Raw genomic sequence first — 72,089 nt, 5'->3', positions numbered from 1 at the left:
TCTTTTAAGCAAACGTTTCGGTTTGGTTCGGTTTCTATCTCCCAAAGAGTTCATAGATGGATTCCACATGCTTAATATAAAAGAACTTGTAAAAATGAATTTTGAAACTCAAATTTAACATTAAACATGTTTAAACAACTATTTTAACAAAACTAGTAAGCAAAAGTTCAGTTCACGGTTTGGACTATTTACAGTTAAACCGAGGTTAGTCACTACGAGCCCCCACCATAGAATTTCATAAATATGACAAACAAACTAAAAAGAGCATAAGTTAAACAAGATTAATATGTGCAATAAGTTATATAAGTGTATATATATTAAGGACCACGAAAGTCCTACATGAAGCCTTGTCTTATGAAGTCCAAAGCTTAACCAACTGGAGTCGGAGAAGCAACTACCAAAGGTAACAAGGGGTGTGTATTATATATATGTTGTGCCACCATAACAAGTATTAATAAGACTACATAAGCTAAATAGAATGAAAGATGAAGCTTTGTTTGACATTTGAAAGTCAAACCTTCAAGAACACTAAAAATAACAACCTTGAATCTATGGAGTTTTGAGAGAGAATTTGGATATTTAGCAAGAGTAAAATGAAGAAGATGGGTGTGTATATATAGGGAAGGAGTGAAGGGTTGGGTATAAAGATTCATTTATGGTTTGCATAAAAATGGATATGTTTAAATGGTCAAACTAATGCATAATATAAAAATATAATATTTTATATATTTTAAATGACAAGATCCAATATTTTAAATATTTGAAATGTTCAGGTTACAAACGGGTCGGGTTTACATAACAAAAGTGACCCGAAATTGACGAATGTCACAGTATCTCCTACTTTAGGAACTTTCATCCCGAAATTAAGTTGATGACGATGATGCAAACAAATGTGGATATTTCTCTTTCATTGTGTCTTCTCGTTCCTAAGTAAATTCTACGCCACGCCGTGATTCCCATCGAACTTTAACTAACCGAATATGACTACGCTTGGTTTTCTTCTTGTTGCGATCCATGATATCAACGGGTCGTTCAACCTTGATCATCGACTCATCGACATGTACTTCGTCGGGAGGTATATGGAGATTACCCTCGGTTAGGGACTTTTTGAGATTCGAAACATGAAATGTAGGATGAACACCGGCAAGTTCTTGCGGTAATTCGAGTCGATAAGCTACTTTCCCAACACGCTCAAGGATTTTGAAAGGACCAACGAAACGAGGAGCTATCTTACCCTTCTTTCCGAAACGGATTACCCCCTTCCAAGGAGATACTTTTAGAAGGACAAGGTCGTCAACATTAAATTCGATCGGTTTTCGTCTTTTGTCGGCGTAACTCTTTTGACGACTTATAGCGGCTAGGAGATTTTTACGGATTTGATCAATGACATCGGTGGCTTCTTGGACCATTTCATTGAGCTTCACCAACTTCGTTCCAACTAATCGGGGAACGATATTTACGACCGTAAAGTGCTTGAAAAGGAGCCACATCATTGCTAGAATGGTAGCTATTGTTATAGGAGAACTCGATGAACGGAAGATGAGAATCCCAATTCCCACCGAAATCAAGAACACACACTCGTAGCATATCCTCGAGTGTTTGGATTGTACGTTCGGATTGACCGTCCGTTTGAGGATAATAAGCGGTGCTAAGATCGAGACGTGTTCCCAAAGCTTCTTGAAGAGATCGCCAAAAATGAGAGGTAAAACGGGCATCGCGATCGGAGATGATAGACAATGGTAAACCGTATCGGCACACAATTTCCCGAACATAGATTTGAGCAAGCTGCTCGACAGAATACTTCTCGCGGATCGGATGAGCGGATTTGGTCAAACGATTGATGATCACCCAAATGCTATCGTTGCCTTTTTGGGTGTTGGCTAATTTGGTGATAAAGTCCATAGCAATGTCTTCCCATATCCAAACGGGAATCGGTGGTTGCTCGGTAGACCAAAAGGTCTTTGAGGTTCGGCTTTGACTTTTGAGCAAGTAAGACATTTAGATACAAACAACGCTACGTCCTTTTTCATACCCGGCCACCAAAAGGTAGCACGAAGATCGAAATACATCTTATCCGCACCGGGATGAACGGAATACCACGAATTTTGAGCTTCATCGAGTATACAAGTACGAAGGTCATTGCGATCGGGAACCCACAAACGATTAAGAAAGTACAAAAGACCATCGGGTTTAGTTTCGAGTTGAAGTTCGGCTCCACATGACATTTCGTCGTACATGTTACCCTCTTCAACGGAGGTACGTTAAGCTTGAAAGATTCGGATTTGAAGATCAGTTTGAACAACAACGCTTAGAAGCAGAACGGATTTAACATTAACCTTTCGACTTAGGGCGTCGGCGACAACATTCGCTTTACCCGGATGGTAGCGAATTTCGCAATCGTAATCACTAAGTAATCCGGCCCATCGTCTTTGTCTCATGTTTAGATATTTTTGGTCAAAAATATGTTGGAGGCTTTTGTGATCGGTAAAAACCACACATTAAAGGTAATGTCTCCAGATTTTGAGAGCAAAAACGGCGGCACCAAGTTCGAGATCGTGATTCGTGTAGTTCTTCTCGTTGACCTTTAGTTGCCTTGATGCGTAAGCAATGACTTGCCCTCGTTGCATGAGAACACAACCAAGACCTTGATGGGAGGCATCGCAAAATACAACGAAATCGTCGTTTCCATCAGGAAGGGTTAGAACGGGAGCATTCCAAAGCATGTCCTTGAGAGTACAAAAGGCTTCCTGTTGCTTCGAACCCCATTTGAATGGCTTCCCTATATGGGTGAGAGAGGTAAGAGGCAAAGAGATCTTGGAAAAATTCCGAATATAACGCCGATAATATCCGGCCAAACCGAGGAAGGATCGAATTTCCGTGGGAGTCGTTCGAGTTTTCCAATCCTTTACGGCCTCTATTTTAGCGGGATCAACATGAATACCTTTTTCGTTTACGATGTGTCCAAAAATTGAACTTCCTCGAGCCAAAATTCGCATTTAGAGAATTTGGCATAGAGTTGATCGTTTCTAAGGAGCTCGGAAATGGAACGCAAATGGTGTTCATGTTCGGCTTTGGATTTGGAAAAAGATGAGAATGTCATCAATAAAGACAATAACGAATTTATCAATGAATGGTTTACAAACACGGTTCATGAGGTCCATAAATACCGCGGGTGCATTTGTCAACCCGAAGGGCATAAGCAAAAATTCGAAATTTCCATATCGAGTACAGAAAGCGGTCTTAGGAATGTCTTCTTCGCGAACACGCAATTGATGATAACCCGATCAAAAATCAATTTTGGAGAAACAATTTGCGCCTTGAAGTTGGTCGAATAAGTTGTCGATAAGTGGCAAAGGATAACGATTTTTAATAGTAAGCTTGTTAAGTTCACGATAATCAATGCACATACGAAATGAACCATCCTTCTTTTTCACGAAGAAAACGGGAGCGCCCCATGGAGAAGAGCTTGGACGAATGAAACCTTTATCGGAAAGTTCTTCGAGTTGGTTTGATAATTCTTTCATTTCCGACGGGGCTAGACGTTAAGGAACCTTGGCCACGGGCATCACGCCGGGCACAAGATTGATTTGGAATTCAATCGGACGAACGGGAGGAAGACCGGTGACATCATCGGGAAAGACATCGAGGAAATCATGAACAATGGAAACATCTTGGATTTTCCTTTCCTTTTTGTCCTTTGTCACCGAGAAAGCTAAAAACGGAACGTACTTTTGGCTTAAGTACTTTTGCGATTGAGCACACGACATGAGATTAAGCCTCCTAGGAGTAGTGTTGCCGAAGATTTTAAGAATTTTACCGTTGACAAGCGGAATACGAATGAATTTATCGAAACAAACGACTTCAGCACGGTGCAAAGACAACCAATCCATGTCTACTATGATATCAAAACTTCCCATTTGCATCGGGATGAGATCGATGGAGAATTTATGCTTGGAGAGAATGAGAGGACAATCGCGGACGACGGAATTGATGGTAATAGAATTGCCATTGGCGACTTCAATAGAGAACGGCCGGGAAAGCTTAGTTTGAGGAATCGCAAGTTTCGACTCAAATTTCAAAGATATAAAACTTTTATCGGCACCCGTATCAAATAAAATAGAAGCCAAATGATAGTTCACCCAAAACATACCGTTCACGACATCGTTCGCCACTTGAGCTTGATTTGCATTCATCATAAAAGCTCTCCCTTGGTTGCCATGGTTGACTTGTGGTGCTTGTTGGGGAGATGGAGGTGGTTCTTGGATTTCTTGGATGGGTTGGATAATTGGTGCTTTGAGTTGGAGGAGTTGGGGTTGATAGGTTTGGACTTGGTAGGCTTGGGTTTGGTAGTAAGGTATGGTCACGGTTTGGGCTTGGTTGGAAAAGGTTAGGCGTGGGCAATTGTTGTCGAAATGGTTTGGATCGCCACAATTAAAGCAAGCTCGGGGTTGTTGGGGTTGGTTTGGTGGATATGGTGCATATCGGTTTTGGGAATTTTGGGGAAAAGTTCTTGGTTGGTAATTTGGTTAGGTTGAGTTCGTTGGGTGGATCGGCATGTGGTGTGGAGATAGCCAAGTCGGTTACAAATGGTACAATGTCGACAAGGCATATTTGGTGGTTGGTGAAGTTGGCAAGTGTTGCATAGCGGGGCGTTTCCAACATAGGTTTTTCAGTTTTGTGGAAGGGTTTGGGTTTGTTGTTGTGGTTGTGGTTGAGTAACGGCATGGTTTCGGTAGTTGTTTTTGGGTTTCTTTTTGTTGTTGTTGTTGTTGTTGTTGTGACGGGATGAGTTGAAGTAGTTGATGGCTTGTAGTGCATGTTCAGCTTTGGCTTGGGGATCGGGCTCGGCTTTGGCTTTCTCGGTCGTTTTCTTAATGGTGAGGGTACCCACTTTAACGTGATTTTCCGACAGCGCGCCGGCCAAAGTGATGGAATCCTAGAGGGTCACGGGTTAGCTACTCATAACAGAGTCTCGGATTTGCATGGGTAGACCCCCAATATATTTGTCAAGCTCACGCTCGGTCGGGGTAACCAAGTGCGGGACAAGGATACTCAACTCGTGAAATCGGAGCAAGTAGGCGGCATTATCACCACTATCTTGTTTTAGGTTCCAAAATTCTTCCTCAAGCTTTTGGAGCTCGTGTTTGGGACATAATTTCTTCATCATAAGCGCCTTGAGATCGGCCCATGGAAGAGCCATAGCCACATCCGAACCTTGGAGGTGCATAACACTACCCCACCATGTTAGAGGGGTTTCTCTAAACATGCTTGACGCGAAATTTGTCTTTTTGGCGTCGGGGCATTCACTATGTCGGAACACACTCTCGGTCGATTCGAACCATTGCAACAAGGTAGTGGCACAATTGGTTCCAAGGAATTTGGACGGGTTGGCACTAGTAAATTGCTTAAGTAGGTAAGATACAGGGTTGGGTTCAACGGGTGCAACAACTGGTGCGGTTTGGGCAGCTTGGATTTGGGTTATAAGTTCGGGAATCACAGCGGCCATTTGTTTGGCGATGAGTGCGGCCATACGTCGGGTGGAGTTCTTGCGCAGTTGGCATCTTAGCGGAGGCATGCTAAAATTTATAAAGAAAATGGGATAAGTTTTGGGTAAAAAGAATTGAATATAAGGGTGTATAAAATAAAATAAAATATCATTTTTTATTGTGAATCCTAGAGTTAGTATGGAGAAGATGTTAGTGTTAGGTAAAATATAAAACTTTTTATATAAATAACAAAACCGTAAACAAAACGTAAATGATTTTGAGATGGTTAAAGCTTGAAAAATTTGAGATTTTGAGATTTATAGAGTCGGAAAAATCGTGCATGAATCACCATGACTCGATATTCCAACACTAAAAAAAAAGTTTTATAAAACACCACGTTGGAGTCTAAACATTTGCACATAACCACCAAGACTTTTTTTTCATGTTTTAGACTCAAATAACAATAATAACACAATAAATCGATATACAACGTCATGCCAAAACACTAGTCCACGAACCACCGTAGTCCTATTGTTTTAACACCGAAAATTAGGATGACGATCGGAAAGCTCGCATTCGACTACTTAAAGTATTGACATTTATAACACGGTTTATGGCCTAGAAAACGAGCACTATAACTCAACCATCCCAGGTAAGTAAATCACCTTCGATCCTTGGAATCTTTTTGTCAAATGGTCATTTTCTAATGTCTCGTTTACTATGATGGCTACAAACCCGATATAAACCAACCTTTAAGGGATTTGAAACAACGGGATCCAAGTTAATCTTGTAATCCATAAAACACAATAAAAATCTACTTTTGCGTTTTAAGGTAAGGATACCTTGAAAATACTATGAAAGTGTGTGTATGTGAACATTTAGGATACTGGTGAATTTTAAACAAGTTTATAAATAAACATGCGATATGAACAATAAAATAGAGTAAACATGTATGAAAACACGTATAGGACCCTAAGCATAACAATTCTAGGTCGTTACGTCTAACCACATATCCTAATTGTTATGGCTCTGATACCAATCTGTCACACCCCGACCAAAGGCGATGGAACATGCCGTGGTGTAACGATTGCCCATAAGCGCATGACACTAATTAAAGCGACAATATTTAAAAAACTTATTTCATTTCACAACATTGAAAATGTCACATAACAATATTCAAGAGATAGTCAATACAAAATATAGCAAATCATATATTGTTCATTTTTGCTAATAACTTAAAGGTTTTGACATTCGTTTTCACCACAAGCATCGAATCAACCGAGATATAAACCTTTAAAATTCATAAAATAAAGTTTGTCAACACAAAGGTTGGTGAGCAATTCATAAGTTTGAGCAACAATAGTATATAGTAGGAAAAGCCACAAAACTAGTATACGAAACAATAAATAAGAGCTATAAACTTGGATAAAATAGTTATCGCTCACAAGTTAGCGACACCCAACTATAAGGGGATGTCAAATAGTTTAGGATTTTATAGTTATCGTTAATTGCATCACATTAAAAACACCTTGCCATGAGGGGTTGCCAAATGGTCTAGGATTTATAGTTCCACCATCCAAAAGCGATAAACACATAGACAAATAAGCATAGAACACCAAATCGAGCAATTATTCAAGTAAAGTATACAGCAACGTTTGTGGTTTAAGACCCAAGTGTAAAACATTTAGTTAGATAAGAAGAAATGTCACCCCCAAAACAAAAAATTAAAAACGGGGTATAAAGTTACTCACGTTCAAGTAATAAACTTGAAAGATTGATTTTTTTGGAGATTTTCCGGAACGACGAGTTTAACATATAAAGCCTAAATAAAAGAAAGTCTTGGATTTAGAAAGGTTGTCTTGAAGATCTTTTACTAATATAATTGTTGCAAAAAGTAAACAATTAAAGTTCAAGGTTCATAATGTAAAATATTTAAGAATTAATAATAATAACCCTTTAAAAAATGCAAGTTTGATCGAAACCGCGTTAAAGTATCTAACCTTAATATTTACTTAACCTATGTTAAGTAATATGGTGAGAAAATGCTAAATGCAAGTTCCTTTGAGACAAAGATACTAACACGGGTCTTTAACGAGTGTTCGGGTTGTTGGTTCAGGTCTTCATAATTGGTCAAACCCAAAGTCAACTTTCCAAAATAATGAATGTTATGAGATATCTCAATAAAACGTTATAAGACTTAATTAAGTATGTAGATCTATTGTTTTTGAACTAACAACGTACGTTAAGCAAGTATTTGGTTTTGTCGGTCCAAACTATGTTATGAGATCAAGTTGGATCCAACATTTCCAATTACTTAGGAAAATAATTAAAATCATTTTGTAAAATATTTTTAGAGAAATATACCTGTCTTGATAGCTAAAAACACACTTATATGTCTTAAGCAAGTAAAAATCGGATTGGTTCGTTTTCCATCTCACAATATGTTCCTTGATGGTTTCCACATGCCCAAATACCATAGATCTTGTATAATAATTTATAAATGAAAAATATTTAAGTTTTACAACTAAAAAGTTAACAACAAGTCTTTTAAGCAAAAGTTTCGGTTTGGTTCGGTTTCCATCTCACAACGAGTTCATAGATGGATTCCACATGCTTAATATCAAAGAACTTGTAAAATGATTTTTGAAACTCAAACTAACATTAAACATGTTTTAACAACTATTTTAACAAAACTAGTATGCAAAAGTTCGGTTCACGGTTTGGACTATTTACGGTTAAAACGAGGTTAGTCTCTACAAACCCCCACCATGGAACTTCATAAATATGACAACCAAACTAAAAAGAGCATAAGTTATAAAAGATTAATATGTGCAACAAGTTATATAAGTGTATATATATCAAGGACCACGAATGTCCTACATGAAGCATTGCCTTACAAAGTCCGAAGCTTAACCAACTGGAGTTGGAGAAGCAACTACCAAAAGTAACAAGGGGTGTGTATTATATATATGTTGTGCCACCCTAACAATTATTAATAAGACAACATAAGCTAAATTGAATTAAAGATGAAGCTTAGTTTGACATTTGGAAGTCAAACCTTCAAAAACAATAAAAATAACAACCTTGAATCTATGGAGTTTTGAGAGAGAATTTAAAGATGTAGCAAGAATAAAATGAAGAAGATGGGTGTGTATATATAGGGAAGGAGTGAAGGGTTGGGTATAAAGATTCTTTTATGGTTTGCATAAAAATGGGTATGTTTAAATGGTCAAACAATGTGTAATATAAAAATCCAATATGTTATATATTTTAAATGACAAGATCCAATATTTAATATTTGAAATGTTCGGGTTACAAACTGGTCGGGTTTACATAACAAAAGTGACCCGAAATTGACGAATGTCACACTACATACTTTGGGTATGTCGGGCAAAAAGCTTTTTGAAGTTTTAAGCTACAAATTTTTAAGAACTAAATTATATTTATTAAAAAGTCTTTTTTGGTTGAAGTAGTTTGAATCTTTTAGGTTAGGTAAAAAGTTTGAAATTAAAAGCTTTAACTAATAGCGTTTAAAAAAGCTACAAGCTTTAATATTTTAAATTTTACAATTTTGATACTTGAATTTTCATTACCTTTTGTTAATTCATATCATAATTACATATTTAACATTTATTCAAAACTAATTATCCCCATAACTTTTTAAGTATGCATAACTTTTTCACACATTAATATATATATATATTTTTTAAATTGTATCATAAAAACAAACATTTTATTCTCTTTAATTTGAGTATGATATTGTTAAACTTCTTTAACTTAAAAAATTAACATATTATGTGATTACTGGGTAAGATCCGCAGCCAGTCAAGTCAGGAAAGTCCGGGTCATGTGTAAGACCAAATTATTGTCAGAACGAGTCGATGCAAAAGGGACTAATTTAGTTCGGTTCGTGTTGGTACGGTTTTAAGTCAAAAGGGGTCAGACTAGAATAGGTTTCAGATTAAAACACGGCACTGTGAGGACACCCAGCTTGTTTTATTAAAAGCTCCAGCTATTATGCCAAATAACTAAATATTTATAGAAAACAACAGCTACAACTATTAATTAGCAGCTTTCAGCCATCAGCTATCATCTTACAGCCAACAACCACCAGCTAGTTTTGCCAAACATACCATTTGTCTTACCTCACATTCTCAAATATGAAATCAAAACTTGTCCTATTTTACCATTTAATTTTTTTTAAAAAAAATTAAAACATTTAAAAAAAAGGTTCAGAAACACTTTATTTAAATAACTATTGTTGGAAAATCTTTTTATACAAAAGAAACTAAAAAAGCGGTTTATCTAAAAGATTAAAAAACCATTTCTCTAACAAATATTTTCACTTTCTATATTTAAAAAATAATCATATAACGTTTTCTCCTTTACCAAAAAAATGAAATCGAAATCAATTTGGTTTTTTATTTTTAGGGTGTTGGTAGATGAGATTAATGTCATTAAAGAAAAGAACCGAATTCATCGACCAAACTGAATGGTATAAAATCTTTTTTTATTTATTAACAAATGATATGAAAAATGTTTAAATAAATGTAAAATATCTGAAAAAAAAACACACTCTAAATTTCTTTAGACAATTATAGAAACAATAACATTTTTCTAAATAAAAAAAGTTAATATAAAAACACAGTTTAAAAAAACATCTTTCAAAAATAAAAAAAACGTTTACTAAATTAAAAAAAGAAACGATAACAAAATGATAAACAAAATATAAAACAAAACAAAACAAAACAAAAGGGTATTATATTATTGTAAAACGTTAAAGACGAAACGCATTTAATAAAACTGAAAGGAAAAAAGATACGTTTAGTAACATCTAATTAAAATTATTAAAAATATTTTATCCTAAACTTTCCTTCCAAAATAACTGGATTTGGAGAAAGGTAAATAAGATTTTGACATTTCCGATTAATGTAAACTAGTAATTTATTCACGCGTTGCGCGACTTCTGAGGGTTGAGGCGGTAACTTGATAACTTGACGGGAATTCAGCCAGTTCGGTTTCGTTCATTACACTACCTAAACAAAAACAAAAAGAATATAAAAATTGAGGTGGACCAATGGAGTAATGTCAGTCGGTATAACTCGAGCTTTAGTAAACTTAGAGTTTTGGTCCCATGCGTTGAGGCAAAATAATATAACTGCCGCCCAGTTCGTTATTTCGGTTGGTCGGAAACATGTTTTAAAATTGATTGATACTGGCACAAATTAAAAAATCATGTTTTAAAACTGTTTGATAATGACACAAAGGAAAGTGACACAACTAAAAAAATCAGAAGAAAACATGTTGCCTGCTTTTGAAAGGAATCGAACCGGGGGAGGCAAAGTATAGGAAACACACTTTATCGACATTATCAAAGCCGATGGACCAGAACTACTTATTATAATACCTTCACAAATATCTAATTTATATATAGATATAACTTCTAGAACCTATGGCACCAAAAATCTCTTTTACTATTTATAAATAATAAGATATCTTAAAAGATATAGTTGTAAAACTATTATAATTTTTTATCTCTTTCTTTCAACTAAGAAACACTTAAAATCTGTAATCAATTTGTTTCTTTTAAACTCTAAAAATGGCGTATTTAAGTTCGTTCGTTAAGTTGCACAAGTTAAATAGTCCATATAAAATGCTCAAATGACTAAGAAAGTCCTATAAACGACTTATTGCATAATACCCTATATTTGTGTACTTTAACTTGCATATTCATGCAGTTGCGCTTTCTCAATAACCATCTCCACTCAAACTGGCCAACAATGAGGCTAACTCATATGATGTGAGTGTCTCCAATAGCTTAGATGCTTGCCGGAGAAAAAGATCTAGGTGACGAAGGTTGTTTTATAGTAGAAACGATAAAATAGAGTTGAGGGCTTGCAAAATGCGAGCTTGATTTTTGTCTTAGTTGAAAATATCAGTCAAGCTAGTTGTGTCAAACAAAACCTCAAACAACGTTACATACTAGACAGTTATGCTATTGTCTAGAATTATTAGAAAGCTTTATAATTTGTGTACTTTAACTCGTATATTCACCTTCATCAGAATATGAAGATGATAAAAGCAAATTTATAATCTTAGCATCATTTTTTTAAAATCGTATTAAAGTCCATTCTACAATGATGCAATCTTAGAATGACCAGTCATATCTTTCTAAATATGCCTAAACACACCTCTAAGGATTTGTTTCCAACTCCGGGGATCATACCTCCTTTCTACAATGTGACAGTCGTGAAGTTTAGTACCGTGTTTGCGTACGTTTTATTACCCGTTTTTAATTAGATCTTCATATTTAATAAAAAAATGTCCAATTATTAATTATGTTATCCGCTTTCATCGTTACTGTTTTATTTACGCGTGACTCGTAGTAATATAATTTATAATCGTTTAAAGTATCTATTGTGTGCACTTTTAACCCCAACAATATATTGTTTACCACAATTGATCACCAAACCAATCATGAGGGACCATGTTGCAAATTACAAAAAAAAAAAAAATTTGTCCTCCTCTTTTCCTTCTCCCCGTCGCAGACAGCCCCCCCCCCTCCCCTCCCCTATTCAGTTATTTTGATCCCTTTTGACCCATAAATCACGGGATTTGAGTAATTAATTTGATTCTTAACATACACACTCCACCTTGTTATAGTATATCACGTAATTAACAGCTAATTTGTATCGAATCGTAACAATTTCATTAACTCTCTGGCCGTGGGTGATTTGACCCTATGACCCTATAAATATTCAACCAAAATGCAATTAAACAAGCGTACACCACCTCCTTACAATCCAGAACATAACCCCTAAGATAATTACAGCTAATAAACATTTATTGATCTCGTTTGAGTTCGTCTTCTGGCTGTAAACCCTAATTCGTCGTTCCCTTTCAATTCATACACGAACCAGGTAATTTACATTTATTTGGATCGGATTACTTAGGGGAACAAAAGCCCTCTGTCAATTTTGATTGACAGAGGACAAACATTGATCAATTGGATTAAGATCTAATTTAGGGTTCTTTTGATTTGGGGGGTAACTCTGTGCTCAGTGTTATATATTTTCCATTTCATGATCTTAACGAGTTACTCACTGGCCAAATTGGCCAGTGCACTTTGTGCTAAAACCCAAGACTCGGCCAGGGGCGTGGGTTCGAACCCCTTGATCCGGTTTTGTGATATTTTTGTTATTTCTTTTTAGTTTTGTTAACCATGTGTACCTTTTTAGTAAAGAAAATAATTATATTAAAACCTAATATTGTTACACTTGTTTAACAACCCGAACACCGTCAACTCTTGAAAGAAACTCTCGTTAAATGTTTTCGGATACATATATAGATAATCAACTATATATATAAATACATATATATATAATAATAATAATAATAATAATAATAATAATAATTGTGACTTTTAAGAATATTTAAACTAATAAAATTTTCTTCTACATAAAATTTTATGTGAACCCTTTAACGATCCCAAATATATTATAAACCCATGTATGCCCCCCGTGTTAGTTCGTTTACTTTGTTTTAGATATTTATTTTTTATATAGTTTAATAACTAGGACAAATTACCGGGACTTCTCGTGGAAACATCTAATTGCTTTAATCGTTACCATCCCCTCGTTACCGTATTCCTTATTCCAAGTGAGTTCTTCATAACCCCATTTTACCGCTTTTAATATTTTTGGGGTGTAACATGTCACAAGTTTTATCTCGTTAGTTATGTGCTTATTTATATAACCGATTCACAATTAGCGTACATGTTAATACTATTCTTGCATATTGTTTATGAATATACGTGAACTTGTTTGCTGTAACAACTCGGTTTTTTTTCCAATCTATATCATCCGACTTTATGTTCGAGTAATTTTTGCAATTAAAACTTGTCGCGTTTATCGAGTAAATATGATATAATTTTTATTTGTTTATTATATATATATATATATTTAACTTTAACAAATATACATTTGTAACCTCAAATCTAAACTTTAACCAGTTTTCGTATCCAACCTCAAACTCTAGGGACCAATTTGTAACTTTGTGTTTTAACCCATTTCGTTATATGAATATCCAGGAACCCGTACCCGTATCCATTTCTATTTCTTGGACCCGATTACATAATTGGTTAACTTGGACCTTAATTTTCGTTGGTATGATGTAATTGATCTGGGAAATCAACTAACAATAGCATTTTCCGCCTTAACCGACAATCCATATATGTTAATCGTATCAATCTTGATCCGTCTTTCCTTTTAACCTAACCGACACTCGTTTAACCTTGTAGAACACGAAAGTGGTTGTATTTTATCAATTAATCACACAAATACGATCTCTAAACCCTAGCCGACCTTTACCCTATATTTAATTGAATTAGTATAGCCTTTTGATCATCGTTCATCACCTTGCAACCGCCGGCCATTGTTGCGATCTATTAACCCTCTTCCACTCACTGTTTGAGGTGATTAAATACGTAGATAGGATCGCGATATTTTGTTCTGTATTAACCCTATGATTAATTTGATCAAATATAACAGAATTGATCAAATCGATTTCTAGGGGTTGTATTATCAATCTGTTGGGGCTGCTTCTGTATATATTTAATCCAAGTCAGTTTTAATCGCGCATCACTGCTTCTGTATACATATCACAGGGGGGCAGGTCGTGGGTTCGAATCCCTGCACCCCTGATTTTTAGTTGATTTTGGTTATTTTTTCTTTTTAAACACTTGATAACTAGGATATTAATAATAATTAATTAAAGCCGTTTTAATAAAAACCGACTTTGTAATACTTGTTTAACTTTCGTTTTCATTCGTGTATATACGTATATGTAAGCATATATGTTTATATATATATATATATGTATATAATTATATACAAACAAATATTTGATATATAAGTATGTGTAACAAGTAAACTTCATATATAAGTATATTTATATAATATAAATTGACAAACTAATAATATGTTTTTTTTAAATGATGTATTTTACTTTTATATTATAACATACTTTATATATTTATATACTTTATAAAACTAACAGTATCTTAAAATGTGTTTTACTTTTATTTAAACAAACTAATGATTTTGCATATTATATTTTATCATATTAATTATGATTAAAAAGAGGTATACTATTAACTTAATAATGATTATAATTTTCATAATCTATCTAGTTCATTAACTTAACGTATATTCACATTCTTTTTCCCTATTAGGCCTTATCGTCAACATGCATGATCCGCTTTCGTCATTTTTATTGTTATCTATCCACTGTTGTTCGTCTATTGAGGTGAGTACCACATTCCCTTATTTTACTTGTTTTCCATGTTTTGGGCACATATGCATAAATATTATTCTCATATATACTTATATACAAAACTACAACTTTGTCTTACGTGTTAACAACCTATACCTTACTTGTTTATGGTTTATTTGCTTTGTATGCTTCCGTATTTGGAGAGGTCCAACATAATCTCAGTCTAGTATGATCATACGCCAGTCGTTATAGCTTTGTGCTTTTCGACATCTCAGTTTTACTTGCTCATTTGGTTATTTTGTTATTCTCATATGACTTGCTGCAAATACATATTTTATTTATACTATATGTACACCTAAACTGGTGTGTTACTCACTCAACCTTGTGTTGACAAAACTATTTTATTTTCAATGCATATGTAGGTTACGTTTGATGTGAAATAACTGAAGTACAAGATCACTTAAGGATTTATGCTAGAAGAAAACTTGATGTGACATATTGTTATTGATTGATATATGTACTTTGTTTATTTGGATTTTGTAACGTATAATTGTTTTATTTGAAATTATTAAATAGATATTGAAATTTATAAAGTTGCATGATAGTAACCTTGAGAGCTGTGACAATTAGTTCGCGCCCCGGCATTTCCGCCGTAGGTTGGGGTGTGACAGATTGGTATCAGAGCCGAAGGTTTAAGGTTTAAGATAGGTCGTTAGAAACTGCCTTAGACACATGTTTAGGAACCATATACGTGCCAATCTGTTTACCTTTATGTGTTCAAATTAAATTGTTTACAGCTTTCTTAGATAATTATTATTTATTATCTATTGTATTGTTATGCACGCACACACAAACTCCGAGGCTATGCCTCCACGTTCAAATAAAACTTTTTGAAATTAGATTTCTTTTATTTATGGGAAATTCCTTAAGAATTCCCACCTGTTGTTTTCACTCGTGCACCTTAAGGCTCAGTTAGTGGCATGTCTCTATGATAAATGAAAGTGAAAGAGAAATGGTGAGTTGGGCACTGGCAAAACGGTTCCAAGAACCAAAGGTAAAACGCTATTTCTTACCTGGGAGATAACCTGACCACATTAATCAACCCTATGGACCCGAGCGAGACCCATAAATGCCATATGACCGACACCTTAGGTTGATTTTAACCGAATTCATGGTGATGCGTGGCTAAACTCGGTTTTCCCGATTATTGTGTTCTGTTATTAAATGGTTAGTTGGATGAAAAATCCATGGAACCCAAGGGCACTCCTACTATCCATTTCTTAACTTTTTTTCGTATTTTTGTTGGAGTAATCAAACGTGGTGATTCACAAGATACTCCGACTACCCATATTTATTTCGATAGTTCGTTATTTAGTTTAGTCGGTTAAAACGCCATGTAACGCTCATTGGGCCGGCAAACTTCATTGCATTGTTAATTCGCTAATTAGTTGGGACAATCAAATTGCCATGTAACGCTCATGGGCTGTCCAACTCAGTTTTTATTTGTTAGTTCGTTGGGCCATTCAAATTGCCATGGAAAGCTCATGGGAGGCCAACATCCATAAGTTATATTTCGTTAGTTTATTATAAACTTAATAATCTAAATTTTAAACTGACTTAACTCCTCATGTAGTCACCACACATTAAACTTATTGACTACATCATTTAACAACTATTTACGCAATGTACCCCCTCATCTTATAAACTTTTACTTTTAATCCTCATGATGCAATTACTCTTCACTTCTCAAGAAAACGTTAATATAAGTTATCCACATAGTTAAGCATTTACTATTCTTAAGATTACCCAGTTTATCCTTCATATTATAAATTCTCATTTTTGGTCCCTATAGAATTCCCCATTCAAGAAACTAACGTTATCCTCGACATCAATCGTTTGATTCTCACGACCATCGCATGGCTGCCTGTATCGCCAAAGAGATAGCTGCTACGATCCCTAGGATAGTGACACAAATTCAAAACATCAATGCAACCGATTTAACTTTCCCCATTAATTCTTCTCCTGGTGACTACAAACCATCTACCTCCACTCAACCTCACAACAAGAAATGTAAGAACCTTGCTCCAACACATCCTACCCACCCGCAAGTCTCATCAAACAAGAAACCTTACCTCGGTTCTTTTCTGTCATGCTTTTTCTGTAATCATCATCACTCGGTTAAATCCCTATGCCGTCGTTGCACCCAAGGTAACCGTTATGGCCATCTTACTAACACCTGCCATGTCCCGCTTACTGCACAAGCTGTTCCGCAACAACCTACCCCTCATGCTCAATCCGGCGTTCCTTTTAACCACGCTTGCTATCATTGTGGGGACCAAACCATCTTCGTAATATGTGCCCTCAACTTATCCATGCCCATCAAGCCCAAACCTTGACCACACCCTACTTCATGACTCATGCTCACCAAGTTCAAACTCAACCACATCATGTTCCTCAAGCTTCTCCCGTCAATCAAGGTCAACTTTACTTAACCCAACACTACCAAACCCCGCAACCGCAAGCTCAAGTTTACTAGACATATTTCCACCAAACAACCTTCTTGCAAACTATTCAAGCTCACTTTATTCAAGCTACCCCAAATCAATCTACCTCAACTGCTCCTACTCCTGCAACTCCTCATGGTGCCTCAAGTCACGTCAATTAAGCTACTCAACGATCATGAAGACTTTTTTTCGTTCCCTTTATCTATCTTACCTTATGTTGTCTTTTTCTTAAATACGTATTGTAACGCCTCTTTATGACTTTGAATTATTTCCCCATTTAACTATTTATCTTATATTTTATGAATAAAATCTCTTTTGTTTAATATATTGTTTATTAAAGCCTACTTCTATCTTATTTCTTACCTTCATTACTTATAATCTACCCCTTCTTGAACTTTAAATACTTAAATCTTTACAAGTCGTCTTAAAATTTCTTTGTTTTACTAAAATTCACTGCAACTTTTGAAATTATATCTATACATTGGTGACTTTCTAGTGTTTTAAATTTAAAACTCCTTAAAACTTTTGTTTCCTCAAAAATCATGTTGTAATAAAATGTTTTGTAAATCCACACGATGGGACGAATCATGTGGACCATCCGACGATAACAATAATTATGGTCCGGAACATAATTATCGAAGTCCTCGAATGGAAATCATGAAGCGTAAAGTTGTGTGTCATAATATAGAATCGAATGTAGTTGGGATAACGGTACAAATGTAAAGATGATAAGGACATGGTGGATACGCCGCTGGTACATCCTATATATAAGTGCCCTTATCAGATTCAAAGTTCGGTGTTATGATAAATTTTTAAATTTTATTTTAAAATTTTCTTTCCCTTAAACTTTAATGGTGTTGTTATAGTATTATTTAATATCGGGACGAAATTCTCTAAAGTAGGGGAGACTATAACAACTCGATTCTTTTTCCAATCTATATTATCCGACCCGTTTTATGTTCGAGTAATTTTTGCAATTAAAACTTGTCGCGTTTATCGAGTAAATATGATATAATTTTTATTTGTTTATTATATATATATATTTAACTTTGACAAATATACATTTGTAACCCAAATCTAAACTTTAACCAGTTTTCATATCCAACCTCAAACTCTAGGGACTAGTTTGTAACTTTGTGTTTTAACCCATTTCGTTATATTAATATCCAGGAAACCGTACCCGTATCCATTTTTATTTCTTGGACCCGATTACATAATTGGTTAACTTGGACCATTATTTTCGTTGGTATGATGTAATTGATCTGGGAAATCAACTAACAATAGCATTTTCGGCCTTAACCGACAATCCATATATGTTAATCGTATCAATCTTGATTCTTCTTTCCTTTTAACCTAACCGACACTCGTTAAACCTTGTAGAACACGAAAGTGGTTGTATTATATCAATTAATCACGCAGATACGATCTCTAAACCCTAGCCGACCTTTACCCTATATTTAATTGAATTAGTATAGCCTTTTGATCATCGTTCATCACCTTGCAACCGCCGGCCACTGTCGCGATCTATTAACCCTCTTCCAATCACTGTTTAAGGTAATTAAATACATAGATAGGATCGTGATTTCTTGTTTTGTATTAACCCTATGATTAATTTGATCAAATATAACATAATTGATCAAATAGATTTCTAGGGTTTGTATTATCAATCTGTTAGAGCTGCTTCTGTATATATTTAATGCAAGTCAGTTTTAATCGCGCATCACTGGTAGCCCAGTTGGTTAGACACCATGTATCAAAGGGGGCAGGTCGCGGGTTCGAATCCCTGCACCACTGATTTTTAGTTGATTTTGGTTATTTTTTCTTTTTAAACACTTGATAACTAGGATATTAATAATTAATTATAGCCATTTTAATAAAAACCGACTTTGTAATACTTGTTTAACTTTTATTTTTGTTCGTGTATATACTTATATGTAAGCATATATGTTTATATATATGTATATATAACTATATACAAACTATAATTTGATACATAAATATATGTAACAAGTAAACTTTATATATAAGTATATTTTGTAACTTAAATTGACAAACTAATAATATGTTTTTTTAAATGATGTATTTTACTTTTATATTATAACATACTTTATATATTTATATACTTTATAAAACTAACAGTATCCTAAAATGTGTTTTACTTTTATTTAAACAAACTAATGATTTTGCATATTATATTTTATCATATTAATTATAATTAAAAAGAGGTATACTATTAACTTAATAATGATTATAATTTTCATAATCTATCTAGTTCATTAACTTAGCGTATCTTCGCATTCTTTTTCCCTATTAGGCCTTATCGTCAACATGCATGATCCGCTTTCGTCATTTTTATTGTTATCTATCCACTGTTGTTCGTCTATTGAGGTGAGTACCACATTCGCTTATTTTACTTGTTTTCCACGTTTGGGGCACATATGCATAAATATTATTCTCATATATACTTATATACAAAACTGCAACTTTGTCTTATGTGTTAACAACTTATACCTTACTTGTTTATGTGTTTATTTGCTTTGTATGCTTCCGCATTCGGAGAGGTCCAACATAATCTCAGTCTAGTATGATCATACGCCAGTCGTTATAGCTTTGTGCTTCTCGACATCTCAGTTATACTTGCTTATTTGGTTATTTTATTATTCTCATATGACTTGCTGCAAATACATATTTTTATTTATACTATATGTACACCTACACTGGTGTGTTACTCACTCAACCTTGTGTTGACAAAACTATTTTATTTTCAACGCATATGCAGGTTACGTTTGATGTGAAATAACTGAAGTACAAGATCACTTAAGGATTTATGCTAGAAGAAAACTTGATGTGACATATTGTTATTGATTGATATATGTGCATTGTTTATTTGGATTTTGTAACGTATATTTGAAATTATTAAATAGATATTGAAATTTATAAAGTTGCATGATAGTAACCTTGAGAGCTGTGACAATCAGTTCGCGCCCCTGCATTTCCGCCGTAGGTTGGGGTCTGACACTTGCAATGTGTTTACTATTTCCGCCGTGGAAGTTACGCAAACGCATGCACATAGTGGGAGGGTCCGACGGGACGTACCTACGCCGTCTAACGTTACGACTTCGGTTGTTCGTAAAGTGGCTCTCATTTACCCTATTTCTACGGCCTCGGCTAAGTGAACGGGAGGAGGAAATTAATTGATTTCATTTACTTTACACTTGAATATTTATTGCATTACGAAAGTTGAATCGTGCCTTTATATATATATGTATACACAAAACTTATGAAAACTTACCAACTTAATTGTTGACAAATATATTATTTTCAACGTGCTACAGGTTGATTAGATGGCATGATAAGGATAAGATCATTAGTATACCATAGGTTATTTGAATAAAGAACTTATTTATTGTTTTGATGAAGTTTTCTTTTCTTTTTATTATGAATAATTGTGTACTTGTACGTTATGAAATGAAACAAATATAAATATTGTCGCTTTAATATTGTTACGAGCTATGAGTGATCTGTACGTTACACCCGGGCGTATTCCGCTTAAAGCCGGGGTGCTACAGATTGGTATCAGAGCCGTAACTATAAGATAGGTTGTTAGATGTGTTGGCCTAGTATAGTTATAGTTTATTTTAGGGCCTAGTTTGCAGGTATACCGCCTAGTATAGTTATAGTTTATTTTAGGGCCTAGTTTGCATGTATACCTTATGTGCTATGTGCCCGCACTTTTATTAAAAGTTCATTCATACGCTCGAATTTATTATATTATATAGCATCTCCTACACACGTATTCACACATAAACTCCAAGGCTTATGCCTAAACAATTTATTTTTATTTATTTATTTATTTATTTTCTTTCCTTTTGTTTTTGTTTTACGATTTCCAAAAAAAAAGAAAACGAATTTCAATTTTCTTAAAGATGGTTATACGTGACGGGTATGTTGTAACTGGAAGGGTGACACACTTGTTTTTCGAACCCTTGACACTAAGGTTTTTAAACCTAAGGATGAGCAATGCGCATAAATCCCAATCAGACGCGGGACCTGGTTGCTTACCTGGAGGGTTCGAAAAGGGTGCTGGAACTTATTAGGCCAAATCATACAACACAGAACGTCATACGAACCATAACTTTAAGTTGTCAAACCTGGCCATTATCCTTTATGAATAGAGAATGGTTGCACTCTTGCTCTTAAAATTGCATACAAGTCATGGTGGTAAATAAATATCCTAATTTCAATATAATTTTCATGTGATTTTAGTATTATCAATTTTTTTATTTTCTTATTTTATTCAAATGGTTTAAGTATTCCCCTTCTCGAAAGCGTCACTCAATAACTCACGCGCGTCGTACTCTCTTTTCAGCATGTCTTCTCATTTCCCTCGTCGCCCCACAAAAAACTCCAGCAGCAAGATGACAACCCAGATCACTAAGCAACTGGCTGTTGTGCTCCAGGAAATGGTGGCCCAAATGCACCAAACCATTACTTCCAATTCGAACTCAGCCACTTCGGGTTCTAAGTCCAACACTTGTCGTTATAAGACCTTCACCAATACGAATCCTATTAAGTTTGATGGCGCTGAAGGTGCCACTGCCCTACTGGAATGGCACCAAAGTATGAAGAGTACTTTCCTTCATATCGAATGTCCCGAAGACAAGAAGACACGCTTTGCTTCAAGTGTCTTCAGAAAAAAAGCCCTAACTTGGTGGGTGCAAGAAAATTCCACTTGTGGTGCTGATGTAGACATGGCCTTACCATGGGAGGAACCTAAGGAAATCATGACCAAAGAGTTATGTCCACCCAATGAACTCATGAATCTTGAGGTGGAATTTTGGAATCCTAAGAAAGAAGGTGGTGATAACGTGACTTACACTGCTCGCTTCAAACGAGCTTAGCGTCTTGGTGCCACATCCTGTCACTCCTCTCTCACGTGGGATTAGCAAGTATGTCTGGGGCTTACCAAGAAAAATCCAAGACTCGGTCCAAAGAAGTGCTCCCAAAACTCTTCGCGAGACGGCTGTCCTTGCTCCATCCTTGTCTAACAACCACGTTAAGGCGGGAACCCTCAAAGGCAGCAAGAAGACTGTTGAGAAAACTGAGGCTGAACCTTCCAAAGAGGTCAAGGCCGAAGCCACACTCAAGAAAAACCGAAACAACAACAACAACCACTCCAAGAAACGAAAGCAAAACTATGCCTTAACCCAGCAAAACCCACGTCAACCTCAATACCAACAAACCCAAACCCAAAACCTTCAAGCTCCACCCCCAAAGAAACCTTACCACGACCTGTGACAATCGTCAATTTCAGGTTAACTCCGTTAACTCAACTCCGTCAATTAAAACTTAAGATCATTAAATCTATAACGCACACCTCATTACATTTAAACTAGGGTTTAATTGACGCTTAACACTTACTACATGTGTAGTCTTTCGGGAATTGCACCGAAACGCAAACAATTGATGAATAAACGAAAAACGTCAAAACAATAGTTATGTGATAATTATGTGTTAGACTTATGTGTTATGTGATAACATTCTTATAAACATTAACTTAATGTGCTAGAACTAGTTAATTAAGCTAGAAAAATAACATTTGAAAGTTAAGGGACCAAAGTGTATTATATTATTATTATTAATAATAATCACCAAACCCTAGCCTCTACCCCATTCCCAAAACCCGATCGGCAGCCCCCCTTGCTTCTCCCTTGCGATCGGCCCTCATACACACACATACAATCAAGATTGTTCAAGTTTGATTGAAGATTAAGGTGCTAGGAAGGTATAGACGACTATCCTATGCATCCTTTATACTTAATTTCGATTTTTAATGGGTTAATTACAAACCCTAGATTCCAAAAATTTCATATATTGTGTTCATATGATTTTTGTTTGAGTTGATGATGTATTGATAATGATTTGATAACTTGGATTGATATTGTTACATGTTAATTGTTGTGTCTTTGATTTTGAGATCAAATAAAACCCTAACCATGTATGTATGGTGTAATTGATGTGCATGGATAGTGGTTATGGTGTCTAGAGTGTCATATGAACGGATTATGGTCTATAGATGATTAATATGTTGAATTTTGTTGCAAACAGTTTCTGGACAGATTGTGTTGTTGATGTTCAATTGACTGTATCGGGATGTAAATGTGAAAATTGGTTGAGAATATTGATACTACAGTAAACTAGGTTGAGTCTAGTTTCTAAAGAATATAAATTTGCAATTTTTGGACGTGTAAAAGTTAACCTTTATGATTTTACAAAAACGTTGTGCAAAGCTGAGTTGTTAGACCTGCTGTTAGGTTGTTTTGTAAATGTTATATCTCATGAACTACGAGACCAATTGGGTTGGTTCCACTTCTTGAAGTTGACTTGTTGAGTTAGGAACCTAACCCAAGTGGTCTTGCATTTGTTGGATTTTTCATTTAACCGGAATTTTAAATAACGTTCTGTTGCGCATGAATTTGACTGTTATGAGTTTGCTGTAATGATTTGATTATTGTGAGAAACCTATGTGGAATAAAAATATAATAAAATATGTTCTGGAAACCTAAGACATATATGCTTTTGTGATGATATTTGATGAATTAATTTAGATGCTATGATTGGTGGTATAGTATAATCTTTCAAGTAGAATTTCTGTCTCGGTGAAACTAGCTGCTGAATTTTGTGAAAATGCATGAAACATGATAATTGCTATGTTTTGACCAAATTGCCCATTCGGGGAATACTTGCTAAATAATTGTGGTGTTTTGACCAAATTGCCCCTACGGGGAATAGTTTCTAGTGATGTACATTATTAATACACGACATGTAAATAATCGTTCACACATGTATCGTATCACAACTGTACTTGTTAAGTCACACACGATTCACAAACGAAACACGGAACGTAATTTGTGCATAGGTGTTATGTGCCGAGTCAAGAGACTTGATAATAGTTCCAACACTTGGAAGATCTCTTTGTTGTTTTAGAACGCTAGAGAGAGTTTTCTGTGACGCGCATCACTTGGTGATTTATTTTTGGGAAATCTTCGCAAACAGTGAGTTTCACTTACCCCTTTAAACTGTTTTTAAACGCTTTTCACTTGGGGGGAGATAACATACTCCGAAAAACGCATTTTAAATTTTGTTAGTAAATTATATATCACCTGTAAAGGCTAAGTGGCAAACGAAACAATTGAAGTGCTACACATCGAACCGGTTAATATTTGGATAATAGCGAGTCACTGTTGAGTATTACTACTGGGTTTGACAAACCCCACCCAACGCTAAACTCGACTGGAGGCCGAGCGGGTGTAATTTTGGCTAACACATACCATGGTCTGGATGACCTGGTGGCAAGGCACTTGATAAACAGTCAGCTTCGGTGTCGAACACTTAGTAATACTTGTTGTATAGGCTAGCTACCTATCGATATATAATTGATTTAACACTATCTGGTAACGCAAAACGTTGAACGCAAAACGCTAAACGCAAAATGCTGAACGCAAAACGCTAAAGGCTTTATTTTATATAAACTTGTGAACTCACTAACCTCGTGTTGACACTTTTAGTATGTTATTCTCAGGTAGCCGATGCGGGCGCGCGGTATAGGATCATGCATGGTTTTTGAACATTCTGATATGCAAACATGATTTTAACTATTATTACTTGGGTTTTTAAGTCGTTCTGCGTGACGCAACTTTTGTCTTTTGGTTTTTACGCTTCCGCACTTATTTTCATTTAAACGTTTTTATGGTTTGATTATAACTAATGATTACGATCCTGTTAGTTCACACCCTCTAACGGTAAAACTCCGTTAGTGGATTTTGATATGACAATCGTCAATTTCAGGTTAACTCCGTTAACTCAACTCCGTCAATTCAAACTTAAGATCACTAAATCTATAACGCACACTTCATTACATTTAAACTAGGGTTTAAATGACGCTTAACACTTACTACATGTGTAGTCTTTCGGGATTTGCACCGAAACGCAAACAAGTTGACGCAAACGATTGAGGAATAAACGAAAAACGTCAACATAATAATTATGTGATAATTATGTGTTAACATATGTGTTACTTGATTATATTGTGTGTAATGCTAAACAAGAAACAAGAACTAAGTTAGTTAAGTTAGAAAAACAACACTTGAAAGTAGAGGGACTTGAGTGTAACTTGTGTGTCTATAAATATAACCTTAAAAATTAAACCCTAACTAATATTATTATTAATCCCAACCCGATCGGCCCCCCTCCCCTTTGCTCCTTGCTGCCGTCGACTTCCACACACACATACATCAAGAAATCAAGTGTTTAATCCAAGAACTAGGTGCTAGGAAGGTATAATTGATCATCGTTTACATTCTTGTTGCTTAATTTTGATGTTTGTTGGGTTAACCACAAACCCTAGACCTGCCGATTTTGTGTATGTAGATAGCTAACATGATTGTGGTTGATTGAATGATGATTTGATAAGTAGATTGAATCTTGTTGCATGTTGATTGTCGTGTCTTTGATTTGAGTTCAAACACAAACCCTAATCAAGTATGTAATATGTAATTGATGTGTATGAATGGTGTTTATGGAGTCTAGAGGATTATATGGATGCATGATAGTTCATAGATTGTTATTATGTTGAGTTTGGATGCAAACAGATTCTGGACAGAATGTGTATACGATGTTTAAGTGACTGTAACGAAGTGTAAACGTGAAAGTTGGTTGAGATTGTGGGTACTGCAGTAACTAGGTTGAGTCTAGTTTCTATAAAGTATAAGTTTGTAATTTTTGGACTAGTAGAAGTTAACTTTTATGATTTTACAAAAACGTTGTGCAAAGCTGAGCTGTTAGACCTGCTGTTAGGTTATGTTGTAAATGTTATATCTCATGAACTACGAGACCAATTAGGTTGGTTCCACTTCTGGAAGTTGACTCATTGAGTTAGGAACCTAACCGAAGTGGTCTTGCATTTATTGGATTTTTCGTTTAACGGGAATTGCAAATAACATTATGTTGTGCATGAATCTGACTGTTATGAGTTTGCTGTAACGATTTGATGATTGTTAGAAAACTTTTAGGAATAAAAATGTAATAAAATATGTTCTGGAAACCTAAGACATATGTGCTTCTGTAATGATTTTTGGTAAATTAATTGAGTTGCTATGATCAGTGAAATAGTACAATCTTTCTAGTAGGATTTCTGTCTCGGTGAAAATAGCTGCTGAGTTTTTGCGAAAATGCATGAAATATGATACTTGCTAATTTATTATCGTGTTTTGACCAAAATGCCCTTACGGGGAATAATTGCTAGTAGTGTACGTTATGAATACATGAAACGTATATGATTGCTTACACATGTAACGTATCACAAATACATAGTTAAAGTCACACACGATTCACAAACGAAACACGAAACATGTTATGTGCATAGGTATTGTGTGCCGGGTCTAGAGACTCGATAATATTCCGACACTTAGAAAAATCTCTTTGTTGTTTTAGAACGTTAGAGAGAGTTTTTCGGTGACGCGCATCTTGGTGATTTATTTTGGGAAATTCTTCGCAAACAGTGAGTTTCACTTTCCCCTTTTAAACTGTTTTAAACGCTTTTCACTTGGGGGAGATAACATACTCCACAACGCATTTAAGATTTTGTTATAATTTATATATCACTTGTAAAGGCTAAGTGGCAAACGAAACATTTGAAGTCCTACACATCGAACCGGTTAATATTTTGAATAGCGTGTCACTGTTGAGTAGTACTACTGGGTTTGACAAACCCCACCCAACGCTAAACTCGACTGGAGGTCGAGCGGGTGTAATTTTAGCTAACACGTACCATGGTCTGGAGGACCTGGTGACAAGGCACTTACTAAACGAGTCAGCTTCGGTGTCGAACACTTAGTAATACTTGTTGTATAGATTAGCTACCTATCGATATATAATTTGACATAACACTATCTGGTAACGCAAAACGCCGTAACGTGGTTACACAAAACGCTTAACGCAAAACACCGTAACGTGGTTACGCAAAACGCTTAACGTAAAACGCTGAACGCATACGCTAAACGATTTATTTTATATAACTTGTGAACTCACCAACCTTGTGTTGACACTTTTAGTATGTTATTCTCAGGTAGCCGAGGCGGGCGCGCGGTTTAGGAACATGCATTGATTGAAAACGCTTGTGTCCTGCAAACTTATTTTTTAACGATTATCTTTGGTTTTAAGTCGTCCTGCGTGACGCAACTTTTGACTAAAGGTTTTTACGCTTCCGCATTTAATTACTCGTAAACGTTTTTCATGGTTTTGAAACTTTATTTTATGGTTTGATTATAACTGATGATTCCGATCCTGTTAGTTCACACCCTCTGACGGTAAAACTCCGTTAGTGGATTTTGAGGGTGTGACAGATTGGTATCAGAGCCATTGGTTATAGCGAACTAGAAGCTGCATGCATACTAGACTATAACCGCGACGACCCATTAGTTATAATGATACGCACTGCATAGGTTTGTGTAGTCTTGTAATCTTATCTCTTTACCTCTTTCACTCATACGCGCGCGCATACACGGCTTACCTGTAGGAATGTCGACGCCACCCTCATCATCATCCTATTCGATGACGCATGCTCACGGGAAGGAACCGCGGTTACCTACCGCCTCACCACCCCGAGTAGTCCCGGAACTCGAAGCTCCCGCACCGAAGAGGTACCGCCTATCCGGAGGCATTTACGAAAACGACGTTAGCTGGGATTGGTACCCTAACATGATCAGACGTATGGTCTATCGCGAACAAGTTCCCCCGTTACCTCACCCGAACCACCCTGCTTATCCCAACACCCTGCAACCCATAACCGAACCTGTAGAGAGAGTTCTCGCAGCTGTTGTTTCATGCTTGGAGCGTGACGTGGGTTACATGCGCTATACGAGGGAGAACGTTTCCAGAATGTTAAAAGACGGAACCGAAACTAAGGAGGAGATTGCCCGCATGGCAGCGGCAATGAAGGAAATGCGAGAGGCTAGTGATCAGCAAATGAAGGTTATGATGAAGATGCAAGCCGATATGATAGACTTGCAAGAGCAACTCCAAGAAGCAAGGACCCGAACTGAGATAGCGTTGGAGCGTTGCGATGTCTTGCAAATGCAACTTGCTCAGAACGCAGCCGAACCTGAGGCAGAGCCTGAGGCCGAGCCTGAGGCGGAGCCTGAGGCCGAACCTGAAGAAGATCCCGAAGAGGAGCCTGAGGAAGATCCCGAGGAAGATCCCGAGGAGGAACCCGAAGAAGAACCGGAGGAAGAACCGGCTGAGGAGGAGGCACACTCAGAGGTGTCCTCAGATGACGACATCTAGTAATGATGACACTTAGATGGAGGGGTTGTCTCCATCCAAACTATTATTTTTCTATGATTTTTAAGGATTGATTGGAAATACTTTGTAGCGAATACAATGGTTTTAATCATGAACTTTTATTTAGACTAATATGTGGTTGTGATGTGATGTTGTTTCTTATTTCTTTCTTACCTATCTTTTTATTACATGTATGGTGTGTTATATATGAAAGCAAAATTCATGTCTAACATTTTATACTGTGATTCTAGGAAATGGCTGGAGGAAACGCTGGACGAGGACGTGGTAACATCAGCTTGACTGCAGCTGAACTCCAAACTCTGCTGAACGACCATGTTGCGGCCGCTTTAGCCGCACACGTTCAGAATCAAGCTGGAGGTCCGAGTGGAACGTGTACCTTCAAGAACTACCTTGACTGCAAGCCCAGTACGTTTAAGGGCACTGAGGGAGCTATAGGCTTCCTGCGTTGGGCTGAGAAGGCTGAGTCAGCATTTGAGATGTGCAATTGTCCTCCGGCCAGTAGGGTCAAATTCGCTGCTGGGACACTTGAGGATTCCGCCCTCACTTGGTGGAATTCAAACGTCCAGATCCTTGGGTTGGAACTGGCTAACGCGATGAACTGGGAGGAGTTCAAAAACATGATGCAAGAGGAGTATTGTCCGAGAGAAGAGATTTCAAAGTTAGAATCAGAATTTTGGTCGTTGAAGATGGTGGGTTCGGAAATCGAAGCCTACACTACTCGTTCGCACGAGTTGGCTGTGATGTGTCCGCGGATGGTGGATCCGCCGAGCAAGAGGATAGAAATGTACATTGATGGATTAGCACCGCAGATTCAGGGCATGGTGACGTCTTCCAGGCCAGCCACGATCCAACAAGCGATCCGTTTAGCTCACAAAATGACGGATCAGGTTGTGACCCAAGGTGCGCTACCACCTAGGGGTTCGACCGTTAAAGCCCGTGACAACCAGAGTAACGACAATAACAGCAACAGCAACCCGAACAGCGGGAAGAGGAAGTTTGATAACACCAGATCTTCATCCTCGAACCTCCCACCGCAACAACACCACCTTAAGCCCGAATTCACTCGGAGCTTTAACACTCAGAATCACAACAACAACAACAACGGTAGCGGGCAGGTTTCGAGTGGATATGCTGGGAAATACCCAAAGTGCAACAGGTGCAACTATCATCATGTTGGCCAGTGTGACCGTGCCAAGTGTCAGAGATTCGGAAAGATGGGTCACCAAGTGAAAGAATGTAGAGGAGACCTTGCGGCAAAGGGTGCTCCTAAGCCACCTATGACGACGAAAGGATGCTTTGAATGTGGGCAGGAAGGTCATTTCAGAAAAGATTGCCCCAAGCTGAAACAAAATGACAACAATGGGGGTAATGGAAGTGGCAGTAATGGTGGAAGCAATGGCAAGGGAAGAGCGTTTGTGATTGGGTCGGGTCAAGCCCGCAATGATCCGCACGTGGTGACTGGTAAGTTCCCTGTAAACGATTGTTTTGCTTCTGTATTGTTTGACACTGGAGCTGATAGGAGTTTTGTGTCGAAAGCCTTTAGTCAACTCTTAGACGTAACTCCAATTCTGTTAGATGCTAAGTTTCCTGTTGAATTAGCTGACGGTAAGACTATAGTAACGACTCATGTACTTGCGGGATATAAGTTAAAACTGTTAGGTCATGTCTTTGATATCGACCTTATTCCTTTTACGCTTAGTAGTTTCGATGTCGTTGTTGGCATGGACTGGTTATCCGAGAACCGAGCAGAGATTATATGCCACGATAAGATAGTCCATATTACCACCCCTTCCGGCGAGATCATTTCGGTCCGAGGCGAGAGAAGCGGCATGACCACCAACGTCATTACCCTTATGAAGGCGCAGAAGTATCTACGAAAGGGTCATCCGACAATTTTGGCGCAGATTGTTGAGAAACCCGAGGAGGAGAAATGAATTGAAGATATACCTGTTGTGCGAGACTTCCCGGAAGTTTTCCCGGAGGATTTGCCCGGACTCCCTCCTATTCGTCAAGTCGAATTTCAAATCGAGTTGACACCCGGTGCAGCACCCATAGCACGAGCCCCGTACCGGCTCGCACCGGCGGAACTTCAGGAGTTGTCCACTCAGTTGCAAGATTTGTTGGATAAGGGTTTTATCCGACCTAGCTCATTGCCGTGGGGAGCCCCTGTCTTGTATGTCCGAAAGAAAGACGGGACTTTCCGAATGTGCATCAACTACCGGGAATTGAACAAGGTGACGGTCAAGAACCGTTATCCTTTACCCCGAATTGATGATTTGTTTGACCAGCTTCAAGGATCGAGTTACTACTCGAAGATCGATCTGCGATCCGGTTACCACCAACTAAGAGTGCGCGAAGAAGATATCTCAAAGACGGCTTTCAGAACACGGTATGGTCACTACGAGTTTTCGGTTATGCCTTTTGGCCTAACCAACGCACCAGCCGTATTTATGGATCTCATGAATCGAGTATTCAAGGCGTACCTCGACAAGTTTGTGATTGTTTTCATCGATGATATTCTCGTCTACTCCAAGAACGAGACTGACCCCGAAGATCACTTAAGGGTAATTCTGGAACAATTGAAGAAGGAACAACTGTATGCTAAACTCTCGAAATGTGAATTTTGGCTTCGCGAGGTTCACTTTTTAGGACATGTGATCAACGAGAATGGTATCCATGTCGATCCCGGTAAGGTAGAGGCCATCAAAAACTGGGAAGCACCTAATACGCCGACTGAGGTGCGACAATTCCTAGGACTGGCCGGCTACTACCGGCGTTTCATCGAGGGATTTTCAAAGATTGCTCAACCCCTCACCGCTTTGACTCACAAGGGCACTAAGTACAATTGGGGTGACGCGCAAGAATCCGCTTTTCAACTGTTGAAAACCAAGCTTTGTAGCGCCCCTATTTTAGCCCTCCCCGAGGGAACGGAAAATTTTGAGGTACACTGTGACGCATCTATACAAGGTCTCGGTTGTGTGCTGATGCAACTCGAGAAGGTTATAGCCTACGCCTCTCGACAACTACGGGTTCACGAGAAGAACTACACGACCCACGATTTGGAACTCGGAGCTGTGGTGTTTGCTCTTAAGATATGGAGGCATTACTTGTACGGTACCAAGTTTACCATTTACACCGACCACAAGAGTTTCCAACATATCTACGATCAGAAGGAGCTGAACATGCGACAGCGTCGTTGGGTCGAGTTGCTCAAAGATTATGATTGTGCCATCAAGTACCACCCTGGCAAGGCCAATGTGGTGGCCGACGCCCTCAGCAGAAAAGAAACAGATAAACCCAGACGGGTGAGAGCATTGCAACTCACGATTCATGCCAGCTTACCCGATCAGATTCGCGATGCGCAACTTGAAGCTTTGAAAGATGATAATCTTCCATCGGAACTCATGCGGGGCATGAACAAGCAACTTGAAACCAGATCGGACGGGGTCCGATATTTTGAGAACCGGATTTGGGTTCCACGATACGGAGAGTTGAGAACTCTAGTGATGGACGAAGCTCACAAGTCCCGATATTCTATCCACCCTGGCTCAGATAAAATGTATCATGATTTAAAGGCACTTTACTGGTGGCCGAACATGAAAGCCGACATTGCCACCTACGTGAGCAAATGCTTGACTTGTGCCAGAGTCAAGATAGAATACCAGAAACCATCTGGTCTACTGCAACAACCGGAACTCCCAATGTGGAAATGGGAACACATCTCAATGGATTTTATTACGGGTTTACCTAAGACACCGACGGGATGCGATACCATCTGGGTGATCGTTGACCGGTTGACTAAATCGGCACACTTCCTAGCAATTAAAGAAACAGACAAAATGGAAAGACTGACTCGTGTTTACATGAAGGAAGTAGTGTCTAGACACGGAGTGCCTGTCTCAATCATTTCTGATCGAGATTCTCGTTTCACTTCGCACTTTTGGAAGTCGCTGCAAGGCGCACTAGGCACCCGTCTCGATATGAGTACAGCATACCATCCACAGACGGATGGGCAAAGTGAACGGACTATTCAGACCCTGGAGGATATGTTGCGTGCATGCGTTTTGGATTTCGGAAAAAGTTGGGAACCCCACTTACCCTTGGTAGAGTTTTCGTACAATAACAGCTACCACACAAGTATTAAGGCAGCGCCGTTTGAAGCGCTGTACGGACGGAAGTGTCGATCACCACTCTGCTGGGCAGAGGTGGGTGACAGCCAAATCACTGGTCCGGAACTAGTACTCGAAACTTCGGAAAAGATTGTTCAAATCCGAAATCGCATGGCAGCAGCACGAGATCGCCAAAAGAGTTACGCAGACAAGCGCCGAAAACCTCTCGAATTTCAAGTGAACGATCAAGTGTTACTCAAAGTCTCACCTTGGAAAGGTGTGGTTCGCTTTGGTAAGCGAAACAAACTCAACCCACGGTATGTTGGTCCGTACCGTATAACTGAGCGCATTGGTCCGATGGCGTACTGACTGGACCTACCAACAGAACTCAGTGGCGTACACGATGTATTCCACGTATCAAATTTGAAGAAATGCCTATCTGATGAAACCCAAGTAGTCCCTTTGGAAGAACTACAAGTTGATGAACAGTTACGTTTCATTGAGGAACCAGTCGAGGTTTTGGATTGGGAAACCAAAACGCTCAAACACAGCAAAATTCCAATCGTTAAGGTTCGTTGGAACTCGAGACGTGGACCGGAGTTCACGTGGGAACGCGAGGATCAAATGATGAAAAAGTATCCTCACCTTTTTGAAGGGCTAACCAAACACAGAAAACCGCGAAACTCGGCAAACCGTCAGACATCACCGGAGGTATGAATTAAATTTCGGGATGAAATTTCTTTCTACTAGGGGATGTTATGACAAACTGAAATTTTTTTTTTCTCTTACTCTTTCAGACTCTCATAACGACTTGACTCAAATTTTCGGGACGAAAATTCTTTAACAAGGGAATGATGTGACAATCGTCAATTTCAGGTTAACTCCGTTAACTCAACTCCGTCAATTCAAACTTAAGATCACTAAATCTATAACGCACACTTCATTACATTTAAACTAGGGTTTAAATGACGCTTAACACTTACTACATGTGTAGTCTTTCGGGATTTGCACCGAAACGCAAACAAGTTGACGCAAACGATTGAGGAATAAACGAAAAACGTCAACATAATAATTATGTGATAATTATGTGTTAACATATGTGTTACTTAATTTTATTGTGTGTAATGCTAAACAAGAAACAAGAACTAAGTTTGTTAAGTTAGAAAAACAACACTTGAAAGTAGAGGGACTTGAGTGTAACTTGTGTGTCTATAAATATGACCTTAAAAATTAAACCCTAACTATTATTATTATTAGTCCCAACCCGATCGCCCCCCCTCCCCTTTGCTCCTTGCTGCCGTCGACTTCCACACACACATACATCAAGAAATCAAGTGTTTAATCCAAGAACTAGGTGCTAGGAAGGTATAATTGATCATCCTTTACATTCTTGTAGCTTAATTTTGATGTTTGTTGGGTTAACCACAAACCCTAGACCTGCCAATTTTGTGTATGTAGATAGCTAACATGATTGTGGTTGATTGAATGATGATTTGATAAGTAGATTGAATCTTGTTGCATGTTGATTGTCGTGTCTTTGATTTGAGTTCAAACACAAACCCTAATCAAGTATGTAATATGTAATTGATGTGTATGAATGGTGTTTATGGAGTCTAGAGGATTATATGGATGCATGATAGTTCATAGATTGTTATTATGTTGAGTTTGGATGCAAACAGATTCTGGACAGAATGTGTATACGATGTTTAAGTGACTGTAACGAAGTGTAAACGTGAAAGTTGGTTGAGATTGTGGGTACTGCAGTAAACTAGGTTGAGTCTAGTTTCTATAAAGTAAAAGTTTGTAATTTTTGGACAAGTAGAAGTTAACTTTTATGATTTTACAAAAACGTTGTGCAAAGCTGAGCTGTTAGACCTGCTGTTAGGTTATGTTGTAAATGTTATATCTCATGAACTACGAGACCAATTGGGTTGGTTCCACTTCTGGAAGTTGACTCATTGAGTTAGGAACCTAACCCAAGTGGTCTTGCATTTATTGGATTTTTCGTTTAACGGGAATTGCAAATAACATTATGTTGTACATGAATCTGACTGTTATGAGTTTGCTGTAATGATTTGATGATTGTGAGAAAAGTATTAGGAATAAAAATGTAATAAAATATGTTCTGGAAACCTAAGACATATGTGCTTCTGTGATGATTTTTGGTAAATTAATTGAGTTGCTATGATCGGTGAAATAGTACAATCTTTCTAGTAGGATTTTTGTCTCGGTGAAAATAGCTGCTGAGTTTTTGTGAAAATACATGAAATATGATACTTGCTAATTTATTATCGTGTTTTGACCAAAATGCCCTTACGGGGAATAATTGCTTGTAGTGTACGTTATGAATACATGACACGTATATGATTGCTTACACATGTAACGTATCACAAATACATAGTTAAAGTCACACACGATTCACAAACGAAACACGAAACATGTTATGTGCATAGGTATTGTGTGCCGGGTCTAGAGACTCGATAATATTCCGACACTTAGAAAAATCTCTTTGTTGTTTTAGAACGTTAGAGAGAGTTTTTCGGTGACGCGCATCTTGGTGATTTATTTTGGGAAATTCTTCGCAAACAGTGAGTTTCACTTTCCCCTTTTAAACTGTTTTAAACGCTTTTCACTTGGGGGAGATAACATACTCCACAACGCATTTAAGATTTTGTTATAATTTATATATCACTTGTAAAGGCTAAGTGGCAAACGAAACATTTGAAGTCCTACACATCGAACCGGTTAATATTTTGAATAGCGAGTCACTGTTGAGTAGTACTACTGGGTTTGACAAACCCCACCCAACGCTAAACTCGACTGGAGGTCGAGCGGGTGTAATTTTGGCTAACACGTACCATGGTCTGGAGGACCTGGTGACAAGGCACTTACTAAACGAGTCAGCTTCGGTGTCGAACACTTAGTAATACTTCTTGTATAGATTAGCTACCTATCGATATATAATTTGACATAACACTATCTGGTAATGCAAAACGCCGTAACGTGGTTACGCAAAACGCTTAACGCAAAACGCCGTAACGTGGTTACGCAAAACGCTTAACGTAAAACGCTGAACGCAAACGCTAAACGATTTATTTTATATAACTTGTGAACTCACCAACCTTGTGTTGACACTTTTAGTATGTTATTCTCAGGTAGCCGAGGCGGGCGCGCGGTTTAGGAACATGCATTGATTGAAAACGCTTTTGTCCTGCAAACTTATTTTTTAACGATTATCTTTGGTTTTAAATCGTCATGCGTGACGCAACTTTTGATTAAAGGTTTTTACGCTTCCGCATTTAATTACTCGTAAACGTTTTTCATGGTTTTGAAACTTTATTTTATGGTTTGATTTTAACTGATGATTCCGATCCTGTTAGTTCACACCCTATGACGGTAAAACTCCGTTAGTAGATTTTGAGGGTGTGACATTTGAGGGTGTGACACGACCCTCACCCATTTTGCCAATTTTGCCAACGACACCACCAACTCGGCATCCTTTACCAACAATGCACCCATTGTGGCCGTTTCGGACACCTACTAGGTGCATGTTTCGAATTCATGCCTACCCAACCAACCCCTCGCACTCCCCACACTTTAAACCAAAACCGTGTTTTAACTCAAGCTTAACCCATTGCTCAAGATTACCCCATCCCTCGAGTGTGTTTCAACTGTGGGGATCCTAGTCACTTCCGCAACGCGTGTCCCTGACTCGCATATCAAGTCCAAATGGCTGCTCTGCCTGTGTACCCTGCTTAAGCTTATCAAGTTTAGGCCTTTCAACCAGTTCCGCAACTTATGGCAAACCAAGTTGTTCAACCGGTTCAAGCCAATCAAGCCTCGACTTATCAAGCTACACAAGTCGTCCCCAATTCTCGCGGGAGGGCATTTGTGATTAATGAAAATCAAGCTAATCATAAAAATGATGTGGTGAATGGTACGTTCTTGGTTAATAACGTTTATGCATCCATCTTATTCGATACCGGTGCCGATATGAGTTTTGTGTCTTTTGATTTTGAGCCTATGCTTTCGTCGTCTAGTTCTAAACTAGGAAGTTCTTTTACGGTTGAAGTCGCGAATGGTAGAACCATCTTGATTGACTCGGTTATTCGTGGTTTTACTTTAAATCTCAACGACTATGATTTTTCTATTTATCTCATTCCTATGCAAATCGGAAGTTTTGATATCATAGTAGGCATGGATTGGTTATCTCCACACAGTGCCGGAATCATGTGCTTTGAGAAGTATATTCGTATCCCACTACACGACTATCTGATTTTGCGTATTTTCGGCGAAAATCCTTCCAAGGGGCTTAAGCTTATGTCGTGTAGTCAAGCCCAAAAATACTTACATAAAAAGTATGTGGCTTTTCTTGCCAACTTCTTGGAAACAAGAAAAGAAGACAATAAAAGACATTCCGGTAGTTTGTGATTTTCACGAAATTTTCCCTGAAGATGTTTCTGGCTTACCTCCTACTCGTGAAGTGGAGTTTCTTATTGATCTTGTTCCTGGTGCGAACCCCGTCGCCAAAGTTCCTTATCGTCTCGCACCTTCGGATATGCAAGAGCAAGCGAGTCAAATCCAAGAACTCTCTAGCAAAGGTTTCATCCGCCCAAGTTCGTCGCCTTGGTGTGCACCTGCCCTTTTAGTTAAAAAGATGGATGGTTCCTTTCGAATGTGTATTGATTATAGTGAACTCAATAAACTCACGATTAAGATCCGTTACCCTTTGCCTAGAATTGACGACCTTTTCTATCAACTCCAAGGTGCATCTTGCTTTTCAAAAATCGATCTTCGCTCGGGTTATCACCAATTGCGCGTTCATGAGGATGATATACCCAAAACCGCTTTTCAAACTCGTTACGGTCATTACGAATTTATGGTTAAGCCTTTCGGCTTAACCAATGCACCTGCGGTGTTTATGGACCTCATGAACCGCTTATGCAAGCCTTATCTTGATAATTTCGTGATCTTTTTTATCGACAACATTCTCATTTACCCGAAATCTAAAGTTGAGCATGAAAAGCATTTGCATGATATCCTCTTGTTGTTGAAAAAAGAACAACTTTTTGCCAAGTTTTACAAATATGAGTTTTGGTTAAACGAGGTCCAATTCCTTGGCCATATCGTTAACGAAAAAGGCATTCATGTTGATCCCGTTAAAATCGAAGCTGTTAAAAATTGGAAGACCCCGACTTCACCTACAGAAGTTCGATCCTTTCTTGGCATTGCTAGTTATTACCGTAGTTTCATTTTGAACTTTTCCAAGATCTCTTTACCCCTCACCGCCTTAACTCATAAGGGTGAACCTTATGAGTGGGGGCCTAAGCAAGATGAAGCTTTTCAAACATTGAAGCGTATGCTTTGCGACACTCCTATCCTAGCCCTTCCCGAAGGAAATGAGGATTTTGTTGTCTGTTGTGATGCCTCGAATCAAGGTGTCGGTTGTGTTCTCATGCAACGAGGCAAGGTCATCGCCTATGCATCACGACAACTTAAGGTTCATGAAAAGAATTATACGACACACGACCTTTAGCTGGGTGTTGTTGTATTCGCATTGAAAATTTGGAGACACTATTTGTATGAAACGAAATGTGTGGTATTCACCGACCATAAGAGCCTTCAACATATTTTTAGCCAAAAATATTTAAAAATGAGGCAACGACGATGAGCCAAACTTCTTAGTGACTTCGATCGTGAAATACGTTAGCATCCCAGTAAAGAAAACGTAGTAGCTGATGCCTTTAGTCGCAAAACCCATGTCAAAAGCATTCATCTTCTAAGCGTTGTTATCCAAACCGATCTTTAGCTGCGTATATTTGAGGCCCAACACATCTACGTCACTGAAGGCAATTTGTACAAAGATTTGTCGTGTGGTGCTGAAATCCAACTCGAAACCAAGCGTGATGGTTTGCTCTATTTTCTTAACCACCTTTGTGATCGTGACAATCTTCACACATTTATAATGGACGAAGTTCACAAGTCACGATATTCTATCCACCCCGGTGGGGATAAAATGTATTTCTACCTTCGAACTACTTTCTGGTGGCCCGGCATGAAGAAATATATCGCTACCTATGTCGGAAAATGTTTAACATGTGCGAAGGTAAAAGCCGAGCATCAAAAACCTGCTGGTTTTCTTGTGCAATCTTTTATTCCAGTTTCGAAGTGGGCGAACATTATGATGGAATTCGTCACAAAGCTTCCAACCTCCAAGAGACAACATGATAGTATTTCGGTAATCGTCGATCGATAAACCAAATCAGCCCATTTCATTTCCATTCGGGAAAAACTTTAAATCGATCTGCTTGCGCAAATCTATGTCAACGAGATTGTTTGTCGCCATGGTATACCTTTGAGTATAATACATGACCATGATGGTCGTTTCATGTCACATTTTTGGAATTCGCTTCAAACCGCTTTGGGAACCCGTCTAGATTTTAGCACCGCTTGTCATCCTCAAACGGATGGTCAGTCTGAAAGAACCATTCGAACCCTTGAGGACTGACTAAGAACTTGTGTGCTTGATTTTGTTAGTAATTGGTATACTCATCTTCCGTTGGTTGAGTTTTCATACTATAATAGTTATCATTCAAGCATCAAAATGGCTCCATTCGAAGCGCTCTACGGCCGTAAATGTTGTTCTCCTATTTGTTGGAATGAGATCGGTGAGACTCAGCTCACAGGACCCGAAATGGTACAAGATACCACCGACAAAATAGCTCAAATTCGTAATAATCTGCTCACTGATAGAAGTCGCCAAAAGTCTTACGCTGTTAAGCGACGACGACCATTGCAATTCAAAGTCGGCGACCTTGTCCTCCTTATGGTTTCACTTTGGAAAGGAGTAGTCCGTTTCGGAATGAAGGGTAAACTAGCCCCCCGTTTTGTTGGTTCGTTCATAATCCTTGAACGAATAGGATATGTTACTTATCGCCTTGAGCTCCCGCAAGACCTTCAAGGCCTCCATCCTGTGTTTCATGTTTTGAACCTTCGAAAATTTCTAGCCGACGAGAACCTTCATATCCCTCTCAACGAGGTACGTATCGATAATACAATGCACTTTGTTGAGAGACTGGTGGAAAATATGGATTGAATGGATAAGGAAACCAAGCGTAGCCGAATCCCTTTGGTCAAGGTTCGTTGGGAATCTAAGTGCGGTGCGGAAGTCACTTGGGAACGTGAAGACCAAATGAAGACTAACTATCCGCATCTTTTTGCTACGGATGTTAATTCCTAATTTCGGGATGAAATTTCCTAAAAGTTGGGAATGCAGTGACATTCGTCAAGTTCGGTACCGTGTTTCCGTATGCTTTATTACCCGTTTGTAATCGGATCTTCATATTTAATAAAAAACATCCAATTATTAATTATGTTATTCGGTTTCATCTTTATTGTTTTATTAACGCGTGACACGTAGTAATATAATTTATAATCGTTTAAAGTGTCTATTATGTGCTCTTTTACCCCCACACTATATTGTTTACCACAATTGATCACCAAACCAATCATGAGGGACCATGCAGCAAATAACAAAATAATGTTTTTCCCTCGTCTTTCCCTTTTCCCCGTCGCCGACACCCCCCACCCTTTCAGTTATTTTGATCCCTTTTGACCCATAAATAACGGGATTTGAGTAATTAATTTGATTCTTAACATACACACTCCACCTTGTTATAGTATAACGCGTAATTAACAACAAATTTCTATAGAATCGTATCAATTTCATTAACTCTCTGGCCGCGGTTGATTTGACCCTATAACTTTATAAATATTCAACCAAAATGCAATTAAACGAGCGTACACAACCCCCTTACAATCCCGAACATAACCCCTAAGATAATTACAGCTAATAAATAGTTATTGATCTCGTTTGAATTCGTCTTTTGGCCGTAAACCCTAACTCGTCGTTCCCTTTCAATTCATACATGAACCAGGTAATTTTTACATTCATTTGGATCGAATTACGTAGGGGAACAAAAGCCCTCTGTCAAATTAGATTGACAGAGGACAAACGTTGATCAATTGAATTAAGATCTAATTTAGGGTTCTTTTGATTTGGGGGTAAATCTGTGCTCAGGGTTATATTTTTTCCAATTCATGATCTTAACGAATTACTCAATAGCCCAGTTGGCCAGTGCACTTGGTGCTAAAACCCAAGAACCGGCCTGGGGCGCGGATTCGAACCCCCATGTCCGGTTTTGTGATATTTTTGCAATTTCTTTTTAATTTTGTTAACCATGTGTACCTTTAAAGTAAAAAAAATAATTATATGAAAACCTAATATTGTTTGCGTTTGTTTAACAACCTGAACAACGTCAAACTCTTGAAAGAAACTCTCGATAAACGTTTTCGGATATATACATAGATAATCAACTATATATATATATATAACAACAACAACAATTATAATAATTTGTGACTTTTAAGAAAATTTAAACTAATAAAATTTTCTTCTACGTAAAATTTTATGTGAACACTTTAACGATCCCAAATATATTATAAACCCATATTTGCCCCCCGTGTTTAGTTCGTTTTCTTTGTTTTAGATATTTATTTTAAATATACTTTAATAACTAGGACAAATTACCGGGATTTCTCATGGAACCTGACGTGAGGTCGAAGACTCACTCAAAGATAAACCGATTACAACTAATTAGATAGTTGTAATCGGGTATCGAACACAGAGAGTTTGTGGAAAATGTGTTACTATGTAGCCTTGTAATTAATCTATATTAAACTAAGTGCAAAAAGTAAATTCAAAGATTTGGTTGTTGGTTTTGATTAACTAAAATAGCTAAAATAATAAACGAGTTTTAATCAATATGCGAAAATATGCCTTCCCTCGGTTTCAGGTTTCCATGAATGTTACAGTTGATGTTTAAACTGAGTTCGTGTTTATGTAAACGATTGCGATAATTGAAGATCAAGTACTTGGATTATATAAACAAGGTAATCACTCAAAAACCAATTAGTTTATCCAACCCTAAATCCCTCCCGATTAATCTCGATTACTTAAAGAACCAAGAACTGACGGTTTAGAACACAAATCGATAAACTAATAATCTATCAGTCAATACACAAACACCATAATAACTAAATTAGTAAGATCAAATATTATCTCAGAAATTGTCTAAACAATCAACCAAACAAACATAGCAAACCTTACAATCCGAGGGAAAACACGAAGGAGTTTAGCCGAGCATGATTCGGTTTATCATTCCTTCAAATTCAATAGTCATAAGAATTAAAAACAAGCGTCTAATGATTACCACACTCACAATTGAACAATGATCTCCAAAAATCTCCCTTCGGTCGTCTTTAGATGATAAGTTATGATAATAATATCAAAGGCCGTCCAAAATACACAAAATATGGCTGTTACAAATCTGCACCGTCGCGTCCACCGTAAGCTACGGTGGCCAACGTAGCTTACAGTGGCTTCCAAATGTCCAACGGTAGCCCAAAACTGTTGTACGGTGGTTTTTTCTTAGAATCCTACTGTGCCTTACGGTGGCTACTGTAAGCTACGGTGGACTTTAACATGCCTTCCTTGTTTTCGTCTTAACTTCTTCTTTCCACGTCCGTTTTCGCCCCCGTTTTCGCCCACGTTCTCGTAATTCCATCTTCTATCTTCTCATACCTTCCATTACACGAGTAAACGTAGTTATCTGATTCAACAAGATAAACCAAATTAACGCGTGATTATTAACGAACTTAAACCACTTAAGGGTTGTCCTATGGACCACCCGTCACATTCCTACACTTACACGTTGCTTGCCCTCAAGCAACATCTCGAAACAAAATCGGATTACATTCAACTTGTATCCACCAGTCTTTCCACAATTCCGGTTCAGTTAAGGTCCCAAGTCATACCCTATTCCCTTATTTTTATTTGTTGCACTAGTTCACTTGACTTTCCATTTAAACCAAAGATTTCTAACTAAACCTAACATGCTTTCGGTTTTTACCTATACATAACACATTTACACATTAACTTTTCCTTGGTGATCATCCATAAAATGTTCCATTTAATCAATTCTGCTCGCATACGTTTGTACAATCATCAAATCTCCACCTATATAAATGCTTATTGACATGAATACAAATCAAGAGGTCTTAAAACGGGTTGTAATAGGGCCAAGTGTAAGGGTATGGAAGGGGATATTGAAAGTAGCTCAAGCGATCCAATCCGACTTATTACAAACAATCTAAGAAAAATAAAAATAACATAAACAACTATAAACATCACTAACTTCTGCTTTCATTTTCTTGTTTTTTTTCACTCAATATATAATACTTTGAACATTGTATACATAAACATTGCAAGTCTAATACAAACTTTTTTTTTCTTTTTTTTAATCAATATAATACTTGAACATTACATACTAGCATGATAAACATAATGCTTCACATCTTTAACTGATGAATACTAAAACAATTTCATAGAAACCTGTTAAGTCGGATCGTTTCGCAAAATAATACCAGGGTTGATCAAATAAAAGAATAGACCCAATAAGGTTTTCTAAAGGAACCGCCCCTCACAAAACCATCCTCATATGTAAAATGTATGAGGCCCCAACCCCCCAAAACCCACACTCTTACTCATCCAGACGAGGCTTAACCTAAGTGCGTCTATCACTTTTGCACTCATGCCAAGCTAAGATCTCGAAGTTCACTAATTGTACAAGTTCTATCAGTGAATATCAACCGTCTCACCAAACAATACTTTCTCAATTCTCACGTGTAAATGAACGTGTTATGCAAGTTATTACACCGAAAGCATGCTAACCTTGGTTAGAAAACTACATAATCTCCTTTTTAAAAACAGCTAGGCACACGTTATTTAAGGAATTGTGACCGTGAAAAGGGACCAAAACTTTACCCCGCCATCTTACCACTTTCCGATTCTTTTAAACACATTTTTTTTTCATTTTTCTATTTTTCTGATTTTTTTAGTGGCATTTGCTTGATCACGACTCATCAAGGTCCATGATCATTTTCGTGGAGCAAACCCCTGTATCACATGATGAATATGGAATCTATACAACATAGGGAACATCCCTTTTTGAAACTGTCCATCATGTAGAGTTCCCTGATAACCCATCGTCTCTTCAAATATTCTCATCAGGTGTGCTGTGATGAAGTTTATTGAGTTATGGTCATTATCATTCAACCCAAGCATCTTCTAATCACTCTTTCAGTTATGTGTATATCTTGTCTTGCAACCGTTTCTTCGATTCTCTTTCCATTGATATCTTAAACAAGTTCTGCAGATCTCCATAAATCCAGTGAATGATTTCTGTAGATGACAGGACTTTCAGTGAAAGCAAAGTTGACATTTGATCGAGCCATCCAAGTAATCATTCTTGCCACCGGCTCGTTGTCAGGTGTGACTTGCAGAAGTGCACACATGTTATGCTTCTTTTTAAAGAAGTGTTTTGGTTGTTCTTCTTCAGCCATACCTGAACATCACAATCAAACATATTCAAAGTTAAATTAGTCATAAAGTTCAGTACTTTAAGTAATTTCATGGTATAAAAATGAAGAAAAAGAAAGAAATTTCATTAAGAAGCTGTTCTTCGACAAATTTATAACCTAAACACAGAAACAGAATATTAGTAATCGGATACATAATCAAAGCCCATTATCGTCTAATCGTGATCGGAAAACACATTATTATTGCTTACCGAGTCGGAATTAGAGGGCTGACTAAAATTAGGGTTTGGATTAATAATGATTGCGATACGTCGGTTTAGTTTTCTTTGTGAGTAAGCAGTTGCAGTGGAAGGAGAGAGAGTGAAAAGTAACGTTGAAAATTCTGCTTAACTCCCTCTTATATACCTTTTGAAAGTGGGTTTTAAATGCTTTTTATCATTTTGTGAATTATTAGCTGTCAAATAGTAACATTATCCACTTGATATATTAAAAACAATATTTATCTTGTAAGTTAATAAACCCTTACTCGGAAAGTTCAATATATCCAAAGTCTACTCGGTATACTTCCACTTACAAAAAGCTTACCCGAAAAACATCAAACCTTGCTTGGTCAAGTTAAGTAATTTAAAGTCAAGACACTATGAAGAAAGCTTACTCAAAATACTAGATTTCTTGAGAAATTATTCACAAGGCAAATAATCAAGTATGCAAATATCAAATAATCATTCTTACTAGGAATCAATTAAGATCCATGTATAAATTTCTTGAATTAAAATTAATTGACTTAATCTAGCATAAACCCTATCATATTTGAACAAACATACTAAGAAACATATTCAATCAAGTATACTTGGAAGCATAGTGTGTCCGAGCAACCTTCTCGATGTTTTATCGTGCCCGAACAACCTTCTTATGCAAAGTATACCCGAATAACCTTCCTAAAGTACAAAGTGTGCCCGGAAAAGGACTTCTAATAGACAGTGTACTCGGAAACTTAAGTTTTGAAGTTACCAAGTATATTGAGGGAACAGAAGTGTACCCGAAATATAAAGTGTGCCCATAAAACAAAGTTTGCTCGGAAACACTTGTAATTTCAAACGAAATCATAAACACAAATATCACAGAGCATGCTAGGAATGAAATTAAAACACATAAACATTTAAGTGTGCTATAGTCTAAAATTTCAAAAAGCTTGCCCGAATACCCTATGTTAGCACTAAGCTTGCTAGGATACACATATTCAATCATCAGGTATGCCCCTACCCGAGGGATTTTAAAATGTCAAACCATACCCAAAAATGACAAACTTAAATAATAATATCTAAGTGTGCCCGGAAAGGTTAACAAACCTTTCCTATCAACATATTCACACACATCACAAAGCTTACTCAGTGCACTAATCCTAAGTTCCCAAAGATTGCTTGAACTAACAATCGGCATATAAAATGCAAAGCTTGCCCGAAACAAGAATTTCTTGTTAAAATCTAGCTATAACACATAATCATCTCAAGACTTCAAGCTTGCTCAGGAAATAAGTACACCAGTGTACTCTACCCGGAAAGTGTAAACACTTCAAAGCATGCCCGAAAGTTATAAACTTAGTCAAAAATGACTAAACTTGCACGGAAAGGTCATAAAGCATCAACCCTTACCCGAAATTACATATTCAAACATATTCAACTGTTTTGTGCCCGGAAAGGTTATAAAACATCAAACCTTACCCGAACTAACATATTCAAACATATTCAACTGTTTTGTGCCCGGAAAGGTTATAAAACATCAAACCTTACCCGAACTAACATATTCAGCCTATTAACGGCAAAATGCAACAATTTTTGACTTAAACCACGTTGTCAGAATATATTTTTCATTACAGATCATAGTTTAAGAGCAAATGGTGCATTTAGAGATCAAATTTCAGTTGTATTTCCCTTCAAAACAGTTTGTTCCATTTTATGAAAAGATCTCAAGAATGGGATCATATTGATTAAGTAGCTTTCTCAATACTTCATTCTCAGCATTATCATGACAACGTAGATAGGTTAACAGCAGGTATAAACTTAGCATGAGTTTCATTTCTTTGGTGATATGATTAAGGTTCATTTAGTAGCATAATGCATTAATGGTCAACACTGTGCTATGATGCCTCATATCTCTTCTCAAAGCTTATTTGGCTTTCCCCAGATCACCCCAATTTGACTCCAATCTCCTGTATTTGGTCAAAAATTATTTTTGTATGACAGAACTTATAGGATCTTTTGTATTTTTAATATTAAAACATATATAGAGGTTGAACGTTGGACTTACAGTTAAATAACAGGCCTTTCATTCAAGATGAGACAGATTTTGTCATCATCTTTGTAGTTCTTAGTTGTAACCCTCTTGTTTAATAAAATATTTAAAACACTTATCAACTTTTGGTTGATTTATTCATTCTTCACCTTGTTTTTGATATTTTCTCAAATTTTTCTTAAAGCATGTTCTTTGTCATATTTAAAGATGTTTCATTTTTGGTTGACCAAATAACAACAGGCTTGTGTATGACTGGGTAATCACTTTTCTGCCTATCATTTGGAGAGATTTATCATGAGACATGCAAAGACAACTATGTATCTCCACATAAAGATTAGCATTTTCATTATGTTTATATCACTTTAGATTTTACATCATCATGAGAAAGCAACCATACATGTTAATGACTATACTAAGGTCTTTTTAGCCTATTAATTCCATATGATTGGCGAAGTAGTCAATGTACTATCATTTCCCAATTTGAACAGTTTAATATTCAATCACCCCAATAACTCTTCATTGTCCGGAAAATGGCTATCATGTTTGACCATAAGTGGTCAACAGGACCAAACACACATGTGAATATATGTCCTTTCAAAGTCAGAGCTATTGACATAGTTTTAAGTGAAGGAATAAAAAGCAAGTCATAATTGCCCCAAATGCATTCAGTTCTCAGGTCAATGGCTATCATTTGAATATGTAGAGATTTAAGGACCAAACATACACAGGTGCATGTCCTTCCAACTGGGCAAATGACATAGTTTTAAGCAAAAAAAACTACTTGAGACTTTTCTTTAAAACTTCTTCTTTTAAGCTTCTTTAAAGCTTGAACTGAATAATCTTATCATATCTCTACACCTGTCACACCCTCAAAATCCACTAACGGAGTTTTACCGTCAGAGGGTGTGAACTAACAGGATCGGAATCATTAGTTATAATCAAACCATAAGAACGTTTAAATGAAAATAAGTTCGGAAGCGTAAAAACCAAAAGACAAAAGTTGCGTCACGCAGGACGACTTAAAAACCCAAGTAATAATAGTTAAAAACATGTTTGCATATCAGAATGTTCAAAAACCATGCATGATCCTATACCGCGCGCCCGCCTCGGCTACCTGAGAATAACATACTAAAAGTGTCAACACGGGGTTGGTGAGTTCACAAGTTTATATCAATAAAGCGTTACGTTTGCGTTCAGCGTTTTGCGTTTAGCGTTTTGCGTTTAGCGTTTAGCGTTTTGCGTTAAGCGTTTTGCGTTACCAGATAGTGTTATGTCAATTATATATCTATAGGTAGCTAGCCTATAAAACAAGTATTACTAAGTGTTCGACACCGAAGCTGACTGTTTATCATTTGCCTTGCCACCAAGTCTATCCCGACCATGGTATGTGTTTAGCCAAGATTACACCCACTCGACCTCCTGTCGAGTTTAGCGTTGGGTGGGGTTTGTCAAACCCAGTAGTACTACTCAATAATGACTCGCTATTATCCAATATTAAACGGTTCGATATGAATGAAGGACTTTAGTTATTGCGTTTGCCACTTAGTCTTTACAAGTGATATATAATCTATATTAACAAAATATTAAATGCGTTTTCGGAGTATGTTATCTCCCCAAGTGAAAAGCGTTTGAAAACAGTTTAAAAGGGGTAAGTGAACTCACTGTTTGCGAAGAATTCCCAAAATAAATCACCAAGTGATGCGCGTCACAGAAAACTCTCTCTAGCGTTCTAAAACAACAAGGAGATTTTCTAAGTATCGGAACTAATATCGAGTCTCTAGACCCGGCACATAATTCCTAATCACAAGTACATTTGTGATACGATACGTGTGTGAGCAATTATTTACGTGTCATGTATTAATAATGTACATCACTAGCAATTACTCCCCGTAAGGGCAATTTGGTCACACATAACAATTAACTAGCAATTATTCCCCGCAAGGGCAATTTGGTCAAAACACAACAACTATTTAGCAAGTATTCCCCGCATGGGCAAATTGGTTAAAACATAACAATTAACTAGCAATTATCATGTTTCATGCATTTTCACAAAATTCAGCTGCTAGTTTCACCGAGAAAGAAATTCTACTTGAAAGATTGTACTATTCCACCAATCATAGCATCTCAATTAATTTACAAAAAATCATCACTAAAGCATGCATGTGTTAGGTTTCCAGAACATATTTTATTTTATTTTTATTCCACATAGATTTCTCATAAAGATCAAAACACTACAGCAAGCTCATATCAGTCAAATTCATGCGCAACAGAATGTTATTTGAAATTCCTGTTAAATGAAAAATCCAACAAATGCAAGACCATTTGGGTTAGGTTCCTAACTCAATAAGTCAACTTCCAGAAGTGGAACCAACCCAATTGGTCTCGTAGTTCATGAGATATAACATTTACAAAACAACCTAACAGCAGGTCTAACAACTCAGCTTTGCACAACGTTTTTGTAAAATCATAAAGTTTAACTTTTACACGTCCAAAAATTGCAAATTTATATTCTTTAGAAACTAGACTCAACCTAGTTTACTGTAGTATCAATTATCTCAACCAATTTTCACATTTACACCCCGTTACAGTCAAATGAACATCAACAACACAATCTGTCCAGAAACTGTTTGCATCCAAACTCAACATATTAACTATTTATGGACCACAAATCATTCATATAACATTCTAGACACTATAATCACTATCCATGCATATCAATTACACCATACATACATGGTTAGGGTTTTATTTGAATTCAAAATCAAGAACTCATCAATTAACATGTAATAATACCAATTCTAGTTATCATATCACAATCAATCCATCATCAAATCAAGATAAAACATATGAACACATATACATATGAAAATCGGACCTAGGGTTTGCAATTATACCTTCAAAAACACCAATACAAGCAATAGGAAGGTAGAGGATGGCTAGAAACGGATGCTTCAATTGTGAAAGACAAGATCAAACAATGGTAGTATGTGTGTGTATGAAGGCCGATCGCAAGGGGGGGGGGGGGGTTAGAGGCTGCCGTCGGGTATGAGGGAGAGAAAGAGGAGAGTTAGGGTTTATAATAATAATATTTAATAACAATATATTACACACAAGTCCCTCAACTTCCACATGTTACTTCTCTAGCTTAAATAATTAGTTCTAGCACATTAAGTTAATGTTTATAAGAATGTTATCACATAACACATATGTCTAACACATAATTATCACATAATTATTGTTTTGACGTTTTTCGTTTATTCACCAATCGTTTGCGTCAACTCGTTTGCGTTTCGGTGCAATTCCCGAAAGACTACACATGTAGTAAGTGTTAAGCGTCATTAAAACCCTAGTTTAAATGTAATGAGGTGTGCGTTATAGATTCAGTGATCTTTAAGATTAAATTGACGGAGTTGAGTTAACGGAGTTAACGGAGTTAACCTGAAATTGATGATTGTCACATCATTCCCATGTTAAAGAATTTTCGTCCCGAAATTTTGAGTCAAGTCTTGATGAGTGTCTGAAAAAGTAAGAAAAATTTTCAGTTTGTCATATCATTCCCTAGTAGAAAGAAATTTCGTCCCGAAATTTAATTCATACCTCCGGTGATTTCTGACGGTTTGCCGGGTTTCGCGGTTTTCGGTGTTTGGTCAGCCCTTCAAAAAGGTGAGGATACTTTTTCATCATTTGATCCTCGCGTTCCCACGTGAACTCCGGTCCACGTCTTGAGTTCCAAAGAACCTTAACGATTGGAATTTTGTTGTGCTTGAGTGTTTTGGTTTCCCAATCCAAAACTTCAACTGGTTCTTCAATGAAGCGTAGCTGTTCATCAACTTGCAGTTCGTCCAAAGGGACTACTTGGGTTTCATCAGATAGGAATTTCTTCAAATTGGATACGTGAAATACATTGTGTACGCCACTGAGTTCCGTTGGTAGGTCCAGTGGGTACGCCATCGGACCAATGCGCTCAGTTATTCGATAAGGGCCAACGTATCGTGGGTTGAGTTTGTTTCGCTTCCCAAAGCGAACCACACCTTTCCAAGGTGAGACTTTGAGTAACACTTGATCGTTCACTTGAAATTCAAGAGGTTTTCGGCGCTTGTCGGCGTAACTCTTTTGACGATCTCGTGCTGCTGCCATGCGGTTTCGGATTTGAACAATCTTTTCCGAAGTTTCGAGTACCAGTTCTGGACCAGTGATTTGGCTGTCACCCACCTCTGCCCAGCAGAGAGGTGATCGACACTTCCGTCCGTACAGTGCTTCAAACGGCGCTGCTTTAATACTTGCGTGGTAGCTGTTATTATACGAAAACTCTACCAAAGGTAAGTGAGGTTCCCAACTTTTTCCGAAATCCAACACACATGCACGCAACATGTCCTCTAAGGTCTGAATAGTTCATTCACTTTGCCCATCCGTCTGTGGATGGTATGCTGTGCTCATATCAAGACGGGTGCCTAGTGCGCTTTGTAGTGACTTCCAAAAGTGCGAAGTGAAACGAGAATCTCGATCAGAAATGATTGAGACAGGCACTCCGTGTCTAGACACTACTTCCTTCATGTAGACGCGAGTCAGTCTTTCCATTTTGTCCGATTCCTTAATCGCTAAAAAGTGTGCCGACTTAGTCAACCGGTCAACGATCACCAAGATTGTATCGCATCACGTCGGTGTCTTAGGTAAACCCGTGATAAAATCCATTGAGATGTGTTCCCATTTCCACATTGGAAGTTCCGGTTGCTGTAGCAGGCCAGACGGCTTCTGATATACTATTTTGACTATGGCACAAGTCAAGCATTTGCTCACGTAGGTGGCAATGTCGGCTTTCATATTTGGCCACCAGTAGAGTGCCTTTAAGTCATGATACATTTTATCTGAGCCAGGGTGGATAGAATATCGTGACTTGTGTGCTTCGTCCGTCACCAGAGTTCTCAACTCTCCGTACCGTGGAACCCAAATCCGGTTCTCAAAATATCGAACCATGTCCGATTTGGTTTCAAGTTGCTTGTTCATGCCCCGCATAAGTTCCGATGGAAGATTATCATCTTTCAAAGCTTCAAGTTGGGCATCGCGAATCTGGTCAGGTAAGTTGGTATAAATCGTGAGTTGCAATGCTCGCACTCGTCTGGGTTTATCTGTTTCTTTTCTGCTGAGAGCGTCGGCCACTACATTGGCCTTGCCAGGGTGGTACTTGATGGCACAATCATAATCTTTAAGCAGCTCGACCCAACGACGCTGTCGCATGTTCAGCTCCTTCTGATCGTAGATATGCTGGAGACTCTTGTAGTCGATGTAAATGGTAAACTTGGTACCGTACAAGTAATGCCTCCATATCTTAAGGGCAAACACCACAGCTCCGAGTTCCAAGTCATGGGTCGTGTAGTTCTTCTCGTGAACCCGTAGTTGTCGAGAGGCATAAGCTATAACCTTCTCGAGTTGCATCAACACACAACCGAGACCTTGTATCGATGCGTCACAATGTACCTCGAAATTCTCTGTTCCCTCGGGTAGGGCTAGAATAGGGGCGCTACAGAGTTTGGTTTTTCAACAGTTGAAAAGCGGATTCTTGCGCGTCTCCCCAATTGTACTTAGTACCCTTGTGAGTCAAAGCGGTGAGGGGTTGGGCAATCTTTGAAAATCCCTCGATGAAACGCCGGTAGTAGCCGGCCAGTCCTAGGAATTGCAGCACCTCAGTCGGAGTCTTAGGCGCTTCCCAGTTTTTGACGGCCTCTACCTTACCGGGATCGACATGGATACCGTTCTCGTTGATCACATGTCCTAAAAAGTGAACCTCCCGAAGCCAAAATTCGCATTTCGAGAGTTTTGTGTACTGTTGTTCCTTCTTCAATAGTTCCAGAATCACCCTTAAGTGTTCCTCATGGTCAGCCTTGTCCTTGGAGTAGACGAGAATATCATCAATAAAAACAATCTCAAACTTGTCGAGGTACGCCTTGCATACTCGATTCATGAGATCCATAAATACGGCTGGTGCGTTAGTTAAGCCAAAAGGCATAACCGAAAACTCGTAGTGACCATACCGTGTTCTGAAAGCCGTCTTTGAAATATCTTCCTCGCGCACTCTAAGCTGATGGTAACAAGATTGCAGATCGATCTTCGAGTAGTAACTCGATCCTTGGAGCTGGTCAAACAGATCATCAATTCGGGGTAAAGGATAACGGTTCTTGACCGTCACCTTGTTCAACTCCCGGTAGTCGATGCACATGCGGAAAGTCCCGTCCTTCTTTCTGACAAATAAGACAGGGGCTCCCCATGGCGATGAGCTAGGTTGGATAAAACCCTTATCCAACAAATCTTGCAACTGAGTGGACAGTTCCTGAAGCTCCGCCGCTGCGAGCCGATACGGGGCTCGTGCTATAGGTGCTGCATCGGGTGTCAACTCGATTTGGAATTCGACTTGACGAATAGGAGGTAGTCCAGGCAAATCCTCCGGGAAAACTTCCGGAAAATCTCGCACAATCGGTATATCTTCAATTCGCTTCTCCTCCGCGGGTTTCTCAACAATATGCGCCAAAATTGCCGGATGACCCTTTCGTAGATACTTCTGCGCCTTCATGAGGGTGATAACGCTGGTGGTCATGCCGCTTCTCTCGCCCCGGATCGAAATGATCTCGCCGGAAGGGGTAGTAATGTGGACTATCTTGTCGTGACATATAATCTCTGCTCGGTTCTCGGATAACCAGTCCATGCCGACCATGACATCGAAACCACTAAGCGTAAAAGGAATAAGGTCAATATAAAAAAAATGACCTGACAGTTTTAACTTACATCCCGCAAGTACATGAGTCGTTACTATAGTCTTACCGTCAGCTAATTCAACAGGAAACTTAGCATCTAACGGGGTTGGAGTTAAGTCTAAGAGTTGACTAAAGGCTTTCGACATAAAACTCCTATCAGCTCCAGTGTCAAACAATACAGAAGCGAAATAATCGTTCACAGGGAACTTACCAGTCACCACGTACGGATCATTGCGGGCTTGACCCGACCCAATAACAAAAGCTCTTCCTTTACCATTGTTTCCACCACCACTGCCACTTCCATTACCTCCATTGTTGTCGTTCTGTTTCAGCTTGGGGCAGTCTTTCTTAAAATGTCCCTCTTGTCCACACTCAAAACATCCCTTGGTTGTCATGGGTGGTTTAGGAGCACCCTTTGCCGCAAGGTCTCCTCTACATTCCTTTGCCTGGTGACCCATCTTTCCGCATCTCTGACACTTGACAAGGTCACACGGGCCAGCATGATGATAGTTGCACCTGTTGCACTTCGGATATTTCCCAGCATATCCGCTCGAACCCTGCCCGCTACCGTTGTTATTGTTGTTGTGACCCTGATTGTTGAAGCTCCGGGTGAATTCGGGCTTTCGGTAGTGTTGTTGCTGTGGGGGGTTTGAGGATGAGGATCTGGTATTGTCAAACTTTCTCTTTCCGCTGCTCGGGTTGTTGTTGTTGCTCTTGTCAGTGTTCTGGTTGTCACAGGCTTTAGTGGTTGAACACCTAGGTGGTAGCGCACCCTGGGTCACTGCTTGATCCGTCAGTTTGTGAGCTAACCGGATCGCTTGTTGAATCGTGGCTGGTCTAGAAGACGTCACCATGCCCTGTATCTGCGGTGCTAACCCATCAATATACATTTCAATCCTCTTACTCGGCGGGTTTACCATCCGCGGACACATCACAGCTAACTCGTGAGAACGGGTAGTGTAGGCTTCGATTTCTGAACTCACCATCTTCAATGACCAAAACTCGGATTCCAACTTTGCAATCTCCTCTCTCGGACAGTACTCTTCTCGCATCATGTTTTTGAACTCCTCCCAGTTCATAGCGTTAGCCAGTTCCAATCCAAGGATCTGCACGTTTGAATTCCACCAAGTGAGGGCAGAATCTTCAAGTGTTCCAGCAGCAAATTTGACCCTACTGGCAGGGGGGCAATTGCACATCTCAAACGCCGATTCGGCCTTCTCAGCACAACGCAGGAAGCCTATAGCTCCCTCGGTGCCCTTAAACGAACTGGGCTTGCAGTCAAGGTAATTCTTGAAGGTACACGTTCCTATTGGACCTCCAGCTTGGTTCTGGACATGTGCGGCTAGAGTGGCCGCCGCGTGGTCATTCAGCAGAGTTTGGAGTTATGCTGCAGTCAGGTTGATGTTACCACGTCCGTGTCCAGCGTTTCTTCCAGCCATTTCCTAGAATCACAGCATAAAATGTTGAAGATGAGTTTTTCTTTCATATGCAACACGCCATACATGTAATAAAAATATATGTAAGAAAGAAATAAGAAACAAACATCACATCACAACCATATATTAATCCAAATAATAATTCATGATTAATACCATTGTATTCGCTACAAAGTATTTAAAATCAATCCTTAAAATTATAGAAAATAATAGTTTGGATGGAGACAACCCCTCCGTCTAGGTGTTATCATCCTTAGATATCATCGTCTGAGGACACCTCTGAGTGTGCCTCCTCCTCAACCGGTTCTTCCTCCGGTTCCTCTTCGGGTTCCTCCTCGGGATCTTCCTCGGGATCCTCCTCAGGTTCCTCTTCGGGATCTTCTTCGGGTTCCTCTTCAGGCTCTGCCTCAGGTTCTGCCTCGGGCTTTGCCTCAGGTTCGGCTGCATTCTGAGCAATCTGCATTTGTAGGACATCGCAACGCTCTAAAGCTATCTCGGTTCGGGTCCTTACTACTTGGAGTTGCTCTTGCAAGTCTATCATCTCGGCTTGCATCTTTCTCATAATCTTCATCTGTTGATCACTAGCCTCTTGCATTTCCTTCATGGCCGCTGTCATGCGAGAAATTTCCTCCTTAGTCTCGGTTCAATCTTTTAACAGTCCGGAAACGTTCGCTCTCGTATAGCGCATGTAACCAACATCACGCTCTACGCAAGAAACAACAGCTGCGAGCACACGCTCTACAGGTTCGGTTATGGGTGGTAAGGTGTTGGGATAAGCAGAATGGTTCGGGTGGGGTAGCGGGGGAACTTGTTCACGATAGACCATACGTCTGATCATATTAGGGTACCAATCCAAGCTAACTTCGTTTTCGTACATGCCTCCGGATAAGCGATACCTCTTCGGTGCGGGAGCTTCGAGTTCCGGAACTACTCGGGGTGGCGATGCGGTAGGTATATGCGGTTCTTTCCCGTGAGCATGAGTCATCGGATCGGATGATGATGATGATGAAGGCGTCGACATCCCTACAGGTAAGCCGTGTATGCGCGCGCGTATGAGTTAAAGTGGTAAAGAGATAAGATAACAAAGACTACAAAATTTATACAGTGCGTTTCATTATAACTAATGGGTCGTCGAGGCTATAGTCTAGTATGCATGCAGCTTCTAGTTCGCTATAACCAATGGCTCTGATACCAATCTGTCACACCCTCAAAATCCACTAACGGAGTTTTACCGTCAGAGGGTGTGAACTAACAGGATCGGAATCATTAGTTATAATCAAACCATAAGAACGTTTAAATGAAAATAAGTGCGGAAGCGTAAAAACCAAAAGACAAAAGTTGCGTCACGCAGGACGACTTAAAAACCCAAGTAATAATAGTTAAAAACATGTTTGCATATCAGAATGTTCAAAAACCATGCATGATCCTATACCGCGCGCCCGCCTCGGCTACCTGAGAATAACATACTAAAAGTGTCAACACGGGGTTGGTGAGTTCACAAGTTTATATCAATAAAGCGTTACGTTTGCGTTCAGCGTTTTGCGTTTAGCGTTTTGCGTTCAGCGTTTAGCGTTTTGCGTTCTGCGTTTAGCGTTTTGCGTTCAGCGTTTTGCGTTACCAGATAGTGTTATGTCAATTATATATCTATAGGTAGCTAGCCTATAAAACAAGTATTACTAAGTGTTCGACACCGAAGCTGACTGTTTATCATTTGCCTTGCCACCAGGTCTATCCCGACCATGGTATGGGTTTAGCCAAGATTACACCCACTCGACCTCCAGTTGAGTTTAGAGTTGGGTGGGGTTTGTCAAACCCAGTAGTACTACTGAACAATGACTCGCTATTATCCAATATTAAACAGTTCGATGTGAATGAAGGACTTTAGTTATTGAGTTTGCCACTTAGTCTTTACAAGTGATATATAATCTATATTAACAAAATCTTAAATGCGTTTTCGGAGTATGTTATCTCCCCAAGTGAAAAGCGTTTGAAAACAGTTTAAAAGGGGTAAGTGAACTCACTGTTTGCGAAGAATTCCCAAAATAAATCACCAAGTGATGCGCGTCACAGAAAACTCTCTCTAGCGTTCTAAAACAACAAGGAGATTTTCTAAGTATCGGAACTAATATCGAGTCTCTAGACCCGGCACATAATTCCTAATCACAAGATACGTTTCGTGTTTGTTTGTGAATCGTGTGTGACTTAACGAGTACATTTGTGATACGATACGTGTGTGAGCAATTATTTACGTGTCATGTATTAATAATGTACATCACTAGCAATTACTCCCCGTAAGGGCAATTTGGTCACACATAACAATTAACTAGCAATTATTCCCCGTAAGGGCAATTTGGTCAAAACACAACAACTATTTAGCACGTATTCCCCGCAGGGGCAAATTGGTCAAAACATAACAATTAACTAGCAATTATCATGTTTCATGCATTTTCACAAAATTCAGCAGCTAGTTTCACCGAGACAGAAATTCTACTTGAAAGATTGTACTATTCCACCGATCATAGCATCTCAATTAATTTACCAAAAATCATCAATAAAGCATGCATGTGTTAGGTTTCCAGAACATATTTTATTTTATTTTTATTCCACATAGATTTCTCATAATGATCAAAACACTACTGCAAGCTCATAACAGTCAAATTCATGCGCAACAGAATGTTATTTGAAATTCCCGTTAAATGAAAAATCCAACAAATGCAAGACCACTTGAGTTAGGTTCCTAACTCAATAAGTCAACTTCCAGAAGTGGAACAAACCCAATTGGTCTCGTAGTTCATGAGATATAACATTTACAAAACAACCTAACAGCAGGTCTAACAACTCAGCTATACACAATGTTTTTGTAAAATCATAAAGCTTAACTTTTACACGTCCAAAAATTGCAAATTTATATTCTTTAGAAACTAGACTCAACCTAGTTTACTTTAGTATCAATTATCTCAACCAATTTTCACATTTACACCCCGTTACAATCAAATGAACATCAACAACACAATCTGTCCAGAAACTGTTTGCATTCAAACTCAACATATTAACTATTTATGGACCACAAATCATTCATATAACATTCTAGATACTATAATCACTATCCATGCATATCAATTACACCATACATACATGGTTAGGGTTTTATTTGAATTCAAAATCAAGAACACATCAATTAACATGTAATAATACCAATTCTAGTTATCATATCACAATCCATCCATCATCAAATTAAGATAAAACATATGAACAAATATACATATGAAAATAGGACCTAGGGTTTGCAATTATACCTTCAAAAACACCAATACAAGCAATAGGAAGGTAGAGGATGGCTAGAAACGGATGTAGGATACTTCAATTGTGAAAGACAAGATCAAACAATGGTAGTATGTGTGTGTATGAAGGCCGATCGCAAGGGGGGGGGGGGTTTAGAGGCTGCCGTCGGGTATGAGGGAGAGAAAGAGGAGAGTTAGGCTTTATAATTATATTATTTAATAACAATATATTACACTCAAGTCCCTCAACTTCCACATGTTACTTCTCTAGCTTAAATAATTAGTTCTAGCACATTAAGTTAATGTTTATAAGAATGTTATCACATAACACATAAGTCTAACACATAATTATCACATAATTATTGTTTTGACGTTTTTCGTCTATTCACCAATCGTTTGGGTCAACTCGTTTGCGTTTCGGTGCAATTCCCGAAAGACTACACATGTAGTAAGTGTTAAGCGTCATTTAAACCCTAGTTTAAATGTAATGAGGTGTGCGTTATACATTCAGTGATCTTTAAGTTTAAATTGACGGAGTTGAGTTAACGGAGTTAACCTGAAATTGACGATTGTCACAACACCATTAATCAACTTGCTCATGTTTTTGACCAAAATAAAGTATCTATGCAAAATTCATTAGAAAATTTCATTTTATCACTTAATTTTGACATAAGACTCATTTTGGCACAAACAGTTGTAACACATAATCAAATCTTAATGAAACATGATATCATCAAGACAAGTAGACAGTACTAACATTCAATGTCTATCCTATCTTAATAACATTAGAAGATCAGATAAAACACATATTCAAGCAATTAAGCAGTGATGTCAGATAAGTTTTTTATTAACAAGTAATTTCATACCAAAAACACTCATTCTAACATCACAAATGCACCTTCAACTGATAAACATGCATACATATAAAACAAAATAATCATGTCAATCTTTACACACATAATCAGTTAAAGCACTTAACAGTTAACATATCAGACAACATAATCAAGCATATTCACTTATCATTCATTATGTGTGACCTTAAATAGAATAATCAGTTAGCACATAGAGGCACTCAACTAGGCATAAATCCTTAAACAGATTTCATCAGAGTTGATCATTCCCAGGGCTTTCAGAAGAAAGTTGAACCTAGTTCTATCAAGTGGTTTGGTGAATATGTCAGCCAAATTGTCACTTGTATCAACTCTTTGCATTTCAATCAAACCTTTTTCGCTGCAATCTCTTTTGAAGTGATGTCAGATTTCAATGTGCTTAATTTTAGAATGTTGAACTGGATTCTTAACAGTAAAATATGCAGCAGTATTATCAATAAGAATAGGGTGTTCAGAAAATTCAAACGATCGTCCAGCATCTGATTTTGAATCCACAGAACTTGTGCACAGCAGGCAGATGCAGCAACATATTCAGCTTCTGCAGTAGAGATTGAGACAGTAGTCTGCTTCTTGAATTGCCATGACACTTGCCTTTCACCCAAAAATTGACATCTTCCTGAGGTTGACTTTCTGCTCATGTTACAGCCATCATAATCACTGTCTATATATGCAATTAGATTAAAAGATTGGTTCTTTGGATACCAAATCCCTAAGTCTGGTCTTCCCTTCAAATATCTGAATATTCTTTTAACAACATTCATGTGGGAGACTTTTGGACTTGATTGGAATCATGCACACACACATACAGCAAACATGATATCTGGTATTGTTGCAGTCAGATACATTAGAGATCCAATTTTGGATCTATATTCATGTTCATCCACATGCTCCCCCTTTTCATCTGCAATCATCTTTTCTTTGGTGTCCATTGGAGTTGAGGCAGTTTTGTACTCAAGACAGTTGAATTTGTTCAAGATGTCCTGCACATATTTTGTTTGGTGAATGAAGATCCCTTCAACTTTCTGTTGAACTTGCAATTCAAGAAAGAAGTTCATTTCTCCCATAGAGCTCATGCTGTATTTGGACTTCATTACCCCTTCAAACTCCATGCACATTTGCTCATTTGTAGATCCAAAGATGGTGTCATCCACATACACTTGTAACAGAAGCAAGTCTGATCCCTCTCTTTGTAGAAGAGTGTATTGTCAATGGCTCCTCTTTTAAAACCATTTTCAAGAAGATGATTTGAAAGCTCATCATACCATGCTCTAGGAGCCTGATGCAATCCATAAAGGGCCTTGTTTAGCTTATACCCCCTGTTTGGATACATTGGATCCTCAAAACCTGGAGGTTGAGCTACATACACCTCTTCATCAATCTTGATATTTAGAAATGCAGACTTAACATCAAGCTGAAACACTTTAATGTTCTTTGAGGCAGCATATACAAGAAAAATCATGATAGCTTCAATTCTTGCAACAAGTGTAAAGACTTCCTCAAAGTCTGTTCCTTCTTCTTGAAGGCATCCCAGTGCCACAAGTCTAGCTTTTTTCTTAATTACCATACCCCTCTCATCCCTTTTGTTTCTAAAAAACCCATTTGGTTCCTATTGAAATTCTGCCTCTTGGCCTATCAACAAGTTCCCACAAATGTAGGTCTCGGAACTGTGCCAGTTCCTCTTGCATTGCTTCCACCCAACTATTGTTTTTTAGTGCTTGAGCAATGTTCTTTGGCTCTATTTGGGATAGAAAGCATGAGTAAAGACAGATGTTTGCAATTTCAAAATGACTTCTTGTAACTTTTTCATGCAAATATCCAATGATTTTTTTAGAAGGATGATTCTTTTCCACATAAGGAATTTGTACAATCATATCAGTAGAAAAATTTGTGTCAAGATTTGTTTCATTGAGATCTGGTTCTTCAATGATCAAATCAGTTTCTGCATCATGAAATTCTGGTTCTTCATCATTATGTTGTCCTGAATAGATGCACCATTATTTTCTAAATTCAATCTTTGAAATAGATCTTGAAATCTTGCAGTAGATGCAGCTACTTCTTCACTTGCCTGGTTGCTTGTGTCTCCCTCATTCTGAACTTGATCATTCTGTACATCTTGATTGTCTTGATTTATCTCAGTATGATCATGTTCAGGACTGTGATTGTTTTCTTGATTATCTGCTTGAACTTGTTCAACAATGTCACATGAGGAATTCTTTACAAAAGTATATTCCTTTTGTTTTCTGGCAACCTTCTTCCATAATTCTTCGAAGTCCAATGTTTTCTTCTTTTTCTCTTCAATTAAACTGGTTTTATAGAAAGATTTATTAAAGTCTTCATGATAAATCTTGATGGACCTTATCAACTTCTTATGATCAAACAGCCATGCTGCACCATCAACTCTATTGAATTGATTCTCATTAAAGATGATGTCAGATGATTCTATAACACTCAAATGGTCTTTCACATATACTCTGTAAACTTTTGAGTGTGTAGAATATCCAACAAAGAAACAATCTAGGGATTTTGTTTGAAACTTGTTCAAATAATCCCTTGTGTTTAGAAGAAAACATATGGAGTTTTATTATGCCTTTGTTGACAAGTACCCTATTCTGAACATAGCAGGCTGTATTTATGGCTTCTGCCCAAAAAATGACCGGTAAATTAGCATCTGCTAACATGGTTCTTGCAAGTCCAATCAAGGTTCTATTTCTTCTTTCTGCAACACCATTTTGTTCAGGAGTTCTAGGAGCTAAGAATTATTGAAGTATTCCCTTTTCTATATAAAATTCTTGCATAACTCCATTCTTGAACTCAGTACCATTGTCACTTCTCATCATTTTAACTTTCTTATTCAATTTGTTTTCAATCATTGTTACACAACCCTTAATCAACTATGCAGTCTAATTCTTGCTACTTAGGAAATAAACCCAAGTATATCTTGAATAGTCATCAATGATCACAAGACAATATCTTTTTTTCCCTATACTTGGCACACTCACAGGACCAAAGAGATCCATGTGAAGTAATTCAAGTACTTGATCAATTGAGTTGATGAGCTTTGGCTTATGAGTAGATTTGTGTTGTTTTTTCCTTTTGGCATGAATTACAATGATCTTCCAATTTGAACTCTCTTGTAGGTAAGCCTATGACATGCTCACCTTTGACAAGTCTATTCATGTTCTTTAAGTTCACATGAAACAGTTTCCTATGCCACAATTTTGATTCATTTTCAATGGCTTTGGAAACAAAACATGCACCTCCTTTTGAAACAGCTTATTTTCATATTCAATTCATACAAGTTGCCATTTCTTGGTACCATCATCATAATCATATCAGGTGGAATCACAAACTCAGGTTTTAGAATGAAATAGTGTGAATCATCAAAACTGACTTTGTATCACTTATCACACATTTCTGATATCAAATGAAGACCTTCAACATGAAACACATTATCAAATGATACTTTTCCATTTGTTAAGATTCCTTTTCCAATAATCTTTACACCATTTTCATCACTCCCAAATGCTACAGGACCTTCATACTTTTCTTCATAACTGTCAAGTGACCTCTTGTCACAAGTCATGTGCCTAAAACAACCACTATCCATATACCATATGTCATTCAAAGGAGTGGACTCTCTAGCACATAAGAAAAAGTTTTGATTAGTTGAGTGATGAGGTGCAAGCTATATCAACTTGCAGTTCATCAGATTCAGTTTCAGACACAGCTTGGGAAGTGAGTGTTGTTGGTTTAGGATCTTCATGAGTGAGTTCTATATTGTCTGAATTGTCTGTTTCATAACCACACTCTCTTAGAGTTTTAACAAATGATGTTGAGCTTAGAAAGTCTTCTAATGTAGTGACACGCTCATTCACTACATAGTCTTTCTTTTCAGTGTATTTTATCACATCAGGAATTGTCTCAACTTGGTTTCAGCCTTAGGTTTCCAAAGGAATCCTTCAGGTTCAAATCCATGTTAACTTTTCATCACCAGTGAGTTCTGTTGGTTTCTTTCTAGGATATGCATCTTTTCTTCTTGTCTTCTCACTGCTTGATGATCCTTGAGAACTATCAGATTTGACAGATTGAGTATCCTTTTTAGGGATTGTTCTCAAGGGTTGAGAGCCCTTTTTAACATTTTTCACACGCTTCACACAAGATTTACCCCTTTTAACAGGTTTATCCACATGTTTCTTGGCTTTCATTGAATGCCTTTGGCTCTCATTCTTCAGAACTTCCTCTTCACAAACCTTTCCCATACCCAAGTATTTTTCATACTTCATTTTGTAGCCTACAAAGTCTTGTCCATACTTTGTTTCATCTGGGACATGAAAAGGCTTGAATTTGAGTCATTCATTACAAGAGTCTGTATGATGACCATACTCATCAGACTTCTTGCACCAAACATTTCCTTTACATTTCTCATGTTCTTTTACTTTCTTGAATCTTTCACTTGGTCTTGGTTCATTGACTCCAATGGTCTTCTTATTATTTAGACTATCAAAGTTTATTGAGAAAGGGACAAATTCCTCAATGTTGATGTCTTGTCTTTCATTCTTGCTCTTTACAAACACAATTTTTTGCATATTCAGTGGTTCTTCATCTTTATTTTCCCTGTGACTTGATTGTCTCTTTTCATATTCTTCCATAGTTTCCACTTCTCCAATATCAAGGACTTCATGATTAGAGAAAATAGGATAAACAGAGATAAAGTTTTCAACATTCACATCTTCTTTCACCCATTTCTTGTTGTTCTGTTTTATCCTTTCCAATACTTCTTGGCTTGGAGGCCTTATAGCATTGTAATTTATCTTATTCTTTTCACATATGTCAAAGGACACATGTTCTCTCTTTGTTCTTTCATTTTGTTTCTTCATTCTTGATGTGACAGGTGGATATAGTGGAAGTTTGTCAATGGATTCTGGCTTCTTGATTTTTTTTCCTCTTTCAGCAGCTTTGATTTCCTCATTAGTGATTTGATCACTTAAATCACTCAATTCATCTTGGTTCAAATCATCAGACCCGAAGTCATCTTTAGAGACTTGAACTCCAATTGAATTTTCTTCTTTCCACTTCTCCAATTGACTTTTCTTCTTTCAAATCTTTCTTTCAAACCTACTTTCATTTTTCAAATCATTGATAACTTCAGTAAAATCAATAGTAGGAGCAGAATGTACCTGAGAAGTTGATCCAGCTTCTTTCTTAATTATAGCCATGAATGCCATATTTGCTCTCTTGATATCATCTGCAATATCTTCGTCATGATTGCTCCAATCAAAATTACCTTCATGCTGTGTTGTTACAACAACATTTTCTTGATTTCTGATCTCATTTTGATTGGCTGGAAGAGTGTTGTTTGGAACATTTTGAAGGTTTTGATTGTTGTTTCTCTAAAAACTTTGATTCTGAGGCACTCCTTGATCATGATTGTTCATTTGAGGTTGGAAGCTGTTGAAGTTGGGATTATAGTTGTTGTTGGGAGTGTTTTTAAAGTTGTTGGTGTTGGGTCTCTGCTGATATTGAGGCTGCTGTTGATATTGAGACTGTTGATTTCTTGGTTGGTTCTGAAATTGATTCACTTGGAAGTTTCTTGGCATATTACATTCTCTTGCAAAATGACCAGGCTGTTAACAGTTATAGCAAATGGCCTTTGACTTGTCAAAACCAATTCTTTCATTTGGCCCTGATAGGAGTGACCTACCAGTCCTGTTATATAACCTTTTGCTTCTAAGAGCCAACATAGCTGCTTGCCACTTCAAATCCATATCCTCCAAGTCATCAGCATCTGTCTGCTCAAGATCATCTTGTATTACACTTGTGTGAATTAAATTCTTTGCAACAAATGCATTATATGACTCAGTAAACATTGAAAGCAATGCATGTGTATCAATGTTTTGACCATTTCCACCACTAGTGTGAGGAACATTCCCACTTGCATAGAGGCAGAATCAGTGTCATCAATCAGCTACATATTGAATCTTTGCTGGTTTCCATGATTACTTGTGCTACCACCAACAAATGATTTTGGGGTATCAGAATTAAGTTCAACATGTTCTTCAATGATAGGAATCTGCTGTTGATTCTTGGTAGTCAAATTACCCATAGGTGCAATCAATGCATTTTAAAGATTGAAGCAGGGTCTTTCCTCCTTAATCATCTTATTCTCTATCATCTCTATCCCTGTAGCTTGAAGAAAGCACACTACATCATCAAATTTCAAGTCACTGAAGTTGTTCTTCTGAAGGATGAATTTGCAGGCAGTGTACCATTCCTTTGGCATAGAGTTGAGCAGTTTGGTATTAAGGTCAAAGTCAGTCATCACATAGTTTGTGGTTCTGAGATCATTCACTATTTATAAGAACCTCTCCATAATAGACTTCAGCCTTTCTCCTTCTTTATACTTAAATCTTTCTAGCTGCTACTTCAATCTCTGCTTCTTGGTGTTTTTGAGCTCAACATTTCCCTCAAGCATTTCAAGTATTGCATCATACATTGCCTTGGCATTGGGATGATGTGCAACCTTGGTAATATTTCCCAAGACAGACCTAGCTTCAACATAGCTAAAGCCTTGTCATCTACTTTTCTCATTCTTTATCTCACAGAAGCAGTTGTTGCCGGATTTGCACCTTCTTCAACTTCCCCTTTTGGACTATTTGTTGGAAGCAAACGGCTGCTTCAAACAAGAACTTCCATTTTGTGAAATTTTCCTGTCCATACAGTCTAGGAATCTTGTTAGTAGACACTTCTTGTTCTTCGTAACCAGACATTTTAAGAAATCAAAAGTGGTTTCTTTGTAAGAATAGAGTTCGAAAAATAATCAGATCTGAGTTGTCTGATGCGATTAGAACAAGATTTATATGTACAAATTAAAACTTTAAATAGAGTAAGGAAGAGAAAACACCAAATGATTGTAGATCTGGAAAAATAATGAAGAACAGAGCTGCTGACGTCACTTTTCAATGTAACAGTGGTCTGCTTACGTCATTCTTTTTCAAATCTTAAATCAGCAACGATCTTTCCAAAATAGCAGCAACAAGCTCTGATACCACTTGTCAGGTCCCCGATTTCAGCTGGATCTTACATAATCATGTCATAACTTACACAAATAGATGTGTCGACAAGGGAGTTAATGACATGTTGCTATATTTAGAAAGATCACCATTTGTTAAAGGCGGAATCGATAACAAATATACGGTTGCTTAATCAGTATTCAAAGGTAACCAACACGAAAAAGATTAACTCAAAAGATTTTCATTTATATAATATTACTCATACAAACGATAATCTATTTAGGGTTTCTTGAAGGAAGGTTTATCCGTACGAATCCTAGGACGGCCGTCACTTTCAAGAAATATTATTTCTTATCCGGAAAGTGTAAAGGCTCAATTCCGTAGGAGGCGTGCCATAAATCATTCAATTTATGGGCCTGCCATCCTAAAAGAGCTGTCATTCCTTCTAGAAACCCAAACATTAATACATATTCAAATTACATAATCAGAAATATTCTAAGTTTAAAACAAGTCTTCCGGGTAGGCTTTGCATCAATCTTCATTCTCCGAGTAGGCTATGTACTCTGCCATCCTTCACAACTTGGTAACATAGAAGTGTGCCCGGGATCATTTTCTGGGTAGACTTTACTTGAAGAGTATTTTACCAAGTAAAATACCCACCGGGTAGACTTTAGTCTTCTTGACTTGCCAGACTTTGCCCGACAAACCCTTAAGAGCAACCTTGTTCTTCGATGATCCATTCAACTCCTTGCTATAAAATAAATTATTAGCAAAGTGTACTCGGCAATATTGTTCCTTGCTTGAGTTGAGCGTTGCCCGATATTACTTAAGGATATTACATTAAATCATCAAGCTTGTTCGGACCACTATTATTAATGAATACCTTGCCCGGTCTTCCAATCACTAGGCTTCATGGACTTGGTTAGCCAAAAGCTTACTCGGGTGTGAACTTTACTTGGCTATGAAGAACAGACTTGCTTGATAAAGTGAACCTTGCCCGGATTTACATAAACTAGTGAACCCTGCCCGACAATGCACTAATTTGCAAACCCTGCTCGGATATACACTAAAGAAGACTACTTGAAGAAAACCTTGCCCGATGGACAAAATATCGTACGCGGCTAACTAAAAAGCTTGCTCGGAGGTCTAAGGTGTGCCCGGATCCATATTTAGCGAATTCTGAGGAGGTTGAGAAGATTCCAATCTTCCATATATCTCACTTTGGTCAAATCTTTAACTCAACAATTATAGTTAATCAAATCAGTTTCAGAGTAGGTTGAGAATATTCCAATCTTCCATATATCTCACTTTGAACCCTTTTCTTTAACACTGGATGGCTCAGGTTTTACCAACTTCATCAATTTTTCTTTTCTTTTCAGTTTGTTAAAGAGAGTTTCAACTGTATCCTTATCTAAACAATCGATCATGTTAGGCTTCATCCCTCTCTCCAACAGATATCTACACTTTCCTCTAAATTGCTTTTTTCAAAGCTTCAAGCTTTTCAGCTTCCTCATTTTCTTTTACAAATTTTTCTTTTATTTCTTACCTTTTTCCTTCATAGGCTTCTCTCAGCTTGTCAACATTGAAATGAATCAGATCCTTTTCAGAATACCCATGTTTCCTTAAATATTCTCTGTATTTTTGGGCATCTCTATTCTTTTGTTCAGTTTTCTTTTTGATTTCATCCCTCTCTTTATTTAACCTTTTCTGCAATTGATCATCATCTAAATCAGCTAAGGTCTCAAAGCTTATACCAAAGCTTCTTAATTTCAAAACCAATGGATTTTTCTTTTTAACATCCAACATACTTTGCTCAATGTTTGCCCTTTGTTCATGAGTCATTGTGACTTGTGGGGACACAACATTAGCAGTTTCAGCACCTTTTCCCTGATTATCTTCATCATCATTATCATTTTCATCTTCATCAAAATCATCCTCCTCCTCAGTTGTTTCATTTACTTCATTAATCTTAGGTTCATCAAGATTTGGATTCTCAGGGATTGGTACATTAGGCACTCCTTGCACATGGTCATCTGGCCTTAAAGTTTGCAAAGGAATTGCCCTTATTGGACTTGCCTCATCATCAGGGGTCTAAACAGAGTATTTATTCTGATCATCCCATTTCCCCTTTTTGGTCATCAAATCATCCTTCATACCCTAGTCAGTGGCTTTTCTCTTTCTTGAATAAGTCTTTTTCAAATCTTCCAACATTTTCTTGTATCCTTGAAGCTTTAGCCAACATCTCTTCAACTGCTTCTTCAGGTTGTTTTTCAGGTTCTTTTTCAGGTTCCTGATGAGACTGGCTTACAGATTGAGAAAACAAACTTACTACCAAGGCTAGATAGTTATCAACTTCCTCAGCCCTTTTTAAATTTATCAGTGCCTCAATGACAATCTGATCATCAGCCTCTTCTTCATTTATCACCTTAGCAACATTGGCTTGATTGATCAGTGTTTCCTACTCTGCTAAGTCTTCAGGAGACAAGATCTGGGCAAGTATCTCCCTTTCCCTTGTCTCTCTTACCACATTTTCAAACTCTCTCCTTGCAGCAGCAGAATCTTCTTCCTCTTCATCTAACACTCTCTCTTTCAAAATATCAGCCTTAGCAGGCTCCTCTTCATAGACTTTTGCCTTTCCTTTTTCCAATCTCCCCTTCACATCTTCTTCATCCTCAGACTGTTGATAATCATCTATTCTTTTTCATGTGCTTCCAATTTTGGATCATGCTCTACTCTCTTGGAACTTTCGTGTTGTTCAGTTTCTGGTTCAGTGTGTGTAAGCTCCTTAGTAGCAGCATTTTCATCAATGATTTCATCAGTCAGTTCTTCATTTACAATATCAGTTAAAACATCAGTGGCCACATCAGTGGTAGCCACATTCTCTACATCATTCAACTTTTCAATTCCTTCCCATGTCTCCTCATCATCTCTCTCCTCATCATCCTATTCTCTCCATACAACATTCATCACGTCATCATTGACATAATAATTTTGTTCTCAAACATCAGATTTGGCAGCCTCATATTCAACATCCTCCATCCTCCTCTCTTCACTCTCCTCATCATCATCATCATGAGTATTTAAAATACATGTCAACCCATCAACATTTCTATCACCTGCATCCTTCATCACTACATCATCCTCAGCATCAGTTGGCATACAAATATTCTCCCCCTGTTTTGGGGCAGCTGAGGTCTTCTCAAACTCCTGCTCCAAAGTTTGAATTTTCATCATTGCCCGGGCCAACTGATCTAGTAGGTGTACATTCTCCTTAGTTACCTCTTCATTTCTTTCCCTTAATCTTGCATTTTCAGCCATCAGATCCAAGTTTCTTTGAAATAAATAGGTTCCAGCAGGAGGGGTTGTTGGTGGTGAGGTAGAGAAAGGTTCAGGTTCTGATTGGTCTTGGTTGGTTTTTTGAGGGATTATTGTGTTGGCTTCTTCAAAAATGTTTTCACTAGTGGATGGTAGAGGGTTGATATTTGGAATAGGAAGGGTTCTGATGTGAGTGATGATTCAGGTGGGGTTTGATTTGTGGTTTGAGTTTGGATAGGGGAAGGCTGGGTTGTTGTAATTGTTTAGGGTGGTGATTAAGTATGGGTTGGGCTTGGAATGAATGTGTTTGTTTGGATTGGGCTGTTGGTTGGTGGTGTTTGTGGTGGTGGGGATATTTGTGTTGATGTTTCAGGTTGGCTTTGGGTTAAGGTTTGGGTTGGGGATTTGGTGATTTGATCTTGTGGTTGTGGTGACACAGGTGGTGTTGGGATAAGTTGTTCTGGTAAGATATTTTGCTCCCCATGAGGTTGTGTAATGACCTCAAGATTGACATTTCCTCCCTCCATATTTGCAAAAACATTCTCATTGCAATCATCATCCGAACTATTATCATCTCCATCATTCTGACGATCTCCTCCTGCAACCTCCTTAGGTTCAGACAATAACACATGCAATTGAGGCATTAATTGAGGAATTAAGTAATCATCAAACATCAACCAGGGAAAATCTGCATACACCTCTTCTAGATCAAATCTGGTTGTACTAGCCAGATTCTCTATTCTTTTAAAAGTGTCTGGATTTTGCAGGACATGTGTGATTCCTGTAGTTGGTAAGTTCTTCAACTCTTGATTAAAGATTATGTGTTGGAATTTTGGATATGCCAAAAATTGGCTTCTCCATATTTTACACTAATCCTTTAAATATCATTCGTGAAAAGTTGAAAGGATAGTCAAATAATATTGCCACTGTGGCATTTGCCAAAACACTACTCATGAGGGTCCATGACCCCTTCCTTGGTGCAAACCCCTGTATTATATGATGAATCAAAAATCTGTATAGGGTAGGGAACATGCCCTTCTCGAATTGCCCATCTTTAGTATTCCCCTGATAACCTATACATTTGACAAAAATCTTGTACAACTGAGCAGTTGTAAGATGAATCGGATTAGGGTTATCATCTTTTAAAAGTAGACACCTCCGAATCACAGCCTCGTCGACTAGTATTTCTTGATTAGCAACAGTGGCTTCGATCCATCGACCATTCGCATCTACCATCAACGTTGCCGAGTTCCAAAAGTCTAATGAATGGTTCCAGTAAATGGTAGGACTTGCTGTCAGCGCAAATTGAATATTTGATCTTCTCAACCATCGTAGAGAATATTTTAAAACACCAACTTACTGGAACCTCTGAATATTTTAAAACACCAACTTTTAGTATTATCTTTAGCAAACCTTGCCCGGAAATTTTCAGTGTATGTTTTGCAAAACCTATTCGGTATGGTCCACTTAAGGTTTACTCGGTTATAAGTTGGTACAAATTAGAAGTTAAAATGAAGAAAGCTTACTTGAAATACAAGATTGTTTGAGAAATAAATCACAAGAAAAGTTAATCAAGTATTATTGAGTCAAAGATTTGACCAAAATGAAGTATATGGAAGATTGGAATCTTCTCAACATCCTTAGAATTCGCTAAGTATGGATCCGGGCACACCTTAGACCTCAGAATAAGCTTTTACTTAGCCAAGTACGATATTTTGTCTATCGGGCAGGTTTATCTTCAAGTAGTCTTCTTTAGTGGATATCTGAGAAGGGTTTGCAAATTAGTACATTGATGAGCAAGGTTCACTAGTTTATGTAAATCCGGGCAAGGTTCACTTTATCAAGCAAGTTTGTTCTTCTTAGCCAAGTAAATTTCACTCCCGAGTAAGCTTTTGGCTAACCAAGTCCATGAAGCAAGTGATTGGAAGACCGGGTAAGGTATTCATCAATAATAGTGGTCCGAACAAGCTTGATGATTTAGATGAATATCTTTGAGTAACATCAGGAACAGTACTCCCAAGTACACTTTGAAAATAAGCTATTTTATAGCAAAGAGTTGAAATGGACTATTGAAGAACAAGGTTGCTCGTAAGGGTTTGTCGGGCAAAGTCTGGCAACGTCAGGAAGACTGAAGTCTACCTGTTGAGTATTTTAGTTGGTAAAATACTCTTCAAGTAAAGTCTATCCGGAAACTAATCTCGGGCACACTTCTATGTTACCAAGTTGTGAAGGATGGCAGAGTACAAAGCATACTCGGAAAATAAAGATTAATGCAAAGCCTACCCGGAAGACTTGTTTTACACTTAGATTATTTCTGATTTTGTAATTTGAATATGTATTTACGATTGGGGTTTCTAGAAGGAATGACAGTTGTCCTAGGGTGGCAGGCCTATAAATAGAATATTTTAGGGTACGCCGCCTACGGACAAGATAGAAAGACACATTAATTAAGAAAGAATATTGTGTGTGTGACGGCCGTCTTAGGATAGTACGGATAAACCTTCCTTCAAAAAACCCTAAATCGATTATCCAATTTGTATAATTGATATTATATGAATGGAAATCTTTTGAGTGAATCTTGTTCGTGTTGGTTACCTTTGAATACTGATTAAGCAAACTTATGTTTGTTATTGATTCTGCCTTTAACAAACGGTCATCTTTCTAATTATTGCAACCTGTCATTAACTCCCTTGTCGACACATTTATTTGTGTGAGTTATGACATGATTAAGTATGATCCAGCTGAAATCAGGGACCAGGCGAGTGGTATCAGAGCAAGTTGCTTCTATTTTGGAAAGATCGTTGCTGATTGAAGATTTGAAGAAGAATGACGTAAGCAGACTACTGTTACATTGAAAAGTGATATCAACAGCTCTGTTCTTCATTTTTCTTCCAGATCTACAATCATTTGGTGTTTTCTTTTCCTTATTTTATTTAAAGTTTTAATC

The sequence above is a fragment of the Bidens hawaiensis genome, unplaced genomic scaffold (genome assembly GCF_021521415.1).
Source record: "Bidens hawaiensis isolate Kalapana, Puna unplaced genomic scaffold, B.hawaiensis_p1.1 tig00004007_1, whole genome shotgun sequence".
NCBI lineage: Eukaryota > Viridiplantae > Streptophyta > Magnoliopsida > Asterales > Asteraceae > Bidens > Bidens hawaiensis.
This window is presented reverse-complemented; position numbering follows the sequence as displayed.